Source organism: Clinocottus analis, unplaced genomic scaffold, assembly GCF_023055335.1.
Source record: "Clinocottus analis isolate CAN_PGR_092001 unplaced genomic scaffold, fCliAna1.0.p SCAF_1, whole genome shotgun sequence".
Taxonomy (NCBI): domain Eukaryota; kingdom Metazoa; phylum Chordata; class Actinopteri; order Perciformes; family Cottidae; genus Clinocottus; species Clinocottus analis.
This window is the reverse complement of record NW_027175820.1, coordinates 2344877-2410000: the sequence shown is the minus strand read 5'-3', so window position 1 is coordinate 2410000 and position 65124 is coordinate 2344877. Positions and strand designations below refer to the sequence as shown.

Sequence of the window (65124 nt, the reverse complement as noted above, 5' to 3'; positions counted from 1 at the left end):
ACTTTTCCTCCCTCTCCAATCTACAGTGTTAGTTTTGTAGGTCCGTGAACACTAATCAGCTCGGGGGTCTTTGCAAACCTTGCAAGCCACGGACGTGCAGAAAAATTGTCAATGGCAGCACTTTAAAGTCTCAGACTTCTTTTTCCCTCGCGGTCCCCGATGTTGCTGACCTGCAGGTCGGGGACCGCAGGGCCCGGCCAGCGTGTGGAGGAAGAAAAAAAAAAAAAAAAAACCCAAATAAAAGAAGGTCCGTCCTCTCTCCCACAGCTTGTAATCCCTCCCGTCCAAGGAGGTCACGGCCGCGTCGGGAGGCATTCCAGACACGGCCTCCCGCTTCTACCCCATTAAACCGACCACTGAACACACACAAAGCGCGAGCTCTCTCCGGCTGGCCGGGTCACGCCGCTACCGCGCCGGGACCCCCCCCCCTCCACCCTCCGGCCGGACTGATTAGGCTGTAGTTGAGGGTTGACCCACCTGAATCAGTTGACGCAGCTTTTCAGTTCTCAAAATACACCGTCCCCACTGAGCCGGGACAAACCCTCACACTTACAGTCAGTACCAGCGCCGTGACTGATGGAGGTCACGCATGGGGCAGGAGTTTTACAGATGAATTCCCTCCTCATTTTAAAAGGCGATGTAATTCCTTATGGACATCATAATGGAGGATTTGTACTGTTGAAAGTCGTATCTACAACTTGAAGTTCTGCGCCGCATCTTTTGTAGGACATTGTGACGTGATTTCCCTCAACTATTGTCTTTATATGGGTGGAATTTCTTTTTGTTAATGTTTTTCAGGCAAAGTAAATATTGTTATTGCTCACGCCTAAAGGATTAGTTTAACATTTTGTGAAAATCTGCCTCTTCACTTCCTTTGCGGTAATTAGACGAGACGTTTGCTACCTCTCCTGTTTATCGTACGCTAAAGCTAGCTACCGGCTCCAGGTAGTTAGCTTAGCTTTGCATGTAGAGTGAATAAAAGGGGAAACAGCTAACTTGTCTCTGTCTGAAGGGAACACAAATCCACCTCCCAGCACCTCTACATCTCGATATTAACACGTATCCTATAGCTGTAATCAAGTTTCTGTCTACGAAATAATAACCTGATGCACCCAACGTGTCAATGTTATAATTAGGTTTTTGTATAGATTCAATAAACTCGACAGAACTGATGTCCAAGTTTAATCATTGCAAGATTGTTGTGCACCATTACATCACAGCCCATTGTCTCACCTGTGATAACACAATGCTCCGGCTCTGAGATTGAGCTGTACCTTTTGTCCCCGGCAGAATCAAACTCTCCGTTGTTGCTCTTTCTCCCTCGGATGTCGGCTACTTCATCACGTCATCATCCGCCCGAGCAGGACCAGATCCATCCCAGATGACCCAGCTCCAGCACATGGCTGCAGGGCTGCAGTCACTGTGGTCCGAGTCACGACAAAGCCGGACTCGCGAGCGAGCGACTGTGTTTTCAGCTGCTGGCGGCTGGACACACCTGAGAGAGCAGAAGGAGCTCTCTCCCTCCCAAAGCCTCCCGCAAAGTATAAGTAGAAGCTTGTGCAGGTACAGTCGGGGTAAAGGGCAGAATGGTGAGAGCTGCGAAGAAAACGTTTAGTGATTACGGCAATTTATCTCCCCCATTACCTCATAAATGAGCAATTGTTTTCATTAGGATTGCATTTCACATTGAATACACAACTGAATCAGCGTGCTGATCAGCGTACCACCACTGCAGTATTACTTTTTAAAAGGTAAATATACTTCAAAAAAGTACACCGTGATGCATTTTCAATCCAAAGCCAAAAGTCTACCACCTCAGCTGTCACCGACACGCACACTGAAGCCACCAAAGCGTCGATCATGGAGCCTGACAAACAGTTTACCGGCTGTAAAGTGTGAGCTGTCTTTCTGTTAAACATTTCATCCTCATCTTTTATGTGCTAAAGCTAAACTATCTACCTCCTTCAATCCAGACCGGAGCTAACAGAGACATTGCCTTCTCTGGATATTGAGCATTTTCACACTCCTTTGTTCCTTTTCGTGCACTTTTTAATGCACAAAAAAAAATCAAGTTTCATGTCGATTTCCCCACACGCTCTCATCCTGACTTGTTTACTGTTCCTCGCATGCTCAGAAAGAAGCAGAGGAGACGGCATTTCATGATTCACAGCGATCGCTACGCTGCAGACGAATCATAGGAAACTGATTGATTGTCGTCTGACAGTTCCAGGAAATTTGTGTGAATGATTCACGTGTATTTCACCTTTATTCAACATGGCGAAACCTGCAGGAAGGAAGTATTAAAAACATTTTCCAAAAGAGACTCGCTTCTCAAACTGAAAATCAGATGTTGAACAGCAGTTGGAAGGCGGGAGAGGACAAGAAACTTTTGAAGAAAATCTAAAAAACCTTTTTCCCGCTGGCAGCGCCACATCTCGAGAGCTTTTTTTTACAAGCAGGGAAGAACTTCATGAAACAATAAGAGGTGATGCTGCCGTGTGTTTTAAGTTCATGCCATGTCCCTGTGGAGCGAAGGCCCCGGGTCCATGTTCGTGTGAGTACATGACACTACATGACACCTTGACCTCGCCTCCTGCTTAAGATGCAGCAATGAGACCCGGCGAAGCCGTGCACGCGCAGCGGTCCGTTGGCTGTTAAAGGAACAGATATTTCTAAATCCACGGCTGTCTGTTGTAATAAAAAAAACCATCAAATTGTCAGAAATGACGACGGAACGAAACTCACGCAGAAAAAACAACAAAAAACGCAAGCCAAGCATTTGTCCAAAGGTCAGCCAAATGTCAATTTATTAACTTTTTGTCTCTGCTAAACATAAACCAACACCGAATCCTTTGCGTTGCGCAACGTGCAAGTCGTATTCCAAAAGAGGTTGTGCCTCCGCGTGATGAGCGCTGACGCTGATGGATCGCTCCTGTGTCATTTGGCTCCAACAGTCAGGTGTTTAGTGTGATAAGAGAGGCATGCGGCGCTCATGTTTCCCAAAACCTCCCTCAGTTTCTGTGCAACAGAACGACAATGAAAGCAGAGTTGAAGACGTGGGCCAAGTCTTCCTCACACATTCATCTCCTTGTCAGCGTTGCATTGACAAGCAGCGCTGGATGGTTGTGTTGCTAATGGCAGCCATTAATTGTGAATAAATCACAAGGATGAAAAATAGCTTTCAGAGATCAGTTTTTCCTCTGAGTGTTCTTGTGAGAATAAGTTATCTCTTTGACGGAGATGTTGATATTGTTGCCAACAGCATGAACAGAGACTGGGAAACGTTACTTTGTCCAATGTGCGTATAGTGACAGACCGCAGGACAAAAAGCATTGTGAAGAAATATAATTAGTCACAGTTATTTTCTAACCCTGAGCCTTTGGTTTTTCTCAGTGTGTAAGATCACAAATATGTCTTTGATGTGCATGTGTTTCACTGGACAACATGTCAATAAATGCCAAGAATGATGAATGTGCGTGCGGTATCGTATCGCTGAACGTTGTGCAATGTCTGCTGCGTTTAAGCCTGTTTCTTACTTTGTGAAAGGGGACACCAGTTCTTAAAAGGACTGACGGTGCACAAGTGTAGGAAAGGATGGAGGTTTGAGAGTTTACTCAAAGTATAAAGAAATAATATAGGAGAAAGACGCAATACTTCAAGCTTTACAGAGTCAAGGTTTAAAGACTGCAGTGTGTGGAAAAGGACTGCTGGACATGCTGGAGGAGAGAGAGAGAGGGGGGGGGGATACTTGCTGAGTTTCGTACGAGTGAAGGTCACGCAGCGGGTGAGATGGATTCATCACGTCCTCGAGCTGAGGGATTGCAGCTCCGTTCCCGTGGGGGCGGCGCCATGTTTGATGATCTAAACTTGCACCAAAAACCAGCGTGAGGTCATCCGCTAGCATACTTGCGTGGGTCGCTACATTTAGCTGATAACCGAGCTTTGATGGCTCTCCTCCATGCGCCTTGTTTTCAAAAAGACAGAGCGGGAGCTGCTCCGCCCAGGTACCACAACAACAACAACAAACAACATGTTGTACATGCAAATCATATATAACTGCTGCACCTCCTCCTCCATGCCGCCCAGGTCTCATGCCAGTTCCAGGTTGTACAAATAATGAATTTCCACTTGCTTGGACTCGTCTGAAAGAAGATACTCAAGAGGTGAGGCTTCTAGAGAGTAAACATGCTCTGGTAGAAACCCAAAATACAAGTGTGAACCTGAAAATTGTCTTATTATGTGAACTTTAAAGTACTGAGACATGTAGTAGTTATAGCTGATTTGTAGTAATTAGCATGAAACCCTAATCATTCAGTATACAAAGCGGTAAATGCACCACAGCATGGTCACGGTGGTTGAAAGGGGGATGAGCAGCAAAGCGGCGCCCGTTTCATGCCAAAAAGTCTAAAATCCCTTCTCTTGATTGGGAAGTCAAAGGATAAACATCTTGGCTTTTTAATGTTTTCCAAAATGTCGCAGATTTTGACATGAATTTGGTTGCGATGCAGATTGCGGCCCCCGGCCCCGAATGAAAAACACATTTCTTCCAGCGTGATCATAAGCAGATAGACAAACACCAAATAAAAATCCACAACCAAGACAGGAGACTCTCCTTCGTGGGAACAAGAGAAACCCCCATGGCCTGTGTGGTCGTAATAATGAAGCAGAGACGGCCATTTCAACAGCTGCCTTTTGCTGCGGTTCTTTTATAATGCTGCTATATATGTTTTATGAATTCATTTGATTCTGGAGGGGGGAACGGAGCCAAAGGAGACCGAGCGGTTTAATTTGATGTGCTAGACCGAGTTACCGTGAGCATGCATGTACACAGCGTGTGTGTAAGTGAGTGCATGTGTATTCCTAACATGATTCATTTGTGGTGAATCAAACCAGCTGTTTCTATTGAACGGTGGCCAAGAACCCCATGCACCGGGGGAATGGACGGCGAGTACAGAGTTACCTAACATCGCCTTGACCATCCGCTGTGCTTTCCAGCTGAGGGGACTGTTGGTCAGATCTGATCTCACGACGACAGAAGAGACGTCTATTTCTTCTGAGGAATCATCCGAAAATCCAGTCGTGCAACCGGCAACCAAGACGCCCTGAAACAAATATCTAATGAGGAATGTTTTTATTCCAATAGGGACTTTTGTTATGTGTGATACACAGATACATGTTCCTCCTTTATGTGATAGAAAACTCATACACTTACAGTTCTGTAGGGATTTAAGTGTCATATGGCACTAACTTTTATTACAGGTTTTTTTTTTCTTAAGAAAGGCAAAAGGTTGACTCCCCAATTTGGCTCTGGTTTCATTCAATCACTCACGAGCTAATTTGTATTAATATTCGGTCAAGCCGAGGATTAACACGTGATAATAAAGCATCATGCAAGTGCGGACAGTTTCAGTCCCCAGTCATTCGAGAGACCTGTGAAAGAAAAGACAAATGTTCTTCTCAGCGCAAATACAAATAAACTAACACTCAACATGGCTCGCGTGATTATTAATGTCTTTCACGGCGAGATGCTAATGTGCGGATTGCAATTCATCATAATGTGAAAACACACATTCTGCACATGGTGTGCTGGGTTAATCAGACCGCAGTGTGTGTGTGTGTGTGTGTGTGTGTGTGTGTGTGTGTGTGTGTGTGTGGCTCAACTTTGAAAAGACGAATTTAGAGCTCAGTAATCAGGCTGCGGTTGCGAGTGTGATTAAAAAAAGGATGACTATTAGAGAAATGGTCTCTATTGGAGGTTTTAAATCACTTTTCTGCTTCTATTTTTAAGTCTTCCTCCCTTCCCCTTTGGCCTATTTTCCAAACCATACTTGGAAGATAAGTGAAGGTTCATCTTGTTTCTTTTAAAACCTTTATTGTTGAAGGCAGAAGATACACTCACACTGAATACACATCAGCAGTAACAGTGCAGTCCAATCATAGAGACTAAGGCCAATTATTTCTATGAACATTTCCTTTTTTTTTAAAGCTAAAGGCAAGGAAAAGCAGATCATGAACATCACACAGTAAATTATCTGCAAATTCATTGGGTGCGCCCGGGATTACCACATCGGTCCCTTCTTCCTGACGCTATCTCGGATGCCGCCGTTCCAAAAGTCTTCTGCGTGTGGACCCCCACTCCCAATGTTGTCTCATCTCACGTCACGCATTTGCTATTGCTATGACAACAGCCCGATGTTTTCTACATTTTGCAAAAAGATCTGGCCCCAAAATATGGGAAGCAGTTGGGTGTTAAGAAACAAATTGCAGTGTGAGTCTGTCGCTGGAAGAAATCATTTTCATATCATTATTTTGCCGATGACACTCACATTTACATGTTTGTATCCGTAGGAACCAGGGAATACAATAAAAAATGGATCAAAGAAAACATTAAAATAAGCTTCTCATCCTGTCTGTCTGTCTTGGGAAAAAAATGTATATCTGCCAAGAAATCACTTTTCAAAGATATTTTGATCATAACTATGAACATCCAGCATGATATAAGCCAGATTCCCCAAAAATGCCTCTTGGAGCGGTCAATAAGACATCTTTTTTAGAAACATTAGGACCTAAAGAATCAGAATCTGTAACAAAAATCACAATAAAACAAAGTCTTGGCCTGTTAGGAAGGAGTTTCAGTCAAAAAAAACTGTGTCGTTTGGTTCAAAAATGGAAAAAGTATTTATTTTATGTCAAAAGATTGTCTGAATAGGGCATGCTGAGACTTAAAACAGGCGCGGGAGGATTTTCCCACACGGTTCCTAAAAGGTTAACCGTCTGTCAGACGTCTTTATTTCTTGAATGATTGTAACAAGCTTTCCTTTTGGTCTTTCTAAAAGAAAAAAGGCTGTCAGTTAGAAGTCCTTACAAAGACGCGTCACACCAATTGTCCAATATAAGCATTGGATTGCAGTCTGTCGCCGACATCAACAAAGTCCTGCTCCTTTATGAAACACTTCATGGTTTGGTACCAACATGCATCTTGGATCATCTGCTGCTGCATGGACAGGAGCGGCCAATGGTCATTAAATCCAAAACGTGGTGAAACTGCTTTTAGCTGCTCTGCTGCACAACTTCAGGAAGACTTATCTCATCTGGAGGATTATCATTTTTTAAAATCAAGAGGTGAGGATGCATCTGTTTGTTTTTCACTCCATTCCGGGGCAATCCTATATGCTGCTATTTAATCATTATTGTGTTTTCTGGACATTTTCTTTGTTTATCATTTTCATTTGATTCTCCTTTAGCATTCAGTCTTTGTTTTGGTGTCAGTGTAAAACCTCCAGAAAAACCCTTTGTATCACATGAGGTGTGAGCTACTTTAAGCTAACATTATATTGTTATCTTTTTGCCAGACTTTGCATTTGTCATTAGTAAGTCCAGCTTATTACTTGAATTATTTATTTGTATTAGACTAATGTAAATCACACAGCATCCAATTGCGCCCCCTAATGCCCGATTCTCCTCCTCCAGCTCCTTGTGAAACTCAATTATAAAACGTGTTTCTTTAGTTACGGTGATAATCCTTATTATGACGCCTGCGTCATCACCACCAATGGGCTGTGCTGGTGTCTACTCGGTCTCTTCTTTAAAGGCAGGAATGTAAATCCAGAGGGATTAGTGAGAACACTCTGGGCTGTAAACCCTTCATTTGCTCTCTAAGGGGTCTCTGCCTCAGTGCGTAAAGCTGGGTCGGGGCTGCGGGACGCACTGCGCAGCACTTATTATCCCACTGGCTCCATGTGCGCGTCACCTCTGCGGGATACTCGACGAGGATTCCTGATATTTTAACACCACCGCCCGCGCGCGTCACTGACAGATGAAAAGGTTGTGCTTTTTGCTGATGTGAAAGGCGCGTTTTCCCTGGAAAACAGAGCATCTGTCCCGGAGCGCAGAGGGGACATGGGTCAACTTTACGGTGCGACTCTTTTACCATTTGGCGCAATCTGTGTGGTTTTCCTGTGGGAATCTGGGGCCAGCTCCATCAGGGCGACGCTGGCAGTCGACACCTCGAGGTAAGTCTCATGGACCTGATTAGAGGATCCTACAAATATCTTCATCTTCTGTGAATGGACGAGTGCTGATGAAGACATGTCAACCTCATCCAAGTTAAATCAGGCGTGTGCTGGTTTAATGTCGGTTTTGTATGACGTGTAAGAAAAAAGCATTCATTTGTAAGTTGTTTTCTTCCAACATGAACCAAAACATCTGAATAAAAGTTTACGGATGTGGTTGTAGAGGTTATTGGGAGATTGTGCGCCATAAATGTCTTGGGAACAACCGCTCTTCTCACGTTACTTGCTTGTTTGGACTCTTAATTTAAACTCACCCGTATACAAGTGGCTCCCTTGTCAGGTTAGCGCACAGTGCCAAAAGCCATAATAGAGTTTAGTCTGTGTTTTATTGGTTTCTGCTCTTTACGGCATACTGTGAGCAGTGCTGTCAAAGAGGAGACCCCTGGATGAACCGCTGCAGCGCGTCCCATCTAATGTGATTTTCTGGGAAATGCACACACACACACACACACACACACACACACACACACACACACACACACACACACACACACACACACACACACACACCCACACAAAATGGGCATAGGGAAACTCCAAATGGTTGTAATCGGTCGCGGTGCACGGAGCCAAATGTTACTTGTGCTAAGACAAAACATGACAGATGCTATTAAGGTGCCTGGACACACATGGGTCAGGAGGCGAGGAGAGGATGTGAGTGGAACACACGCACCCGAACTTAAGGAGAGGAAACCTCTGAGAAGAAAACTGCTGATAACAAGACCACAGCTTTATTGTGTTTTATGTTGGCCTATGCGCAATCTGTCCACTTTAACAGGAGGAAGGATAAAGAAAAGGTACAGTGTAACTCACACTTTAATACAGTGATTGATGGACCTCCAACTGGAGTAAATTGCTGCGTCGACGCTTCTTTAGCTGAGACTCTGTATGACGACACTGTTGTATTCACATTGACCTTGTGTCAAATATATTTTTGTTCTTTTAAATTCACAGTTTGTGTGTAATGTCACTTTCTTTAACTGTTTATAATTATAAATACGGGGGAACCGAGTGGAATTTAGGAGTTATGGAGCCGACCATTAATCACAGGACAACATATGTATTAGTGAACAATTAAAGAAATAAATGCATGGACAAATACAAAAATAGAAAGGAATAAAAGTTGTTTTGTATGTTATTGACTATGGAATGAGTGCTGACTGTGTAACAGCAGATGCACATAAAGTGGTTATGTGTGTATTTTTTGCAATCCGCATTGTTTTATTCATCATTTTTTCCCCAATCTATTCATCCATTCATTTATTCATACTGAAGCCACAAGTGTTCAACATGTTGAAGTCCGGCCCTGGACCTTTGTCACTCCCCTTGTTCCACGAGGAGGTAAAATTGTGGCGGTCCATCACATTCGTTCCCAATGTGTCGTTCTTTCCTCAGAACGGAGTGTCCAGATGACAAGGTCGTGACCGTGGAGTATCCCTGTGTCAGAGCTGGGGGGAAGAACAGCACGTGTTTCAGGTAAGACTCCCCGCTGATGCTTCTTCTGTTTAATAGGCCTGAGCCACGGAGGGAGTTACGACTCTATACACTTATATTTTGGTATTGCACCTTTTCCAGACCAGATTTTAACTCGAGGACTCTTTGACGAGTGGCTGCTGATGCCCGTAGGGAGGGTTGAACATGAAACTTTTTGGGGGGAACGAGCTTTGTAAACCACTAAACCGCCCGCTGTGTCATTTCCAGAAACCCTGCACAGTATATCCTTCTTTTGGAAACTGTATCACTTGGGAGAGAAAGAAAATAATGTCCTGAAGATCACCACTCAGAGACTGACTGATGATTTTAATTAGTTTAAACCAACAGCAGCGACCCTTCAACCCGTTGAAAACCAGACCTCCTTTTCCCTGTTTGAGTCGTCGTAGGAACCCCAAATTAATCCATATTAAAGTGTTGGGAAAAAAATGTATATCTGCAAAAAAAAACACTTTAAAAAGATATTTGGATCATAACTATGAACATACAGCATGATACACGCCAGATTCCCCAAAGATGCCTCCTGGAGCGGTTAATAAAACACCTTTTTGTAAAGATTAGGACCTAAAGAATCACAATTTGCAACACAAAACACAATACAACAAAACCTTGGTCTGTTACGAAGGAGTTTCAGTCAAAAAAAACTGTGTCATTTGGTTCAAAAATGGAAAAATTACGTATTTCATGCCAAAAGATAGTCTGAATGGGGCATGCCGGGACTTAAAATGGGCGCGGGAGGATTTCTGCAGTTTCCAAAAGGTTAAGAAGTCGAGATAATTTTTTTTTGGTTTGGTTTGTTAGAGTTCAACAGTCTCTGGAAAAGAGAAGTAAATCATGAGAACATTTGTTGCTTTGCTCTACGTGTAATGCAGCTTTCCTCTGCTCTCCACTGACCTCCACCAGCCCGGCTCTGTGACAGTGAAGCAGGATTTGAACTTCCTCCGATGGGTCCAGAGCTAAAACATTTCGGGAAGCCTCCCTCAGGGAGTTGGGTCGGCTTTATAATGTAAAAAGTAGAAGTAGTGGCAGAAAATGATGTCATAAGTTATGACAGAGACGCATTATAGTGATGACCAAACACCAAATTTCTTTCAGTAATTGAATCTTCAGTGTTTTTTTAATTTAAATGAGGGCAAAAACAATATGAGGGGTGGATACGGGTCACTTTTTATTTCTTGAACAAATTGGTTCCTTTCTTGGGCTTCTTTCTTCGTAAGAGGCTCCAGGGTTCCCATTTGTGAAAATATCCTTTGATAACATATCGTATGAGCGTCTCGAGACATATGTTCGAGGAAATAGATCAATTCAATGCCGGCACTGAGGCAGGTTGTAAGACCTTTAGCTCTCAATACATCACACACAACAGGAGAAAGTCAATGTAAATTGCTCATTCTGACGTGGAGATAACTTTCCTCCGAGGGCAAACATTGGCTGGATTTGGCTGTAAAAAGATCCTTTAATAAATGAGGCACTAGGCCTGGTGTGAGGCCAGAGCATCTGATCTGTTTATCGTCAAGGTTAGACCGCAGCAGGCTCCGCGTTCTTCTTTTATTCCTGAGATGGAACAGCGTGGATTAGACGAGGTTGCGTTTTTCATTGCCGTGTTTCTCAAGGCGCTCCAGCACATACCTGGACCAAAAAGGATTTAGCGAAGAACTTCGGGGTCCAGCAGATAGATCCATAGTGTCTGGACACAAATATCACTTTCAATTCCATTTCCACAAGAGTGCTGCGTGGCCGAGACACGGCAGATGAAGCAAACAACGTTTATTTCCATCTTTTTCAGACTGAACGTTGAGCATTAGGTCGTCTGGACGGATGTTGTATTTCTTACTGTCAGCGGGAACCGTTACGAAAGTAAAACAGCGATTTTCTCAGAGTTCCTAGTCGGAAATGCCCTTGTACTGCTTCAGCACATGTTTTAGCTGTTTTGGATCACGGAAAGTTAAAAAAAAAAACGTGCACAGAGTTCAGTTTAAATAATTTGGGTCTCTTTTCTCCTTCAGTGGCTCCTCTCTCCTCCCCTCCCAAATGACAGGCTGTATTTATCACTTCATGTGTCATATTCATAATCATTTGATGGATTATTCAGTATTAAACACATCTGGAAGTTCGCCATCGTCGAAGTATTTCAAAATTTCAGCAAGTCGGGCGTAACTGTCAGGAGTCGTGCGGTCGCACCGCAAATACTAAATCACCTCTATGTCAAATTTAACCAACAGAATAACAGAATAAGTCTGTACTGGTCCAAAGAGGCGTGTTAATAAAGGAATGAATGAACTGTGTAGACTTGAGTTTTTGGTCTCAATTTCTACTTCCAAGTCTCCTTCAATACAGCATGATGTTCGTTTAGTAAATCATAGTACATTTCACGAGGGAATATGCTTTTGGGTGTGGCTAACCCAGTTGCTACCACATCATCCTGTCAGTCAGGATCGAGGCGTAGCGATGCGTCTCCCTCCCAAGCTCCACCCACTCGTCCAAATATGGTCACTTTTGGCGAGAACAAAAATTGAAAACGGTAGTCGACGAATCAATGGGAGACGTCACGGTGGCTCTGTCCACTTCTTATATACAGTCTCTGCTGATAGAGAGTATGCTATGCTATGCTATGCTATGCTATGCTATGCTAAACACACCGTTTATTTAATTTCTTGCATTTTTGCGATCCAACACCGCAACACAAAGAAATCCCAGACTTGACAGCCCTGCCGTGCCCGTTACGGTCACTACGCTCTGAATGAACAATTGAGGTTAAACTGTATTCGACCCGGACCGGGTCAGTCCAACAGTGTAATGTCTTCCCACCGCTCCGCCGTGTTCAGACGGGCTGGACGCTTCCCAATCATTTCTCTTTTTCTTCTCTTATTTCTTCACCTGGCACCACTGTCTCATACTCAAATAATCTGGGAAAGAGAGCTATTTCTGCACTTTTAAATTGAAGATGGCATGTTAACCATTTGGAAAAAGTCACACCTTCCCAAAGAAAGCGGGCCGAGTTGCTACCAAAACAGTGAAGCAAATTATGGTACTTAAAAGCACTTAAATCATGTCACCACTTACCCTGAGGCGATGCAATTTAACGGAAAGGACAACAATGATATTTAAGAGGATTTATTTGTCTCCAAAGAAACTTTTTTCAAACCGTGTGTCAGTGTCTCTACTTTTGTGCAATGTCATGCCTCTGTCTCGGAGCGGTTTGCGGTGTTGTGCAGAATTAAATCGGCACTGCTCTCACCAGCTAAACAAAGTCCTTGCCGGCCGCAGGCCTCCTTCTCCTGCACCGCGGGTTTTGCTTTGTTTCTTTTTCAACCGCAAACCAGCTCGATCTCTCGCTCCGTGATGATTGTTCTGGAAGTTTTGTGTTCTCGTTCTGCCTTTCTTCCCCGGAGGTCGAATGTCAGCCGCGCCGAATCCAAACATGGTTCGTACCCAGATCCGGAGCGACGCGAGCGTTTATGAGTCTGTGTGAATTGCGTCTGTATTGTCTGCGCGGGCGGCTACAGCCGGTTTATGATGATGAGAGTTGATTTGCTGCTGCTTTCTGAGCCCTCTCCCTCTAAACACTCTCAGCTGTGGGGTCCAATCCGACAGGACCGATGGGCTCCACTAAACTGTAAACCGTCCTTTCAGTTGATTGGCACGTTGCTCTGGTTTACGTACCCTGCATGTCTCATTGCTGCAGAAGATAACACCCATGGTGTCACGCTGCCTGCTCAGATTAAGTAAGGGGACGATGGTAAAAGTCACGGTGACGTGATTGATTTTTTATTGCTTCCATACTTTAAGCTTCTTTCGTTGTTACAATGATGTATCTCCCCCACTGGGGTCATCTTAGTTTTGTATTCCCTAACACACCAGAAGTTCATCAGCACCAATAGGAGTAGTGGCTGGAGCTGAAAAGTATTACTTACATCAGAACAAACGCGCCGATTTCCAGCACCTGAACAAAACCCTGAACAGCAGCGCTCAGTGGGATTATCAGTATCTCAAGTGTTCATTGCTGCGTCCCGGCCAAGCTAAGGCAAGTTGGAAGCGTAGCGTCATACATGGAAATTCAAAGTGAAAGTTTTATGATGAAGGATCCTCCAAATGTACATGTTTCACCTGATGTATAGCCGGGTAACTGAAAGACGAGAGGATTTGCTGCTTTTCTTTGACTTATAGACGATAGTAAACTGAACATCTTGAAGGCTCTAGACTGATGTGAGACTCTTGTCTGGCTCATGTCACTAATCCTACAGTCCAGAGATTAATCAGTTATAAGATGATGAATTTTAAATTGATCAATCTAGGATGAAAATAACCACAAGTTGCAGCACTAAAATGATTCAAAGGTGTGATGACGCAGACTGTTCGGACATCTGCTCGACAATATGCGCAAATGCAAAAAGAAAAAGTGCCGGTCCAGAAGCTGTCATCGCTTCAGACGATGCTCGAGCGAGAAAGTGGTCTCCTAGCACATGTTGTAACACTGAATCCGTTTCCTGGCATTTCTCAAGTGCATCTCCTCTTTCTGGCGCCTTAAGTAAGCCAACCGAGTGAAGACAGTTAAGGGATTAGCACCGCGCCAGCACTCGTCTTCCCACTTGTCCTTTCATAGTTTACTTTCTTCCACAAACGCAAATCTACAGCACAGCAAAGTTCAGAGCATGATGCGGTCAGATGAAAACAGATTTCAAACTGGATTTGAGAGAGAGAGAGAGAGAGAGAGAGAGAGAGAGAGAGAGAGAGAGAGAGAGAGAGAGAGAGAGAGAGAGAGAGAGAGAGAGAGAGAGAGAGAGAGAGAGAGAGAGAGAAGGAATGCTTACAATCTGTGTTTCTTGACTTTGTTTACAGAAATATCTCAAGGCTGAGTCACACAGACTTTGGTCATTTCGGGAGAATTCTCCGTGAGGGTCTCTGATACCATCACACTGTTGGCCCCTTCCACACATTTTTGCTTTAAAATTCACCATTCATCTGTTGTAGATGAGGTGATTACTCACTCACTCACTCACTTCCTACGCGTGCAGATGACCTGACTAAATCTTCATCAGCGTCACTAAACATTAGCGCTGTTCATCGCTGAACGCTTCTGGTCTTTTGAGCCTGTTTGCGCTCGGTAGATCTCCACCGGTCCAACGCATGATGCTTTATTACCATTTTAACCACAACCACTTCCTGGCTCGACTCATTATACCATCCATGCAGGGTTTGCCTCTGTGAGCATGTGATTGAAGGCAGGAAGGCCTCTTTACAACTGGCATTCACATGCAACTCATATTAGATATACTGTAGCTGCATTTAAAACGTTACGTGAGCATCTTGAATCCACGTTATTAAAATATTGGTCCATCCTGTGTTTCCTGATTCAGTGTGGATGAACGTTTGTCAGGCTATGTGGTTAGAAATCTCTTTCAATCATTCCAGGAATTAACACAAAATTGACAAAATGTTGCTTTTACTTATTACATTTTTAGCCAATCCATTTATTGGTTATGCAACGATTGATCAAATTGGAATCATGTGTGCAATTCTTTCCACATAAAGCGATCCAGTACAGAACCATTGTTACAAGCCGAGGCAGAGCAAACCACAACTATACCAGAATAAGATGAAGTTAAACTTTCTCTGCAGCTGAAGCGGTCTTCTCAGCTCAACCTCCAGATCGCGTTTCACCTCGAATGACCTCCACTAAACAAAAAGTTCCTTTGGCGTTGCAAATTTCAAGTCGCAAACGGCGACTTATGGTTCTGAAAAGTAAAGCCAATGTGGAAGAGTAACTTGCATTACTTCTAATGGCCAGCAGGGGTTGACTCCTGTTGCTCCAAGTCTACGACAAAATGACCCTACTTCATGACTTTATGCCCTCAATCGCATCAAAACAAACAAACTAATGGTGCATTTTGTTTCTTTATTTAGATTAAACTTGTTCGACATGAGCCGGTCCTGTGCTTGTTCTGGACCTTTAGCCTCTGGCACCTGTCATCCACAGTAATATAATTTCTGTGTCAATGATATGTAATGAAGAGTCTGTCAGCCACCTATGAGACAATATTAACATCTGAAGAATGTGAAGTCCTACCAATGCAAACCCAGTAATTTGCAGCCATGACTTTGTAAAGACCACACAAGCTTCAAACTTGCACTCGGGTGTATTTTAGTCAGTGAGCATTGTTTGCTGGTTTTAGTTGTTGAACTGCACGGTTGGGGTTTGCGTGTGTCGCTAAGTGAACCGCAGTTTTTGTTGAGTTTTAGACGTTGCTTTGCGTTTTATGCAATCCGTAAAACTTCCTAAAAGGGTTTACTGAAGGTCAGTTATTTTGCTGACACATCAGTTATTCCCTCTCTTTTCCTGAAAGCCAAACGTCTCTGCTCATTAGACCGGCCACGCCAGCTTTTACTGTATTCCTCGTCGGACATGAAGGCCTGTCACGAGATGCCTGGAGAGTGGATACCGGTGGTTTTAAAAGGTCATGCCACAGTCTATGTTTATAGCACCATTTGGACATCCTGCCAAACAAAAATTCATGTTTGTTTTATTGTCTTTGTTTTCATGTTCAGAAAGAACACGGCGGAAATGTTCTAGACCTTGTCAACATGTTTGGAAACCCTGAAAGTGGTCTTCAAGAAGAGGTGTACATTCCCGACCAAAGACCAAACCCCGAACCCCGCCCCGTGCTTGTCATACTAGAAATGTTAAAATTGTCCTGTAATGAGACCCGACTGAGACCGACTCGGGTCCAGGTCTGGACTCCATCTGCACTCAACTCTACAGCTTCTTTCTTTCCTCGCTGGATTCAAATTCTCAGTTTTTGCTCCGCAGAGACAGAAGCCAGGCCTCCGTCTAGTAGCCTGAGTATTAACGCCGGGTTGAGGTCAGGTCAGATGAAATAAACAACACGTTTCGTACGTGCTAAGTGTTATTGGGCAGCGCGCGTAATCAAAGAGATTTGATGGATGTTTTGAGCTTTGTTCTAACCAGAGAAGGTCAGCGAGGTTAGCGTTGAGAAATCAACCCTGACCTTGTCCTTGTCAAAAATGATCACGTCTGGTCCTTTTAGGGTAAAAGGGAAAACATGAGGGGACACACTTAACCCGTCGAAAACTGTGGAACCGATTTTGTCTCTCGACCTCTTTCTCCCTGTGTTTGACTCGTCGTAGGAACCCCAAACTGTATGTATTTGTTCCGCAAAGTCATGGAAAAAATTGTATATCTGCAAAAAATCACTTAACATCCAGCATGATATGAACCAGATTCCCCAAAAATGCGTCCTAGAGCGTCAATAAGACACCTTTCTAAAAAAAATTAGGACCTAAAAAATCGGAATCTGAAACAAAAATCACTATAAAAACAAAACCTTGGCCTGTTAAAAAAGAGTTTCAGTCAAAAAACTGTGTCGCTCGGTTCAAAAATGAAAAAAAATTACGTATTTTATGCCAAAAGATTGTCTGAATGGGGCATGCTGGGACTTAAAATGGGCGCGGGAGGATTTTTGCGTACGGTTTCCAAAAGGTTGAGTGGCTGTGAGCACCAGCCTCCTCTACTGGTGTCCTGCAGACTCCGTTCCTCCTCTTTGGACAGTAGTGTGTGGTTGGGGGTGTAGGACGAGGCCACAGGGGAGCATCTCCGGTGTCACGGCCCCTCTGAGAGTTTCAAGCAGTTGAAATAACACAGATGGGGAGACAGAGTCCGCTCGCAGGGTGAACCATATCCTGACTTGATCCCGATTTAAACGTCTAACTGGCCAATTTGCTGACTGACTGATTGACTCGCTGGGATGATTGCTGCACATATTGACAGCTGATGGCTCGGAGATTCCAGCTCGTGTTGTGTGTATTTTGTATGTGATGCATGTACGGGGCTCCGTTTGTGTGAACCTTGCTCTTTGACACCTTCAATGCAGGGCTTAAGATAAAGTAGGGGTTATCGCGCGGGTCTTAAGCTTCCTCTCATCTCCTTTGTTTCCTCTTTGGATTTACGGCAGCAGACTTGGCTCTCACCTCAACTCTGGAGCCCACGTGGTCTCAGCACATACTTGCTACACTAACACACACAAAGGTGCTTGTGAAACCCCCGTGTTAGCAGTGGTGATGCTTTGCTAAGTTGTAAAAAAAAAAGGCCAAATGAACGCCGGACTCGTTCAGACAAAAGTGCACAAACTAAAGAGTGATCAGCAGTTTAGAAAAAGAGCAACAACCCAGCAGATTAGAGATAAAACAAAAGGAGCTATGCAGCTAAACAGACTGTCGTTGAGACTAACAAGACACACATACACAGAGTAAACTGCAGATAAAGACGTGGAAGACCCAGTTAATGAGGGAGAACAGATTGTAGTATGTTGTTGCGACGGCTTTCTTCACATCCTAACATCATGGAGACTCTCGCGCATTTATCAGTTTACTACATAACTCTGCAATTAACATTTATTCAAGATTTTAACAACAGTGATACGATGCATTTCTGTCACACACAAATGAAAATGCTGACGCATTTTTCTTTGGTAGTAATCTGACACTTGAAACACAGAAAATTCAGCAGAAACTGTTGGAACAGGAGCGGAGATGGATAAAAGAACAACTCTCTTAACACTGTCCAGATCCCCAGAACCGGTTTTAATGCCCAGTTTTGGCCAAACTAAATCCATCTACTCTAGTTTCTCAACCTCAGCAGTCTGACTGCACTGTTGAGCTCTTTGTAGCTATGTGAAATATAAAGATGGGCGTATTTATTTTGAGCACAAAGCACACTTAAATGTACACGACAACTTGAAATCTCTTTAATTGTCATGAACATTTTGGGATCCATGAGAAAAAGTTTGAGCGGCCTCGTATTGCGCAAACGTCCCACAGCAAACCTTTAGGAGTTTATCAACTTGAAAGCACAAAAAGGAAAGGCAGAATTAGGGAGACTAGTTTCTTTAAAGTGTGTTGCTGTGGAGAAGCGAATATTACTCCATCTGATGTACTTTTGTTTGTAACGACAACATCTTATTGGGCTGATCAGTGCTTACAAGGATCATTGAGCATATATCACATTATTTTGAAAAAAAGGGCCAATCAAGAAGGAAAGAGGCAATTTTAAAACGACAAATCTGCAAAATAAATAAGCAGGAAAGGAAGAACAGGACAGGAAGGTGGCAGATTTGGAAACAGGACTGAAAGTAAAGGAGGGCGGGCTTTGGAAAGCGAGGTACCTGTTTGATCCAAAATAAAGTTGCACCCTGGCAAGCCGAGTGCACTGCTCAGTGGGGGATATGGCTGGAAAACCACATAAAAGTTTTTTTGGGGGTTTCTAAAAAGAGCAAGATGGGGAAATCAGAGCAGGGAGTGTTTTTTCTCTCTCCTGCAAGTAGCTTCCCACTGTGATGTGCCATGTGGTGAGATGCTGACTGAGGCTTCTCCTGCCGAATGCTAACTGCTCAGTAGACACCGACATTAAATTCATGCCCCCCACTTTTTTCAGACTACATCTCGATCCATCCTGCTTGTATTCTACTTCTTGGTCAAACATCCATCCATTATCTGAACCGCTTATCCTCATTAGGGTCGCAGGGACTTCTTAGTCATATTCTCTTTCATTCAGCTTTTTCCAGTTCGTACTTCCTCTCGCTCACTGGCTCTGTGACTCACGCCAGAGCTGCCGTGGAGCCCACAATGTCACTAACAGCACCCCCTGAATACAAAATCTCTCATTTTTTGACAAAAAAATAAAATAAAAAGTGATTTCAGAGAGAATCTGGCCAAAGCTACTTCCATTGACCAGTCTGCGTTGGAGGGGGCGGGGCTAAGCGAAGGGTCAATTCAAGTCTTCAGTTCATGTTCCCCATCACGATCACTATCATGGTGTTGCAAACCGCCTCGGCTCCCATACGAGCGCTAACGCAGGAATTTTCAAGTAAGTAAGGACATCGTTGGACAACTTCGAGTACATAACGAGAAACACACACAGATAAACATGCACGAGGAGATGCACTTCACTCAAGCGCTCCTAAATCACGACGCACCAGATCAGTTGCACCTACGTTGCAAAAAGTTCAAACCCCAGGTGCTTTGTATCAGGGTTACAAAAGGGGCGTAGATGTAGAACATATGTTACAAACACATTAAAACCTCTAAAACAACAGCAGATAATTGCAATTACTCTTCAAGACATCCAGAATACTGATTACAAACTTTTTAAATAGAATACAAAAAGAGAAGAGATATAACGATGAAGTACATTAACAAAGCCGGGTTACGGGGGATGAATTCACCGGTGGGACTCTCGTCTCGTCTCGTCCAGATTTCCACTTGTTCACGGAGAACCAAAGGCCACAACTGCCGGCCTCGTCCGTGCAAAGTTGATTATGTAAGCGACAATGAAAGGCTGTAAATGCAATCTAAAAATATGACCTCTCTGCTTAAAGACTGCTCGTTTGAGTAGTTAAGTTTAAACATAACGGTAACATTTATGTGACTAAGAGCTGGCCATGACTATGCCTGTGTCCATATGTCCTGTTGTGTGGGTGGAGAGTCACATCAATCATCACACCTGCCCTACTCACCAGCCCATAGAGGCCTACCACGACACTCCAATGGAGTCAAGCTATTCACTATTATCATTTACACCCATGCTTTTTTCGACTGTAGGGTTATAGAAGCTCGGCCTTACTACTGAACGCAGCCTGTGCACGCTAACGTCGGCATGTAACGTAAGTCAAGATGAACGTTCCTCGGACTGTGACGTCAAACAAGCTCAATTCCATATTCCTGCTCACGTCTTGCCTCATTGTCAAAGACAAACAGCGTGGGTGTTAGTTTTGCCCGGTGAAGTGTTTTAACACACTTTCACACAAGCTAGTATTTGTGTCAATGAACCGGACCGGAAACTTGTGTCTCTTTTCGCCCACTGTGTCTGAGAGACAGACGCAGAGAGAAATGAAGCAGAGTGCATCACATCATTTAAGTGCTATTCATCTGTTTCTGGTTGTGGAGACAGAGGGCTGCTTTCTATAGTAGCAGGTGATGAGAAGCAGACGTGTGTGTGTGTGCGTGTGTGTGTGTGTGTGTGTGTGTGTGTGTCCACATGTTCTCTTCTCTGCATGCTGTATGTTGCCTATGTGTGTCTCGTACTGTAAAATGCGGACCTGGACGTTAAGGGCCTGCTGGGATCTGCAGTCAGAGGTCCATCTCTTACGAGCCATAAAAGCAGCTATTACATCGCTGCTGTTGCTGATAAAGTAACTCAAGTAAAAACATACTACTGCGTGTTCTAGTTCTTCTCATGTGGAAAAAAAGCGCATCTGTATCTCCCCTTCCTGTCTCAGAGACGAGCTGTTTGTACGTGCCATCACCGCTCAATAAAACCTGCACGCTCTTCATTTCACCAGGAGCCCCAGCGGCTCGTCCTCCACCGAACGGATCGACGCAAGAAAATGGACAAACATTAAACAATAAAATTAGGGGCTTAAGCCAGTTATGTCAAACGGCAGGAAACGTGTGACTGAAGAATGGACGGAGGTGATTTGATTTAGGTTTCAAACAGGCAACAAGGACCAGATGCCTCCACCGGTGTGTGTTTTTGTGCGTCTCTATCTACAAATATATGTCCATAAGGGAAGAGGGGGGGGGTGTTTTGCTCTGTGGATGTCTGGGTCGAATATCACGACATCGGAGACTTTTCGTGTCTGCCTGCGTGTGCGCGCTCACAGGTGCGCGTCAATATGAGATCATCCTTCAGGCTCGTAAACCTGCGCAGGAGGGCGGATGCCGTCTGACTTTGTGGAATTGAGTTGGACGTTTGGTAAACTGTAAACATGTGTGTGTGTGTCTGTGTGTTTGTGTGTGTGTGGCATCAACACATTGTGATTAAATCCCCTCTAACAGCAGTCTACGGTAGATCCAGAGCATATTAGTGAAGCACCGACAGCTCTGTCTTCAGCTCGGTCCTCATCGTTATAACTCAAGTCATTTTTTGGGGCCTTTAGCTTGGAGTTAAAAACGCTTGTTGAAATCTCTGCTCCCGACAAGTGGAAACAAATGTCCGACTCGAACATGAGGGCAACACATTCGATCCGCTCGCCGATTGTTTTTCGCTGCGTCCAGAGGTCCAGAGGTCCAGAGGGGCGGTGCGTTCAAAGCGTCGCTCTCTTTCCTCCCTCTGGGACTCTTTGTGTACCTCGGACGGCAATTAACAAAGGCCGAGCTCGCCCTTTCTCACACTTCGGAGTATAAAAAAAAGCGATGCCGCTCTGCGATTCGCTGTTTCATTACTCTGAGAAGCACTCAAACGCCGTCTTCGTTTTCTCAGAGAATTTTTTTTTTTTACGAGGCCTTTGAGTTACGCTTCCTGTGTTTAATGGCGGTACTGTCTTCCTACGGCTGCGGACCAGAGTCGGACCTCCCAAAAAACTCCAGTCATCGTCTTCCACCTTTTTCTGATTAGCGTGCACCTGAACGGCCCTCTGGACAAGCAGAGGCTGTGTTTTTTTCCCCCTGTATTTTTTTGTGTGTGCATACAATCTGCTGTCGATTAACTCCTTTCACTCCCTTTATGGCTGCGCTGTCACTCTCAATATCTTGGCAAAAACAAATCACTGGCCAATTGATTACAGGCTGGGACGGCATTGTTGTTGCACTATTGTTTGAAGCTGGCAAGCCCAGCGAGGAGCATGTTACTGCTCGCACGGAGCTTTGTGTCAAAATATAGTGTAACAGCTGGGGAGTTACAAGTGAAAACAGTTGCAACTTTCAACATTATAGCAGCCACAAGGCCATGCACAAGATCGAGAGGGCCCGCTTATCTTATCAGTCCATTACTTTGAGCCTCAGTTACAGTCTCCAGAGGGGATTTTTTCTTTTTTGTCTGGCATGAAAACTCCACCAGACACGTCATTATGAGCGATCTGTCGTTAGCGTGAGCTCACCGCTTAGCTGCTCTCAATTACCCTTATCTCGCACCGACCCATCCCACGTTGGCCACTGTTACTCTCATTCATGAATGTGTTTTATTGGCATTTGTACACGTATAAAACACATGATTCAAGCGTCCAATAAAACAAGTGTTACTTTTGACAGCTTCTCTTTTTCTGCCACACACACACACACACACACACACACACACACACACACACACACACACTGACTGGTGACTGTAGTGATATCATCCAATTATTTTTATGCTGATATCTCATGCCAAACATGACACGATGAAAAACGGTGGAAACTAGCATGGCCTGGAAACTAGCTTGGCCTCAAAACTAGCGTGGCCTGAAACTAGCGTGGCCTGAAACTAGCGTGGCCTGAAACTAGCATGGCCTGGAACTAGCGTGGCCTCAAAACCAGGGTGGCCTGAAACTAGCGTGGCCTCAAAACTACCGTGGCCTGAAACTAGCATGGCCTGGAAACTAGCGTGGCCTGGAAACTAGCGTGGCCTGAAACTAGCATGGCCTGGAAACTAGCTTGACCTGGAAACTAGCATGGCCTGAAACTAGTGTGGCCTGGAACTAGCATGGCCTGGAACTAGCGTGGCCTCAAAACTAGCGTGGCCTGAAACTAGCGTGGCCTGAAACTAGCATGGCCTGGAACTAGCGTGGCCTCAAAACTAGCGTGGCCTGAAACTAGCGTGGCCTGAAACTAGCATGGCCTGGAACTAGCGTGGCCTCAAAACTAGCGTGGCCTGGAACTACCATGGCCTGGAACTAGCATGGCCTGGAACTAGCGTGGCCTGGAAACTAGCGTGGCCTGAAACTAGCGTGGCCTGAAACTAGCGTGGCCTGAAAACTAGTGTGGCCTGAAACTAGCGTGGCCTGGTATATATAGCCATATTGCAATATTTCCCGCAGCTTCCCAGATACGGTCTCAATGCAGGCAGGAGGCACTAACATCTGGTGTCAGTGGGCCAGTGAGTAAATCAGAGTCTTTCTGGTCTAAATCATTACAGCTGTTACATACATTACAAATGCCATCTGGTAAATATTTGCCCATCAGACAGAAAGAAATGTGTTTAGCTGACATGTAAACTCAATATTGGTCAATGCAAGAACTTTATGATTCAGAAGGGCTTTGATTCACTTAAGTCATCATGGAAACCCACCTAATTTACATTTTCATAAGTGGCATCATTGTAAACACTCCCATTTGTCTGCTGATTGTCGGATCGTCAGTGATGCCGCATTCCTGCTGTGATACTGAGCTCGGACGAGGTCTCGGAGACCAGAGACGGCTGGAAGGGGCCCAGTACACGGTCATCACCGTCATGAAATCCTTCCTGTAAAAAATGTGAATGGAGCCGGCTCTCGATGGGCCAAAGCGCTTACAAACCCAAACCACAGCACTCATGAGCCAATTTGAAAATCTGGCATGCGAGTGTGAAAATGAGTCACTCTGAAATCTGGTCAGTGGTTTCAGGCATTGGTAATTTACTAAATGTCACAATGAGGTGGGGAGACTCTACATCATTTTTAGTTATCAAGAAACTCTGGTCTGTGGTATGTGAGGTTTTGTGTTTAATGGAACAAGAAGCAGACAGAGGGTGTGGTGTCAGACACTTTATCGGTGCAATATAAGGGATTAATGTAGCAGCAAACAACTATTTGCTAAGGATATAGTGTAGTACAATTTATAGTAGCACCATTTAGTGCTACAATTTCTACCTAAGCAGAGAATAAAGTCACTCTCCCGCTGTGTGTGTGTTGTAAACAAGCACAAGGAAGCTTGGATGAAGCCGTCCTGACCGATGGGATCCCTGGTTAATAATGTTAGCTATGCCGTAGTTCTTTTGCCATAGTTTGCACTGTTAGCACTAGTAGCAGTAGCGCCGTTAGCAGCTCAGCAGTCACCATGTATAAATCGTATTCAAAATGTGTTCAATGGTTGTGTCAAACTGTTACGCTGAACCTGCAATGGTAGCGGTTAGCCAAGTAAAGAAAGCAAAGAAAGGGGATTAGGATGGGAGAAGGGCAGGAGACATGCTGGAAAGATGAGAGTGGGGAGAGGTGAGGCATAACAGAGAGGAGGAGGAGGAGGAAGAGGAGGAGCGCAGGTCAGCTTGTGTTCTGGTGGAAGTGGTTCAGACCTCCTGTGCTCCCAGTCAAAGCTTCCTCTGTTAGACCAGAGCGCTGATGTTCCCCCTGAGGCCAGGGTCCTGGAAGTGGGCTGGCAGAGCAAATAAACACAGAGGAGGTGCTCACGCTCGCTACGCTAACACCTTCACATATGTATACTCACAAGAGTTTAAAATGAATACACACTCACACACACATTTATACGGAGCTCCGCATGCTAGTGGGCGCAACACCTTTCGGAGGAAGGCGATGTAGAGGCTGGTTGTGTTTTATTTGTGGAGATCAAACCTCCACAATCACGGGAGGATTGTTTTGAGTGTAAAGATTGGAGGCAAATGGGTGGAAAAGTACACATTAGCTCAGCTTTCTTATAAAGTAGTATACATTTGCTTTCACCTGGGATTTATAAAACACAAAAAGGGCTTGTAGAAGAAGAAAGAAAACTCTGGAAATTCCATCATTTTGAAAAGACAAAAACAAAAGAGAGCTTGACATCAGGAATGAGCGATGCTGACTCCCAAAAGAACATATAAGGAAAAGACGTGGCGGCCCTCCCAAAAAATGTGTTTTATTGTTGATCTCATGCTAATGTGTTTCTGCGCAATCCATCATCACACCATCACGCGCGACGCCACCGGCCAAGTTTTTGAACTGCGTGCGACTGTGTGTTGCTGGGCAAAATAAGTCAATTACAGCAGGGTTTGATGAATACAGCATGCTGTAATTATAACACGTACAAGCCACATCAGTAAGAGGCATCCATCAAACTGACAGGACACACACACACACACACACACACACACACATGGCCTGGTCTTCTGTCCTGGCGTGTCAAGAGGCCATTGACCTCCACTGAGCTCCACTTCCTGTGTTCTCACAAACGGAGTCCCACGAGGGAAACTCTGAGCTGACAGCAACCTTCATCCCTGTCTTTCAACCACCATCCTCCTCCTCCTCCCGTCGGGGTCCTCCTCCCTCACTTCTTATATCCCCATTGTCTTAACATGCCCCCGCAGATCTTTCCCAGATCCAGGCGACACACGGGAGATGGGATTCGTTTCGGCCTCTCATAATCTCCCTCACATGTAGAAACTCTACCTGCAAGCTATAAGAGAACGCCACCCTGAGACGTGAGCGGGACGCGTAACGCACAGTGACAGCATCGCCTATGGAAAGCATCATCCATCCTGAGCCTTTGCCCTCTGGACTCAGGACTCCTGTCTGGTTTGGGGACTCAGGGAGGCAGTGGGCTTTTCTTTCTTGGGGTGCTATAATAAATATCCTGTCTTTGTAGAGCATTCCTGCCTGCAAATGCGCAAATAAATCACAGTAAGGCTGGATGGGAAACCAAAACAGCGAGCACCACACACACACACACACCTACACACACACACACTGGAGACCCCCTCGCTAAAGTACATAATCTTCAGTGTAAAGTGATCCAGGCCCAGGGCTTGCCTCTGGGTCCTGTCTCGGTGTTTCGTCCAGTTTGTGCCGTGCTGATTTTGGCAGCGGCTGCCACGGCGGACTGGGAACCTGGCAGGTAGCTGCTGGGAAAAAAAAAAAAAGACACTTGATTTTTGCCAAACCTGAAAGAAATCTGTGAGCCACCACCAGCACAAGGGCCTAATGGGAGGAAGGTTGGTAGCCAAAGACTGGAGAGGAGGATGGAGGTTAGGATGCAGGTCAGTGTGGCACGCAGACTCAATGGATTTGTCTTCACCATTAGCATAGTTTCGCTGATTGTTACAGCTCCTTTCCCTCTGCAGGAGCTGCATCAAAGCCAATCAAGGTTTGTTTTTTTCTTTATGGATTTGGTCCATAATGTCCAGTCTGCTTCCAGTACTTTGTTTATTTTGTAAGTTATTGCGCTCTCGGTACACACAAGCTGTCAAAAACAGCAGCCAGCAGTCACAGTCAGCAATATCCACACTGACAGTGTGTCAGGGAAGCCAAGAGGCCGTCCAAATCCCCTGCAAACCAGTCTATCACCTTGTTTCTCCTCATTCAGCTAATCAGCTGTGCAACACGCACGTTACTACTAATTACAATACATCTGTATATGCAAACTTTTTTTTTTTTTGTTGGCCTTTTGGAGCTGCGTGCTGGTAAAGAAAACTGTGTGAAAAGATTTGAAACAACAAACAGAGAAATCTGTTTAACCCATTAAACCGAACAATCAGGCGGACGCCAGAAAAAGCAAATGTTGGCGTAGTGCGTTGATGCTTAGCACGGGATAGGTTTAATGTTTCTGCACCGTTTCATAAATGTGTTTCATGTCAGCCTCGTATCGCGCTCGCAGAAACGTACGACGCCGCTTAACGATGTGGCCGCTTAACGATGTGAAACGGTTGGCTGGGTTCAGGAAACACAACTGCGTGCTCATGGTGAGAACAAACATTGTGCTTTGTGTTAAAGTAATAACTCCCCAATTCCAAAGAAGCCTCACTGTTTGTCTCACGGTCTCCTGGATGAAAGTCCTCTGTCTGACCCGAGCACCGCCCTTTTTAACCAGCCCTTACTGTACTTTCACTATTTATGGACTCCGTCACTTCTCGCTGTGATTCGTTGCTCGCTCTGCGTCGAACGCCGATTCGCATTCGACGTGGTTTGCGGAAACAAACAATGACAGCGTGTTTTCCCTGGCGACATGACATGTTGGTGCTCTAGTTTAAAACTGGCTGTGAAAAGCTTTAAACAATCCTCCTGGCCGCCCGAAAAAAAATATCCCCCCTGAATGAAATAAAGATGGCGAAGGCCGACACCTCATCTGGTTTCATGGATGGAGGGCAACACGGCGGCCAACAACACGTCAGTCTGAGGAGAAGGGAGAGAGAGAGAGAGAGAGAGAGAGAGAGAGAGAGAGAGAGAGAGAGAGGCAGAGATTATGTCAACAACGACTGAACCGAAGGAGCGCGCTGTGAAACGAGAGGCCTAAAGAAAAGGCCTGGATGTAAATCGACATGTTTTAAATCACAGACTGTGTATAGCGCGGGTGAAGTAAAGTGCACAGAGAGGGCGGGAAAAAGGGAGGAAGAGGAGGAAGCTTGCTAGCATCATGGATCGCTCTCACTAACAAACTCTGACTGAAGTTAAAAGGCTGTACCCAATTACTGGATGGCATCCCAGCCCTCACACACACACACACACACACACACACACACACACATACACACATACACACGTGCAGATGTGGACACACACACGCACACGGTTAGATTGTTCTGGAAAGTATAGGTTACTTGTAGTTTTGAATCAAGGCTACTGATATTTTGCCAATATTCTGTGCCAATATTCAATTCAAAATACTACAATTTAACAGATACTGATACAAGACACACACACACACACACATAAGTCAGATCCCACCGAGTGTGAGGCTGTGTGTTTCCGAGGCCGTGTCATGTTGACCGGCATACTTTCACGTTCCAAAACAAAAACACACGGGTCACCTCTCCCTCCTCCCTCTTCTGCTTAGAGGCCCCACGACCTCCCTGTCCCGTCCATCACAATAACCCAGGGGGGGGGGGGCTGTCCATGAGGGCTGCTGCATTTCTGACTGACAGGCGGCCTGTCGATGTATGTGCACGTGCAGTGTGTTGTGTAGCGAGAGAGATCATTTGGCTTGGGGGCAGCTCTGTGGCTCTTTTGTTACGAGTAGTTTATTTCCCGCTGGATCTGTCACCGTCTTGGTTCTGGTCACTGGTCGGTTTCGCCGTGTTCCACGTGCAAGTTGTGATGCTTTTCCACTCGAGGTTTTCCGTATGTCAGGGTGTGCACGCGCGTGAGCGTGAAGGTTAGTGGCTTTGAAAGCACACGCAGAGGCCGTGTACGATCCAGAGTTGAGGTAAGAGTCAAGTCTAATGCTGTAAATCCAAAGGGAAACTAGAAAGGTGCACTCCAGGTGTCCTCTAGGTCTCCGCCAGGTGCGTCTGCACCGCCCCCTGCTGTAACGTGTGATTGAATAAACACAACCCACAGGTGGCTAACCCACAAGTCCAGACCGCAACTGTATCAGACGTGGGATTTTTTTTTTCGATTGCAGGTCTCACACATGCGGCGCTCATTTTAATCTATCGCTGTATTCAGGCTTCAAGTCTATTTGTCTGACACTATGCATGTAAACATGAGAGGTTTGATGCACTTTTTAAAAAAAAAGAAGCATAGAATAACTCTTTCATGGCACCAGAACAGCTTTGTGTGCAGTTTTGTTCGTTGGTTTGCCAAATACACTGTCCAAAACAATAAAAGTGGTCAAACAGGTCAGTCAGGAGCGACAAAATGATCGAAATACTGAAGATTCTTTGTGTTCTTAACTCACCTGCACAGATTATTGAATGCATCTCCTGTTTTCATCTTATCAGGAATACAAAGCAGTCTGCGTTCTTGGTAGTTGTTGGACTGGATACCAACACACAACCCGAGCCCTCTTCTGGGTTGAATGCAGTGTTTTCTCTTCTATCTGCACAAATAAAGAATTAAGATCTTGCAGGATTCATCTGCATCGATATCAATCCGGGGGTTTCCTGATCGGTGGATCCCAGTCTAGTTATCTGATGAGCCTTTTGGTCAAGAGTAAGAATTGTGTTTCAACAATATTAGCAATCTCAAAGTTTAGGATGGTCGGGATGAATTTACTTTTTGCGTTGAAATGCAAAGAGAGCTCGTCAACTTAAATGAATCTGATTTCACAGAAATTTGGACTTTTCCTGACCAGCAGTTGACTTGCATCTGCAGCGCATTATCCCTCCAGAGATGACCGACTGATGGATTTATTGACTGAACGAGTGGCATCTCAGCACACACTTTCCTGTCTCCTAAGCTCCTTGCCCGGCCGCATCCATCCCTCTCAACACTCCCGGCTACAGGCTGCAGATTGAAGCTCCTCTCATCTGGATCTCATCAGTTCAGGCCGGGCATCGCCACTTTATAATTTTTCATTCAGGAGAAGGAAGGAGGGGGGATCTCAGAGGGATTGAGGGTGACACTGCATAGAGGCTGGAGTAGAATAAAAGCAACTTGTTGTGTTGAAGGTCCGTGAATGAGGCAGCATGCTTAACTCCGCTTATGCAGTTTTTCCGGACAGGAGTCGTGCAATCTTCCTCTTTTTGTTGAGGTGTGTGTGATGTTTGTTGCGTTGCTCTGCTGCTCCAGTCTCCGAGCCAGAGTTCCTCTCCGTTTTTCCAACTGTAATGTCTGTAACATGTGGTGGATTGTTGCAGGACGGCTGGACGAGTGTCGTTGCCAAACGCTGAAAATCCATTTGGGGTAGAAATAGTTTTTTCTCTCAATATTCATTGCACAATGCTGCAGTTTATTAAAGAAAACTACTGCATCTACTGAACTGTTTCGAGCGCACGTCGAGGCTGTTTTTTACTTGAGCTTATTAGATCAGAGTTCAAGTTCTGGTCGGGTAACCAGAAGGGAAACGAGCCAAATCAGAAGAAAAACTATCGCCTGAACTGTTTCCACATATATTTACACGCGTCAGTGGACGAGGGAACAGACCAGCAGCCCTCAGGACACCTGGAGGGTCAATCTGTTAATACATGTTTGCAGTAGATAGTCTGGCTGCAGTTCCTTTATTATAAAGCCTCGGGCAACAAATGAAGAACCGACATATCATCAGGCTGGTTTCATCTGACCTAATTTAGCAACGTGTAGGACTACAAACAGTATTTTCTCTCTCTCTCGCTCTTGAATTTAATTTTCCGCATCTCTGCTGGCCGCCTCAGCAAATGGTTCTGACCAAGACTCCTCTGGTAAATCGCCCAAATTGTGTTTTTTACATTTTGGTTTTGCTACAGATCAAGCTAACACGTTGTAACACTCTAATGAACGGGTGCTGGTACAGGATGGGTTTTGTTACCTTTGGAAAGAGGCTTGCCAGATGCCCCCCTCTGTTTGCAGGCTTTATGCTAAGCTAAGCTAACCAAAAAAAAAACATGAGAGTGGCATTAATCCTCTCATCTGACTCTCGGCAAGACTGCAAATAAGCATTCATCAAAATGTCAAACTATGCCTTTAATAAGTGATAAGCCGATGGGCTCAAAATGGTGATAGAAATGCAAACGTCTGATTACTTTTTGTTTCGTTTTTTCAGGAGGAAATGCTGTGACGGATTCAGGTTTGTGATGGGCCAGTGCATACCTGAAAGTAGGTAAACCACACACTGTCCTCTAAGTCTGGCTCACAAACTCACATCTGATCGCACAATGTTTCAAATCTGATGTGATGTCTCTGACACAGCAGTTCCTATATTAAAACACAGCAGTTCCTATATTAAAACACAGCAGTTTCTATATTAAAACACAGCAGTTCCTATGTTAAAACAGCAGTTTCTATATTAAAGCACAGTGTTCCTATATTAAAGCACAGCAGTTTCTATGTTAAAACACAGCAGTTTCTATATTAAAAAAAGGCAAGACACAGCCTGGCCCCCACATTTGGCCTCCCAAGAAGAAGTCCACAAAATGTCAATACTGTGGTTGACTTTTATCCTTTTGTACTAATTGTGTTAAAGGAGTCGTGCCAAATAACTTGCATGTTGCAGCGCTCCAGAACAAACAAACATCCAACCAGTGAAGAAAACTTGTTGTAAAATGTCTAATTGTGAAATTTGGGGCTTACATAATCATGATCAGGGACGATGCAGCATCAATGCAGCCTGTGGGATACAGACAGTCGTGTGCCTCCTTTGAATAGCAGTGAGTCACATCGGCCACTAGAGGACACTGTTCCTCCATGAACACAACGGCCTTCATAAAGGATGGATTCAGTTGAAACCTGAGCCCTCACTCTAAGGCCATCAGAGAGGAAAGTCTTAAGTCTACTCTTAAATGAGGTGACTGTGTCTGCCCCCCGGACTAAAATGGGAAGCTGTTTCCACAGAAGAGGAGCTTGATAACTGAAAGCTCCCGTCCATCTTTTTCAAACTGTGGGAACCACAAGTAGCCCCGCATCCAGTGAGCACAGCTCTCTAGTGGGGTAATATGGTACTATGAGCTCTCTTGTGGGGTAATATGGTACTAAGAGCTCTCTAATGGGGTAATATGGTACTATGAGCTCTCTAGTGGGGTAATATGGTACTATGAGCTCTCTAGTGGGGTAATATGGTACTATGAGCTCTCTAGTGGGGTAATATGGTACTAAGAGCTCTCTAGTGGGGTAATATGGTACTAAGAGCTCTCTAGTGGGGTAATATGGTACTAAGAGCTCTCTTGTGGGGTAATATGGTACTATGAGCTCTCTAGTGGGGTAATATGGTACTAAGAGCTCTCTAGTGGGGTAATATGGTACTAAGAGCTCTCTTGTGGGGTAATATGGTACTATGAGCTCTCTTGTGGGGTAATATGGTACTATGAGCTCTCTAGTGGGGTAATATGGTACTAAGAGCTCTCTAGTGGGGTAATATGGTACTATGAGCTCTCTCATGGTGTAATATGGTACTATAAACTCTCTTGTGGGGTAATATGGTACTATGAGCTCTCTCATGGTGTAATATGGTACTATGAGCTCTCTTGTGGGGTAATATGGTACTACGACCTCTCTAGTGGGGTAATATGGTACTAAGAGCTCTCTAGTGGGGTAATATAGTACTATGAGCTCTTTAAGATATGATTGTGCACCATCTGCTCGCGGATGTAATCACTGTTTCATCTCAAACATTGAACACCCCACTTTATAGAGATGGATGGATTTCACTGACAGGAAGAGTAATCTGTTCCTGTGTAATCTGATAAGTAACTCATTTATGGGAGATAAGACACTATTCTCACTTTGAAAAATCACGTAATTAATCTTGTCGTCTTCAGCTTCTTCTCCCAAAAGCGTGAATGATGCTGCGATCCTGCCGCAGAGAAGTGCACGTGATGTGGTTTTCAAGTTGTTTCTAATCACTCTGACAAGCAGCACAGTAGATGTGCTGCTGCTCCACCACATCACCACTTCATCTACCTGGAACCATGTCTTGAGATGGATGTCCTTCTTGATGTATAGATTTACTTGATATGAACTGCAGTGCTGCCTGCTGGAGAACTGTGTCAGACGTATATCTAAACATGTTATGCAAAAAGGGGATATTACGACTATTATTACTGATTGCTGTGACGTTGCGTTCAGTGATCCTGTGTGACTTGCTCAGCTAACTCTCTCTCTCTCTCTCCCTCTCTCTCTCTCTCTCTCTCTCTCTAGGTGTGGATGTGTGTGCAGCGTCGCCCTGTGAGCAGCAGTGCACCGATAACTTTGGGCGCGTTGTCTGCACATGTTACCCCGGCTATCGCTTCGACCGAGATCGGCACCGCAACCACAAGTCTCCTTACTGCCTGGGTCAGTCCGCTCTCTTCCCATACATTACACATCACTCTCTCACTGGAAAAACAGTGCCCTCCTCCTGTTACTGTGACATTTGTTTGTTTAATATCAAATAAATCTCTCTCTGTCCCCCTCACACACACACAGACATAGATGAGTGCGAGCACCTCGGCGGCAGCAGGTGTGACCACGAGTGTGTGAACACGGCGGGCAGCTTCCTGTGTCGCTGTCACAGCGGCTACATCCTCGCACCGGACCAGCGCTCCTGCATCCCTGTGCACAACTGTGAGTTTGTCGTTTTTATTGATAGAGGTTTGGTTTCCCAGCGAGGCCACATGTTATTAACATGAATGTTTTGTGTTGCAGTGAGTTCATCGGGGAAGTCGGACACCCTGATGAGCGCCGGTACCTGCTCCTTCACCTGTGAGGATTTTGTGAACATGAAAAACAGTCTGCTGCAGCTCGAGCTGAGGCTGGGCTACACACCGTCACCCAACCAGGTAGCACGGCTACTTTAGACATGTGAACGGATTTGGACTGAGGTGTTAGAAATGGTTCATATGAAAGCTGAAACCCTCCCAAATTATGTTTAATATACTAAAATAAATTTGCTTCACTGAAGAAAGATTGATCGTTTAATGAAAACAGAAAGGTCAGATTTTGGCAAGACAAAAGTTGTGTCGCCTTCAGAGAGTAACGTGAAAATTGATCAAATAATTTACTTCAAATACAAAAATATGTTGCATAACATTAGTGAATTAAGTAGTGGTGGTGTGAGAGCCATATTTAATATCTTGTATGACTTCCATGAGCTCGAAGGACTGCATCCATGCGGTTCGACAATGATTCATACAATTTATTGATTTGACAAAGTCAAGTGACAAGACTTTTGTCGGGGACTGTATATTACATATTATATATATATATATATATATATATATATATATATATATATATATATATATATATATGGTCTTCCCTCTTTGTGTTTTTAGGTACCTGACCTGGACAACAGCAGTGATAAGCCGTCTCTGGGGAGGGCAGGAAAAGGTTTCGATAGCCCCCGTCTCCCTGGTCTACCTGGTCCTCCTGGAGCTCCTGGGGTCCCAGGTAATGTAAACTTCCAATAAGAAAAGAAACGCAAATGATCTACACAAACCCCTCTACACCTGATTAAAGCAGTAAAGCATTAAAAAAAAGGAAAAAGCAAGTTGACGATCAGCGTTTTCAAAGGAGCCGCCTGAGGAGCTCATAGCGTCGCAGTTTGTCTCCTTCACGCCGATGACGACGCCATTTTGAAATCGCTCTCTTTGTCTCTGTATCCATCCGTCCTCACCAGGACACCCAGGGGAACCAGGGAAGAGAGGGGACCCAGGGGACAGCGGCCCGCCTGGTCCACGAGGGGACATGGGCCCGATGGGTCCAGAGCCCGACCTGAAGCATTTGAAAAGAGGCCGCAGGGGGCCGGTGGTAAGAAAAGACCCAGAAACCCCGTCATGAAGGGATTTTAACATCATTTAGTTTCCCACTAAAGCTTCTACTTCAGAGCATCAGCGGTCACGTCCTCAGTGTATCAGCGGTTATAGGAACACGGGGTGTGAACACACACACGAGGCGGCGCAGTCGGCCGTTGTCCTTCACCTTTTCAGTTGCTATTCGTTTAAAACCGTATTTTTCTAATGTCTGAAAAAACTGTTGATCAAGATGTATCTTTAGAGCTGCGACAACCTCGTCATCTCTGGTTTTAAACACACTCACATTGACAAACCTTCCCATGTGTGTGTCTTGTCATTCATGCAGGGACCCACCGGGGCCACAGGAAGAGATGGACTCAAGGTCATTATTACATATAATCGATTTTTCTTGGATGTACTTTCATTTATTCCCCTCTTCTCACTTCTCTGCGTCGAGCTCGGTCGAGCTTCTGGTTTCTTTCTCTCTTGCTTATGGATATACTCTGACAATGATTACATTATATATACATATAATAGTTTTTTTTACATCAGCGAGTTGTTATCTGGGTTGATTTGTGCTCTTTCTCATCTGCAGGGTGACAGAGGAGCTCCGGGTCCAATAGGTCTACCTGTAAGTCAATAAAGTCAATTTATACACCTCGTAAAGTCTCACTTGTTAAAGCTCCTGTATACGTGTAGTCGTTAACATAATCTAGTCTTACACCTGCCTCCTTCTCCTACATGTCACCCTCATGCTGTCATGTCGATGAGGAACGTACACCTGCAGGTTCACTGTATTTACACATTTTTAAATCTACATTTTGCATTTGTGAACCTACTAATAGTCGCCGTAATTTGTCGAAAATGGAATTTAACGATGCTTGGTTAATGCATTTTAATGTAACCTTGAATTTTTTGCTGCAGTAGTGGCCAGGTTTTCTGTTTTTCTGGATCGAGAGCTTACGTCTCTTGTCATAATCCGGTTTGAGGTGGAACGATCGGTGTAATCAGTCAGGGAGCTGGTTTTGACTTGTCGCAGCAGGGACAGTGCAGGTGAAACAGATTTCGATAATGAGGGTTCAAGTGTCCCGGTACTAAATCACCAGATAAAGGAAAAAACTGAAAACTTGGCCACTCCGGCAGCAAATAATTCAAAGTTGCATTAAAATGCAGCAACCAAAGCATCGTTAAATTCATTTTCAACGAATCACGACGACTATTAATAGTTTCACAATTACAAAATGTATATTTAACAATGTATAAACACATTGAACCTGCAGGTGTACGTTCCTAAATGCATCAGTTTTCCGTCTCCCTGCTCCGACATGCCAAAACGCCACGCTGTCACGCCTCAAACCCAGTGACAGATGACGAGTAATCATTTCCCTCCCTTGCTCCCCGTCGTCTCCAGGGATCGCCCGGCTCCTTCGACTTCCTCCTGCTGATGATGGCCGACATCCGCAATGACATCATTGAGCTGCAGGAGAAGGTGTTCGGGGAGCGGCGGGGCCTCTCCCTGGACGGCCCTCCCCACTCCAGCGGGGAAATGGATTTTGTGGAGTGGGGCTCTGGACAAGGAGACCTCCTGCTCAGCACCTGACCCCCGTTCCCCTCCGCCACTCCCCGTCCCGCCCCCTCCCGCTCTTTTGTTTCCTCATCGCTAAAGGACGGTGGCGTTCGAAGGGGCCGACATGTGGCCTCAGCCACGCGCCGCCGGGATGAACTGGGGTCGAGGAGCCGTCGATTGCATTCTCCAAACTGCCACGGACAGTGAAAACGGGGAGATGCAAGGATTATTAAAAAAAGGAAAACAGAAATTGGACGCTCTCAGCCACTGCCAGCGCCGTCTGGCTGCCTTTCCTCTTGTGTGTGCAGGACATATAGAGCGAGAGAGACGCGGTGTCTGCCTTCATGTCTGAGTCCCTGAGCTCGAACCGCTTCAAACGATGAACTTTATCGTCGACATCTCTTCCTGTTCCCGAGTCCGACCGATTTGGAAAAGCTCCGCTGCCTCCGACGGTTTGCCTGCAGGGCGTCGGTACAAAGACAGAGGCCCGGCGCTGCTGCCTCCTCCAGCGTCTCTACCCGCAGCATCGAGCCCTCGGGCCTGAGCTCCTGCAGCTCTCCTCTGCACTCTGAGGCGTCTTCAGGCGTCAGAGTATTACAATCCCAATTCTGCACCGTTGGGCCAAAGCAGCAATGTCTGATGTATTTTTTCTTCTTCATTTTTTTATTGTACAATTAAACGACTCAAGTTTAAATATGCAAATGTTCATCTGTTGTGTAATCAGAGAGCGAGATGTTAAAAGGGTGAGACATCCACCCTTGTGTATTTAAAACAATGTGCTGGGATCTGTGGCTGAGAAATAACATGCAGTATTAAATATTGCACAAAAAGGTTGTCAAAGAAGATTCCTGTGGTTGCAAAAAGAAGTCTGGTTGTATAGAAGTCCATGATAAAATGACTTGATGTCTTCCCTCAGTAAAGATTGTAAACATGAGTTTATAATCTCATCTCATATCTCTGTGTCTGGGAGTTGTCCTGGAACAAATCAGGGAGTAAAAATATGTAATAAATGCCCACAATTCTACATAATATTTTTTGGTGTGCAAAAAACAAAATGGCGACCGCCAAAATGCCAAATTCAAGGTTTCAACAAACCAATGGGGCCATACAGGGCCATACAGTCGATGGGCCAGAGGGTGAAAGCTACGAATTAACACAAAGAATCTTGTTGTTTTGTTACAAAAAACCTCCAGAGGAGCTTTAGCTCCGCCTCATTCAACAGACATACTTCAGAGAGCGCTGTCAATCTAACTCCATGCAAAATGTCGCACTATGCGTCCATGCACTGCACATATTTATAGATTTTACAATGTGATGTGAACGCTGCCTCAGCACTACGCGATCTGTTGGAAAAGCAGCGCAGTTCACCAGCGATTAGCATCGATTAAAGAGCCGAGCATGTACTGTTTCTTGAACCTTCGTCTCCACCAGCAGAGGGTGCTAAGTGACAGACCCCCCCCCCCCCCCCCCCCTTTGGAAGTTATACCTTCACCACTGCACTGAATACCCACCAGGTGAGACAACCTAAGCATTACATCACACACACGTTTACCCTCCAAAAATAGTCATAGTTTCCCAAACACGCATGTTTTTGTGAAATCTGTAACTCACCCTCGAGTTTTACGTGCGAGGCACATGACCCCCCACCCCACCCCACACACACACACACACACACACTTCTGCTCATTACCCTCAGCACTGTTGAACTGTAGCGTGGCTGAGTGTCATTATGGAGAGGTGTAAGTATCAGAGGTGAGAGGTCAGATCCTGAGGTATAAACAGCTGGAAGGATGATTATAGACCACAGGCTGTCAGAGAGAGGGGGCCTGTCTGGACTCGTACCCTCCACCAGCGAGAGGGCTGAAAAATAACACGCTGAGCGATTGATCTGCCGCGTGAGAGTTCACCCCGTCTGGCCTTTTCTTTTTCTTTTTTTGTATTGTTTGAGGCTTTGATCCTGAGGACCAGATCCCCGTGAATTCTGCTGAGGAAGAGAAAGAGAGAGTGTGTGTGTGTGTGTGTGTGTGTGTGTGTGTGTGTGTGTGTGTGTGTGTGTGTGTGTGTGTCTTTGCACCATTACATTCATGCATATGAATATCCACTGTTTGTGTATTTTTATGTGTGTCTATCTACTTCTATTGCTCTGTTTGTGTGAGTGTGTGTGAGTGTGTGTGTGTGTGTGTGTGTGTGTGTGTGTGTGTGTGTGTGTGTGTGTGTGTGTGCGCGTCTGTGTGTGTATGTGTGTGTGTGTGTGTGTGTGTGTGTGTGTGTATGAAGGCTGTGTGTCTTTGCATCGATACATTCATGCGTATAAATATCCACTGTATGTGTATTTTTATGTGTGTCTATATACTTAAATTACTCTGTGTGTGTGTGTGTGTGTGTGTGTGTGTGTGTGTGTGTGTCTGTGTGTATGTGTGTGTGTCTGTGTGTGTGTGTGTGTATCAAGGCTGTGTGTCTTTGCATCGATACATTCATGCATGTAAATATCCACTGTATGTGTATTTTTATGAGTGTCTATATACTTATATTACTCTGTGTGTGTGTGTGTGTGTGTGTGTGTGTGTGTGTGTGTGTGTGTGTGTGTGTGTGTGTGAGTGTGTGTATCAAGGCCGTGTGTCTTTGCATCGATACATTCATACATATAAATGTCCACTGTGTGTGTATTTTAATGTGTATCCATATACTTATATTACTGTGTGTTTGTGTGTCTGTGTGTGTGTGTGTGTGTGTGTGTGTGTGTGTGTGTGTGTGTGTGTGTGTGTGTGTGTGTGTATCAAGGCTGTGTGTCTTTGCACCAATACATTCGTGCATATAGATATCCATTGTAAGTGTATTTTAATGTCTATTCACATACTTATATTACTGTGTGTGTGTGTGTGTGTGTGTGTGTGTGTGTGTGTGTGTGTGTGTGTAGGTGTGTGTGTATCAAAGCTGTGTGTCTGAATGTCACCAATACATTCATGCATATAGACATCCACTGTATGTATATCCATATACTTATAGTATTGTGTGTGTGTGTGTGTGTGTGCGTGCGTGTGTGTGTGTCTGTGTGTGTCAACGGGCCTCTCACCTAACGGCTCCGCCCCCTGCCGTGCGGTCACCGCTGAGAAGCGGAGTCGTAGCTGGGGTAACTGGGATCAGGAAAAACAACATGAAACAATTTCAGAACCGTGTCAGCGAGAGAGCGAAAGAGATTATCTCATTTCCTTCACCGCTTGTCATGCAACGGGAGGCGCTCCCCTCGGCCACAGGGGGCAGCACAGGCGAGGTCATCGGAGTGCACGTCAAAGCAAAAACAATTCTCACACTTGTCCCACCTGCGACAATACATCCGTCCCCAGCCACCATGACTAGATCAGCAATAGGAGAAAGAAAACGTGAGCATGTCACTATTTTACAACGACATAACTCACAGGTGTCAGCGTATTAAATGGAGTGACATGTTTTTTTAACACTGTTTTTATTTGCTTACATCTGTGACAGCAGATTTGTCAAGGGTTTTCATCCGAGCTCAAGCATTTATGTCGCCACTGTGAGGAGAGTCGTGTTATTTTTCATTTTCTGATGAGAATAAAGATGCAACCAATATCATTTGGACAGATGTTCCCAAGTATGAGAGGAATTTTCTCCCTGGCACAATATGGCCATTCATAAATACACCTGATGCACGACAGGGCTGTCTTGTTTATGGGCCTCTGTGTATTCAGAGACCTGTGCTGTAATAAGGGATGCAAACTTTAAATGTGCATCAGAAATGTTTTGGCCCACTGTTTTGATGAGCCGGCCCACAACTTTGACAAAAAAAAAACTTTGGATTTACTTCCATCAACCTCGTTTTTAGCGCTTGAGCCAGCAAAAAGCTAGCATCAAGCTAGCAACTTGCCAGCAACCAGCTACTGGCGCATTTAGCAGCTCAAGTCTGCAGGATGTGTAAATAAGAGATTGTTTGCATGCTAACATGTAATCTATAACGGTTTATGCTGCCTTACTCCTGCATTTTAACTACTACTTTCAATACTGTTGTCGTTTGAGTTTCAGCTTGATATGAAGAGGATATTTTTTTTGCAGGAGGAATGTGAAGAGAATTCATTACATGCATGTCTGTTGTCACTTACACGACTGCTACATGTGGATTGTGTGGTGTGAAAATGTAGACGGACAAAAATGCAACATCTCCCAGTCGCAGCACGGCTTTGGAACAGCTTCAGTCGGAGTCTGTGAACGAAACCCACAGGCACAGGTAATTTGGAGAGTCAGAGGCCGACAGAGAAATCCTACAGTTTATATAACCGGATTGAACGTGTCAGCGAAAGGGGCGAGGACCTGAACCGCTGACATTCCTGATTACTATTTAGATGTTTGCAGAGACCTCCAGAGATCGGCAGCCATTGCAGCGGTGAGGCGGAGCCCAGGTGTCCATCATCGCTGGGGTATGCAGCTGCGTGCATCAAGGAAAGGGCGCACTCACACACATGCACGTAGCCAGTCTTACTATCTATCGTGCAGCCACACACGCACACACACGACTCCCTGCACGAAAAACGCAGACAAGCCACGGAACACCTGACAGGTGCAGGCGTGGTCTGCTGCGAGACACGCTATCTTGACACGCTAACTCATTCTTAAATCTGAGCTATGTGCCTAAGGCTCTAAGTGCTAAGCACCCTAGTTTATTCTCTGAAGCCTGTTCCTCTTTCAGTCCTTGTCTCTGGGCACACCCTCTTCCGATTGTAGGCCGACTTTTGTCACTCTGGTCATAATGGAGCTGCTAAGAGGCCTGAGAATTGCAGCTTGTCTGATAATTAATGGACTTATTAGCTGTGTTAAAAAGCATGCCACCGATCCCATGACCACCGATCCCATGTCCTGCAGGTGTCGTGATTTAGGAGATCACTGCATGAGTCTCAGTCAGGGACACTGATTCCCCCGGCGTTACATCTGTGGTTAATCTGACATTTTATTTTCCAGAGGAAGCTGTTTACACACTGTAATCGCTTGTATTGTGTTTGAGAATTTGTTTCTGTATAGGTCCCTCTGGGCTGCACATGCAAGCTCGGTGGAGCTCAGTTTAGGCAACAAATCAATGGATAAAACCCGAAATCGTTATAGGTTGAAATGCATATCGCCATGTCTGCAAGAGTGCATATCCACATATTCCCACAGTTAGCAAAAGCCTGATTTATTTACCATGTACACAACACAAGCATGATCCGATTGTCCACAGCAGTGTGTCTTGGCAGACGTTATGCGGATACAATATCCCATCTGTCAAGAATGCATATCAAAGAGTTGCCAAATGCTTTTTTTGCCTAGCTTCACAGGAGAGCTGCACATGATTGGCATTGTTATGGCGGACATGAATAGAAAAATCTGAGAGGGCGGATTAATGGCAACACTTTGTGTAAACTCCCCTGGCCCGAGGCTCTTGGTCTCTATACACCTTGGCTTCCTCTGTCATTTACAAGTTGTTCGCATGCACGCAGCGGAGCCAAGAGTGTGAAAAACCGGATGAGCAAGTTCACAGCTCTCCTGTCTTTTAGGGAGAAGAAGAGAAAAAAAAAGCGTTGCCTCTGGTTGCAGAGTTGCCTCGCGTGAGGACAACAGCTTCATCTTTTTAGTCCTGCCGACCTCCTGACCTGGCCTGTGGCAGCGGCAATTTTACGACTTGCTTTTCTTTCTTACAAGCCGCGTAAACATTTATGTACCGCGCATGCATCTGACTGACTATTTGGAGCATTGCACCATAAGAGACGCATCTTATTGCAATGCAGAAATGCAGATATCAGCTACATCCAAAAAGTAGAAAAGGTTGTAAAGGTACAAATTATCTACCAGAAAAATGCATGAACGCTTGTCAGTGACATTAAAGCTGCACTTTTCTAAACGTGCAGGTTAAATAAATAATTTATCCTGTAACACCTCGTTTCTTTCTTTTACAGCCCAATACTATTTTACTGTTTGGTTCCTGCTGCACCGTTGCTTCCAGACATAGCGGACAGTTGTTATGAGGTAAAAAAGCTCTGAGGAATCCGCTCGACGTGAAGCTACCTGCTCTGCAGACAAACACAGCAATTAGCAGCCAGACAGCCAGATATTTCCTTCAGGAGTCGGTGGAGACCAAAACAGAGCAATGAGTGGAAATTGCTCTTTTATTCATCAGTTGGTCAACAACATTAATGCTAATGCTTCTCTGTATCTGCTGGATGTGTAAATAGGCAGCTGTTAGCATGCTCTGCCAGCATGTTTTCTTCATCAACCGTGAGGTGATCAATGTTGCGTAAACAGCTTACTGAGTTTAAGTCCCGACCTCACAGACTGACCAATCATAGCGTAGCGTTGTAGTAAGTGTTAGCACGTCTATGCTACGCTAGTGACTGGATGTATACTGCTTTTGCTTTTCAGTGATAAGAACAGTGAATACAGCTGAATTTGAATCACACTGGATATAATTGCAATGCATATTGTAGACGCTTCTGTCTGCTTCTCTCTGAAGTCGTTTTTTCATCTTTCATTCCTCCAAAAGTAGTAGTTAGTGAAAGTGTGGGCTTAATAGAAGAGTTGACAGCTTGACAAAGTATAGCAGTTTAGCAAAGGGTCAATTGTCCAATAAGTCAATAATACAGGGTTTTGGAAACTTACAGCAACGATGTGTTGTGTTAGTTCACTTATTTCACCTTTAGCATTAGCTTTATAAACTAGTCTAGTTTGTTACCCGAACAAAGAAAGAGTAAGTAAGACACTGGTACATAATCATAATGTCACTTAGCTTTTCCACACCTAGCACAAAGTACTTTCCCCTATTTGCTCTGCGTACTTCTCAAGTAACTAATAATTTTAAATACACAAGCACCTCCGCTGCTTCTACTTCAACTCATCATAACATCTGTTAGTTCAATTTCACAACGTGTCGATGAGGACATGATTAACATTGATTGTTTCGAAATGTACCTTGTTCTCACAACTCTTTGCACAACGGCTCCCCGTCAATCATCTCTCCCTGTCAGCAGCATAATGGCGGCATTCTACACATGCTACTTTTATGATTAGAGAAAATAATAATATTGCTGCAATGACGTGTGTTCCTCGAGTCCTCACATTCTTCAAAACAAATGCATGTTGTAACATATCCTGTCAGCGGTGTTTGGTTTTGCAATGGCAGTTAATCTGCTGTGTTTGCTCCCCACTTAGACCTGTTGTGTAAAACTGGAGACTTGTTGACTCTCTGGGGCTCAACCACAGCTGGATAACTGTGACGGCATGCCGACCCAACCCCTAAATTTAACCAATGGCACTCGTGTGGGCAAAGGATCTGTTCAAGACACCTAGAACCTTCAGGTTTAACCCCTGTTGCACGAACGGCCTCTTGTCCTGCCGACGCCGGCGCAGAGAAACCGACGCGCACACAGACGCACAAGGCACACGCGCAGCGCCACAAACTGTTGTTTTAGGCGCCGGCAGACTTGTCTTTTCTGGCATCAATGGGGTTTCTACGATAGTGGAATTTCCAAGAGGCCTGCTTTGGAAAACAGACTGGTGATTAAATGAGAGCTTGGCAAACCACATGCTACTGACACCAGTGGCATTACGAAATGACTCCCACCATAACAAAGGTCTCGCTTAGACAGCAGCTGCCTGGAACCGGCTAAAGTGGCACGGAGACTGGAATCTTAGTGCCCTTTTTTATTTTTATTTAATTTATCCAGCAGCAGGAGCGCACAGATTTACACTGCAGAGTGTACCTTTTTTTACTTTTGGTCATTTTCTCTTATTATGATCGTATTTCGCCCTTTTGCATGCACTGAATACTGCTCATTGAATATGGCCAGAGCCAATTTATGTTTCCAAAGGTTCAACTTCTGGCTTAATTGCATGTGATATTTGGCTATTTGTCCCGGAAACAACAGTGATGATGATGAATGAAGTGCATTTTGCTGTTGGAGTGAGGGTTAAGGTTTCCACAGCATTATTCTGAAAACGGATTTTTAAATCCTGTATTGATGGAAGCAGTTTTTTGTGGTGTTTTCATATCCTTTCAGAGCATTCAGGTTCATTATTTATATTTGCACATATTTGCCCTCGTGAGGTACAAACTGCAGGCGTACTTATATGCACCACTTGTTAAGCGGTACTTCCCCAGTAACAAGCTGTTGGACCTCTAAAGGTTCAGATCGAGCACATTATTTCTGACAGTGTAATATTATATCTGATTACTGAATGTGTGTGTTGTTTTTTTTACCTTGCAGGCGATGATTATTGAGTGAAAACCGACTTGCAGAGACTTGACAGCAGCTTGATCAAGGCGATGCTTTTGTGAATTCATTTTCATCGAACCTGCGTCACTGACACAATAATTAACTGAGTAGAAGAAACATATAAAACAGAGAGAATGTGAATTTGACAGCTCCTTGAAGTAAAATAATGGTAACAGTGTGATGTAGTTAATGCCAAAAATCATAAATGCCGACAGTAGTGGAGTCAAAAGAGAACAGCCTCATAAAACTGGAGATGTGTATCTGTTATACACATCTCCAGTTTTATCTAGCTGCGTCTTTTTTTATGTCTCAACAAATCAAGACAGAACGTTACTCGCGCTTCGATCTAAAAGCAACCAAGATCTCGATCTGCATCCAGCAACGTGTCGCTCTTGAATTGTGTTTAACACTTAAACCTTCTCTCCACATATGAAAGCATTGGAGACTTCTGTATTTTGATTACTTTACAATCCGCGGACTGGGAAGAAAACCAAATATGTCAGCGTCAACGCCGCTTCCCTCATGAGCGGGGAATAAAAATAGAGAACGGATTTGTGAATTTCCATGAAATGGATGTTTGGATTTGGTTCAGCAGCAGTCTAAACACACCAGGCTTTGAAAGGAATCTAAAAAGGTGCAGGTTGAGCGTCTGCACCTGATTTATTTTTATGTAAAGCAAAGACAAAAATGAATGTGAATGCGCGACGTGCACGCGCCGGTGCATGTGCACGGGTGCTACTGTGCATCACCAGGTGTACGGACGGGAGTATACAAGGCAGGAAACATTCCACTTATAAACATGTTTGACAGGCAGTTAAAAAGTTGTTTTGATCTCCAGTCCATCAGAGAAATCGGGGACCATCAACAGGCCGTGGTGGTGTTTCATCGTGTCTCTTTGATGGATTCGCCCCGAGGCCACGGTGGCATTTCCACAGCGCTTAGATGTCGAAAACTCTCGAATGAAAGGAAATCCGTGCTGCCGGTCTATTAGAGGTTAATGGTTTGTGCTGCAGCCACACCAAAAAGGTTGTTTCAAGGCTGACGTTTTTACTGGGGACTTTTCTTTCTTTCTTCTCACACAGCGAGCGAGAGAGCGTGCCCATCCAGTTGATAATAGTTAAGGTAACTACAGAGCAGTGCCTGCTGGGTCATGAACGTTGGTTAATAAAACAAGAGCATGTTATTAAACCTGGCACTGCTCTCAGTGGTATTTATGTTTTGTACTCAGCCCTCGGTTACTGTAATTTAGATTACACTCGCCATTGCGGGCATATTTATCTGTGAATCATACACACTCGTACCTGCGCTGGTGACTCACGCAGCTTAATGAAGGGTAATAGTCATCATACGGATGTTGTTTTGGATGGAAGCAGACAATTGCTGATATCCTGTACCGTGATGTGTAGAATTTCAATTTCCATTTGTTTTCGCCTTTTCACTAGACGATGGTTTATTATAGTCTGGACCAACGCGATGGGCCGACAGACGGACATTTCCATCCCTGAAGCCACACCGTCCTCAGCTTCTGGACAGACTGTCACGGTCCTGAGAAAGAGACTTTCTGGAGGGACGATCATCACCTGATGATCCCCAGCACAATGCACTAGCTTTTGCCTTCTACCAGATCCGGTGTGCATATTTGATAAACATGGAAAACACCTGCGTTCCCCCTGTGGTGTGGACTGCGTTATGCAGAGTAAGACATGTTTTCCCTGTATGCTGCTGGAAGTTAGAGCTATGCTTACATTCTTGGCGGGAATTCGGGCATGTTGACAAGGGTGTTGAGATATTCATGGAGGGTATCAAGGTGCGACAGTTTCCTGTTTGTAGACATCACAGTGCACACTGGAGCAGTGTGATGTGGTTGGCATGGCAATCACTGCCCTCAAATCTGAGACCACGGCGTCCTCTTTTCATTAAAAGCAGCTCATTGGAGTTCCTCTTGAGCTACACAGTCTACAATTTTGGCTCGGCTCGCTGAGATCTGTCGAGGCTTAGCGGTCGTTTGCTAAGGAATGCCAACGCTTCAAAAACGGCCTGTCCATAATATTCACTTCTCTCCGTCACACCAGTCTTCAGGCTGCCAGGACTCTTCGCCTCTGATTTTCAAACTCGCACTTTGTGAGTTTTGAGACGCTAAATTGTCTCAAGTCAATAAGTGTTTTCCAGGTTTGAATCTTGCAGTAAAAACTGATTTGGCGAGAAACGGGCTTTGCAGGTGACAATTTTACCTTCTGATGATCGAAAAATAACAAACATGCATCAACCAAGTGCGTCATGGGTACTTGCTTTATTATACTTGATATTTTATTTAGTTATTTCAACGGTTCAACCAAAAATACGACACTCAAAAGTAAGAAGAAATACAAGAAACGAACCATGCGCCTGGCCAAGAAAGGCCACAAGGAAAGAAAACACATGAAAACAAGTACAAGCAGATGAATAAGTCAAAATAATAAATGCATAATAAACCAAAACAACCATGCAGCACTTCATCAGCTTTGTCAGTCAATCATGTTAACCTTAAATTCATGCGTCATGGGTACCAATGAGAGCAGGCTCTGGGTTCAGTCCCGTTCTCGGCCTTTGCTCCACTGGACACAACTGGTGGTGTTTATTGGGTGGTAAGCCCGAGGGATTGTGTTGCTGTTGCCACGGCCATTCCCCGCTGACACGCATGCAAATGTTCAGCGACCGCCAAGTGAGTTCACCAACTAACATTTTAAAAAGCAAGGAAACGCTGATATAATAGCATACACTGTTCAAACTTTCCACGTCTGAAGAGAGGAAAAGCAAAAGGTCACTCCAGTGCAGCAAGAATTCTGCTGCTGGAAACTTGAATATACATAAGAGTTGTTGTGGGCTTCTTATCCGTGTTTCCCAAGCCCAAAGTGGATCTTCTGGGGTTTTTTCTCCTGCATTTCCGATTCAACAACGTCCGGACGTCGATGAGGACAGAATCTCAACACCGATGGCTTTTCCAAACGCAGCACACTGCGGGTTTTATGTATTTTCCTCATGCGGCTTGCTGTCCGCCATTTGGTGGTAACGTAAACTACCGTTCCAATGTTTCAGGTCACTTAGGAATGTCCTCATTTTTCAAAGAAAAACACTGTTTTTTTTCAATGAAGATAACGTTAAATGAATCAGAAATACACTCTATACATAGTTAATGTGGTAGAAGACTCTTCTAAGTGGAAACGTCTGGTTTTAAATAAAATATCTACAGAGGTGTATAGAGGCCCATTTCCAGCAGCATCACTCCAGTGTTCTGATGGTACATTGTGTTTAGAAGACTAATGAATGAGTAGAAAACCCTTGTTCAGTGATGTCACAGCTGAAAACAGTCCTGCTGGTGAGAGAAGCTATAAAACTGGTCTTCCTTTGAGCTAGTTGAGTATCTAGAGCATCACATTGTGGGTTCATTAAACTCTCAAAATGGCCAGAAAAAGAGAACTTTCATGTGAAACTCTCCAGTCTGTTCTTGTTCTTAGAAGTGAAGGCTCGTCCATGACAGAACTTGAGAAGAAACTGGTAATGTGTCTTGGTGACCCCAAACTTTTAAACGGTAGTGGAGATACACAAAATATGTCTCAACTACTGGTCGCGCTTCAGCATCTGTTTCACTGCAACATTGTCTTTTTTGATATGACTTTGTGCCATGGCATGGTGTGATGAGGGCCGTACCACATGAACTAGTAGTGCTGCATAAACATTGAATATATCGCTTCCTGAGGGCCAGAGGACTTTCTTTGGAAGACGCAGCATGATTGCAGATATAAACTCCTCTTAGGCATCGTTGTACTTGAGCAAAGGACTCAATCAAACCGAGCCATGACGGTAAACAACTCCCATGCAAAGAGCTTCAAGAGCTTCTCCTCTTGCCCTACAACTTGCAGGTCTGCCACTGCCAAAGAACACAGCCTGTCCTCAATAGGAAAAGACAATGAGAGAACTATTTGTCAAGCAGCCGCTGTCATTGAGAAAAAGTTTTTTTTTTTTTCATTCATCTGTTGCATGGGAGTGTCTCCAAGATTGTGCACAGTGTGCAGCCAGGAGCTTTAATGACTCTTAATCTGGAGAAAAAACAAACATCTGCGAAGCATTAACATGCAGATCCTTCTGTTGAGAGCGCACTTTAGTATAGTGTCCTTTACTTAACGGAGACACCTATAAGACGACGTGCAGGGATGACATGCAGCATTGCGCACGTGTACGCGTGAGCCAAATCTTTTTGTATTGTTACAGTTTTCTTCCACCTCTCTTCTCAAAAGAAATATCTACCCCAACATGAAATGTGCAAGGCAGGGGCTTTTGTGCTAATTGCTCGAAAGCATACACATGAGTCACTCTGTGGGAACTGGAATGCAGTGTGGCATACCTGCACATTAACCGACCTGCCTTTGTGCACGTACAAGAAATTGAGGCGTGAACTTGGCAAGGACATTGTTGGTGCCACACCCGTGGATTAACATCTTAATTCACTTCCTTTACTGCCCTCTTTATGCACCCTGCATGTAAATTGTATGTGAAATGTAAACGTTTTTTGTTAGATTACCGGGTGTTGCGATCACAAATCGCAACACCCGGTATCGACAGATGTCCAAGCCTGGTTTAAATACCTCCCAGGCTTCTTGTGCATTCTTTATGTTATTGTAGGGTGTAACCCAGATACAAACTTAATGGGATAATTCAAGTTTATTAGAACTTGGGTCTTATTTTTCTAGCTTTGGCCTGTCTTTTGACAATGTGCTCACCAAAGTAATTGCTATTGGCCGGCAACACGGCAGAACCACACATATCTTTTCAAGGAATAGCTCGACATTTTAGGGAAATACACTTGTTTGCTTTCTTTGGGATGGATCAAAAGAACGAGACCACTTCATGTTAAACATGAAGTTTACACCAGCAGCTGCTTAGCGTAGCTTGACATTAGCATGAAGGCTGGAAACAGTTAGCCTGGCGGCTTAAAGTGTGACCATGTGGCCATGTTGGGTCAGAAAGGTGAAGCTAATGTGCACAAAAAACCTGCAATTTATTTTCTTGGCCATCATGGGGCGACTCTTCCGGTTGCAAAAAGAAGTCTGATCGTATAGAAGTCGAGAAAAAGACTAAATTAATCTTACAATTTATGGCGGCGCTACTGTAACTCACACATTGTTGTACCTGCAGAAAGCAGGATGTGGCTTCTCATGAACTGACTTCTGACACGAGTGTTACAACCGGCTCTACTGCATGCTATTACGACGAGTAATTAGTCGTTATTTTAGCAACGCGTTAGATTTCACGATTCAAATGAGTTACTTAAGCTATTGTAGTGGGAAAGTAAAGAGGTCAAAGAGAAAGTTATCATGACAAAGTAATGTATACAATATGTAGGGATGTATGTACGGTGAGAGCTTCGTGAAACTGGATTGAAATTCCATGTATGTGGAAAACACACATGGCCAATAAACCTGATTCTAATTATGAGATTTTAACGTTTCGTCATATGACCTAATAGAGAAAATACATTGAACAACATCAACAAACATAATACATACCTGCGAGGTATGACAACATAACAAAGAAAACAAATTTATTTATTTGAATCAGATTTTTTTAATATTTTATGTCGAATGTGCACATAATTGTGTCATATAATGATACTGACTTTAGCCAAAAAACAGTGGAAGTAGATGGTTTGGCCATCCAGGGACTATATGCTATATTACACCATATTTAACTGAATTCCTCTTTGAACTGAAGCATGCGTTTAATCACAGATCACGCCGTAATATTTTGAGAAAAACGTCATAGCTGCGACAGAGTGATGAGTAAAAAGCATGTAACAGTGGGTGATGGATTGCCCTGAGAAGACTTCTGCATGGACGCAACGCGACGTCCAATCGGCTGACTGAGCAACTTCAGCACGCCATACGAGAACAAAGGTGACCTTTGACCTTAAAGTCTGCCATATCGCGGCGGGGACAGGAAGTGCAGTCTTGACTTCAACCGGAGACGACGTGGACATTCACAGGGATTGGTGCGGGCGTCTTATCTGCCGCTACTATCTGCAGCAGCTGGAGTATCCACCTTTCCTGCTGCCGCTGTCCGCCGCTGACTGATTTGACACATGAAAGGATACACAGCAGCTGATACTAATATCTCTTTGCGAACAAAATGATTGATATCATTGGAGGGCTCGTCGAACTGACTGCTATTGATCTTTGACCAAACCTAGAGATTAGATAACACCCAGTGCAATTCCCGGGCCGCTTGTAACATACCAGTAGTAACCAGAATGTGCTTAATATCACCGCGCAGAACGTATAAAAACATCAAAGACAAGCAGTCCGGCAATAAAAAAAGCTACGGTACTATCACCCGAGGCCAAGCAGTAACGTATGAGGTAGGTGTTTGTTTTATGAATCTGCTCCAGTTCTGATATATTACATTTGGGAGCTGCGAACTGGCTCGTGATCAAAACAGAAAAAGGTCTCACCTGAAAGGCAAGGTAAGAGGGCGGGAGGACACCATGTCCTGTCTGCCCGCCGCACGTCACATGACTTCAGCAGCGTTCCCTCGTGAGACCTTATTCTCACATTGCGAACTGCCGCGACCAAATGCCAACTCTCTGCTTTTTCTTATTGTTTTTCTTCATTATGCATCAAGCAGAGCATTCATTATTTTGTTGTGCTGTTTGTTTACAAGATGCTCCCACATCCCAGAAATGGGTGGATGTCGAGCAAGCGCTGCCCTGTGGGGATCCAAATGTATTGAAGCCAGGTTACACCCAATGGCAACAAACTGCTAGACTCCTCTCTCCTTTCGTTCTCTCTCTCACACACACACACACAGGCGTGCACGTCTGGTGCTTCGACGCATACCTACAGCAGTGTTGCGACATTAGTGTGCGTGCGCCAGGTGTGGCGAGTCCTTCAACGGTCGATGTCGTGTCTCTTTAACGTTCCCGTATCATGATCACCATCGTTAATCTCCTGCTGTGTGAGGGCCTCGCGCGCCAACACGCTGTTGGATGACTACCTTCACTTATCACACATGCTAGCACGGCACACAGCAAGCCAGCCCCTTTTTCACGTCGTCTGCCTGGATCGCATTGCAAGTATACATACAGCACATGTTACATGTGTGTGCGTGTATGGAGTACATAGAAGTGTGTCCTTCATGTCACTGCAACCAACCTGGACATAACGTCGTGAAACTGCAGAAATACACTGTGTTCACATGCATGCACGCAAACACATACAAGCCTATAGCGGGCTGCCCGTTTCAGCCGGCGTACGTTTCTTTTCATTGCCTCCTTGTCGCTCGCTGCGTTGCATTAAAGATGTCGAGACACAGAGGGATCAGACGCCGGAGTGCTTCACAATGCGCCCGATTAAATCTCTTCCCGCTGGTCCAACAGGAGGGCCGGTGGCTGTGTAATTCACACTGCCGTCCAGCGGCTGAGCACTAAGCAGCTAAGCGCTATCCGCCAGGGTGTCGTCATCCTGCCCCTGTTCTCCCACTGCGTGTAATGAATCCAGTGTGTCTGAGCCCTGGCATGCACAAATGATTAACTAGTGGCAAAGAGAACTGATTAAGGAGATAAAGCTTGGCACACAATGGCCTTGGTGCTACACGTGTACCTGCACAACCAGAGCTTCCTCACGCGAGGGAAGTATTCATGTCTGCTGATCATTCGGTTCATTCTGACACCCGCTGTGCCCGAGTTTCTCGGACGCACGAGACGGGGAAGGTGTATCAATCCGTTATGGATTGCGTGTGGAGTACTGCCGCGTGGTTGTTTATCCCAAAATCCCGATGACAGTGTGTGAAACAGCGGGACCGCTGTCTGTTGCAATTTAGGGGAAGCGTTTTGGGTCATGTTGATGGAAAACAAAACCATTACAAGAGACTGAAGGGTGCAGGAAGCGATGTGAAATTCAGCAAAAAGCAAAGGGTTATCCTGCGCTGATGCACAACACACAACACGGAAATGTATTTTGTGGAATCAATGTGCAGACGGAGGATGTGGCAGCGCACTTTTAGGAGGTTTGCGGATGGACGGGACACCCGCTGGCCAAATGGAGGCAAAATGGGCTGAGAAAGAATCCATTATCATATATTACCAGTGGCTGGTAATAATCACTCACATTCCCATGGTGTCCTTCAACAGCACTGGTGGAGAGAGCGCGGTGGCTTTTTTTGGGGTTACAGAGGAGGCGGCACTCCTTCGGAGGAAATCTTTTTCTTTCGTTATCATCACGAGGAGTCCCGAGCGTGTCGATACGCGGCAGCACAAACACAACGATGGTTATTACAGCTCGCTGCTGGCGGAGCAAAATTTAATGAATATAACCACAGTGAGATCTCGCATGCATGATTGCACTTTGCACATGATCAAGTAAACTGAAACGGGAAGCTGTTATACATGCAAACAGGCGGGTACTGCCACTGGTGTCATTGCCACAAACGGAATACAACTATTCTCTTGCTGTGCATTAACAAAGATGTCACCTGTCACCGTCTCCCATTTAGGAAAACAGACAAATACAATATAGCTGAAGAAGGTTCATTGGATTTCGGATGACAAAATAGAGCAAAAACGAAAAACAGCAGACAAAAGTGCAGATATTTCATATAAAATCTATTCATACCCACAGAGATGCGAATAGTTGCAACACTTTTTGAATTAAAAGGCTGGAATAGATCCTATTGACCCAGACCAGCATATGAGGTCAAACTGTTGTGTAGCCTAAGATACAGTCAGCGTTTTATTGAGCTTCCTTTTAGCGAGATGCTCTGACTAAATTTGGTGTTCCCTCTGGTAAACGGTTGTGTACGTCTTGGGCTTTTATTGTGAAAGGTAAGACAGAAGAGCGTCTGTCAAGGTTGCAGGAACCAATGAAGTTCATAAATCCTGGGAGAGCTAAAGCCTTCAGAAAGTTCTGAACATGTCCGTTGGCACAATGTGAGAGGTTGATGAGTTCATTCGCACCTAAAAAAATAAAGTATGACTGTACACTTTTTTTTACCACATTCTGTGTGAACGTACTCATGACAAATACGTGTCTTGTGAGGCCACAGTGACCTTTGACGACCTCGAGTCGAGGTGTACCCGTCCAAACGTACAGACGAACGGACAACCCAAAAACACCGTGCCTCTGGCCACGAATGTCCGGATGGATAAATATATATATATATATGGGCCTCTTCTTCCATTTCGACACCTAACACCTAAAAAGCATTTACTGGAACAACCTTTTTGGGGTTTTCTCCCCGTGGATCCCAGCTGGTCTCCAATGGAGAGAGTGGAGCGTTGCAACATCTCGGTCCAAACAAAAACTTGAGGCGTCATCATCTTCTTGTTCCACACGAAGAGGAGCACGCAAGAGGGAACAGCTTTGCCTCCACGATGGACTCTTCAGCTGCATTCTCATCCCGCAGAGCGACAGGAGTCGGTTATGACTTCTTCAACACGAGCGGACGTCCTCTCCTGTGAGAGATTCAGGAGCCCGGGAGGAAGTTATTCAATAACTTCCTGAAATTATTCCTGAAAGTTTTCATTCCAGCCAGCGTCTGCTCTTCCTTTTTAAAGAACATTTTGGCACCAGTTTTGTTGCGTCTTGGCCCAATATCAACAGGCGTTACATCAGCAGTTTGCTCATATGTTCAGCATTCTGTACACTGAACATGCTTTGAACCCCATCCAGGTTTTTTCGATCATCTGCATCAGCGCACGCGGCTTTTATTTCGACGGTTTCGCGTGCAGCCGGCCCGTCGTTTCTGTTCCCACGGCACGGTTGAGGATTGAGGAAAAAAAGTGTGTTTTTCTGGCCTCCTGAATACTTTGTTCGCCACAACCGCTACATTTGGCTTCACCTGATTACATGTTTTGTTTTTTCCCGTCCTAACTGCTGCTGCAGTAATTAGGCCGGAGGACACGTAGATGGCAGACAGTGATCGCAAACCTGGATAAGCACGCTTCTTGATTGCTCCACGGGCAAACCCCTTCTGGGGGTTTTGTGTAAAAGTCAGCGCGGTCTTGCACAACAAAAATAATTAACCTGTGTCAGTGGGTAACAAAAGCTAGAAAATTCCTGTTTAAAAAAAAAATAAAACAGCATCAGCACTTCAAACACTTAACATATATATTTTAAACCTGCAGATGGATAAACTCTGTGTTTGACTTTGACAAGGGACACTGGGGGTTTGTCACTATTAGTTTGCTTACCTGTGTCCACACTGTTTGCACCACAGGAGATCAGATCAGAGCAATGATAAACGTATTTCTTCATTTTCCTGTGAGGAGCTAAAGCGCATAGAGAGGCTTCAACTCAATGATTTCAAGCTAATCGTGTTTTCTGATGGTGCCCAGGAAAAGTACATGCATTACGTGTCCCAACCTTTTTTTTCCCTCGCAGATATAGCAGACTGCAAATGCGCAGTTGGCCCGCGCATGCATAACTGCACACTTTTTTTTTTTTTTTTTTTTTACACAACTTAGCGTGCTGTCTAAAAAAACGGCCGATGATTGTTTTGATAGAAAAGGGTGACCGATACCTCCCTCAGCTCTTTCTGTACACAACCTCCCGACCCTTGGCTCTGTCCGAGCAAACACAGTCTGCACGCAATGCACAATGATTAACCCGCAGATCGTCTATTCGGGGAGGACTCACTCTGTAAGCGCATGATAAAAAAAAAAGAAAGAAAACGGCAGCATATTTCCGTTTATAACTCTTGTTTTTTTCCTTTTTTTCTTCTTTGGTTCTTGTTATAGTCTCTACTAAAGGAAAATACTTTCCAACCAGGAAAATACCCTTTTAATGTTCTCAGTACAAATTTGGACATGGATGTTTCTGGGAAAATCTAAAATGCCAAAAGAAATACAGTTAAATGTGACATTAACACAAGTCAGTGCAGCCAACGTTCAATGCATTAGCTTAGTGTAACACCAAGCTGACAAAACAGCCTAATAATGATGAATAAAACATGTTGATTAAACGTTTACATTTCGAGTCCTTAATGTAAAGGGCATTATCTACAATAAATGGTTATGCTAAATAAATCCCCCGTTTGACGTCAACTTACTGCGAGCTGCATACTTGGGCGCATTCCTTGTGGTCCCCAGAAAAAGGATCCGAGTGAGACCTCTTTGCTGGCATCGTTCTGGGTGGATTACCCCTCAGATGACAGGCTGGTTGACGGCCCCGTTGGTTTGCAGAGAGGAGGTCTAAGTGCGCGTATGCGTGTGTGTGGGCGTGCACGTGTATCTGCGTGTGTGCGTGTGTGTGCGTGTGCGGGTCAGAAGAGGTTAATTTGTATCATGCATGACTTGTTTTGCGTGACAAGCTTATCCATATCTTATTTCCCTATAGAAAAAAAAGGATTGGCTTCCAGAACAAATGCCACAGAGAAACTCGACTCAGTCGTCATGTAGTCAGAGGCTAAGTGGGCAAGTAATGACCAGTAGATTGACCATATGATGAGATCAGGAGTGATTTGCATACGATGGTATACTCACCATTCACCAAGGTAAAATCACGAGGTTGTATTTCAGATGTAAATGCAAGGAGCCTGTTGTCAGCAGAAAGGATTCTGACATTATTGCCAATTTCTAAGTTTTTGTTTTGATTGTATTCTCTTTTGTTTCACTTCTGCAATAAATATTGGCCCACAGCTGAAAGAGTCTGATAAATTATAGCTTCTTGTGACTTTTATTACCATCTAACTTAAGTTGTCAGCGTTTTGTTTTCTTTGAAAACAGCTGCCTTCTGGAAGAGAATCAAGACGGTAAGCCAAAAAAAAAAGATCAGCTTAAAAATGTGTATTTCTTTCTCAGAGCGACACCCTGCGAAACACACACCGCCGTCTTTCATTGTTAAAACATATTGATTAACAGAGATTTAAATACTTTTCTGGGACAAATTGTCTTTGGCTTTTTTCTTTTTTTTTACTACCATGGCGCCAGCATGATGCCGTCATGGCCAGACAGTTAATTAGGATCATGACCTCGATTCACTCATTTACTCTCTTTCAGCGGGAGGTGGATGGTGTGTGATGCTGCCGGCAGTCAGGACACACACACCAGAGGCCATGTTTTTTATATTGGATAAGGAGCTATTGTTCTCCTTTTGCAAAAAAAAAGAAAAAATAAGAATATATATCTTAAATATGTATACCCTAAATCCAAAATTCGAGTTTTAAGAAGACTTGTAACTTCAAATGTGGTTTTGTGGTTCTCTAAACATCGCATACATGCCTTATCATGGGCTTTTAAATATACTTTCAACATAATAAATGTCAAACTCAAAACAAAAACTTCAAAATAATCTTTCTCTATTCTGTATGTGACCAGCCAGTGATGGTAATCTACTATTTTTGATCATTTTATTGGATTATGCAGATGAAATGAACACTATTTGGGAATAAAAGAATGTTGTGGAAACCACAACAAACATGTTGTTTAACATACTTTAAGTTATTCCAACGGTCTCCATATTCTGGTTATTATAAGAAATAACTTTTTTTTTTTTTTTTAATATTCTTACAAAAAAAAAAATCTCTTCGTAATGTATCACTTCCGAACAGGAAACACAAACTTCATTGTAAAACCAAGCGGTGATGCTCGACCTACAGTAGAAACTGTGATCCATTCTGCTGCGTTCCTCTGGAGAAGAAGCCAAATATGCTCTCACGCACAGTTCGCTGCTTTTCTTGCTGCGCGGGTCATGACTCTCCTCAGACACGCAACTTAATGGGGCTTCCCATTATGGCCTCGCCTTCCCTTTGCCGTGCCTATCACGCTCGGTTATGACACCTTCGTGCTGCGCGTGAGAGGGAGAGGTGACAGAAAGATGGATGACCGAGATATTTCCGCACGCAACTATTGTTATTGCCGCGGAGCGCAAATACCGGCTTGCAGGAGGACGGAGGGCTGTGAGGAGGAGGAGAGGAGGAGGAGAGGGGGGGGGGGGCATTTAGCTCAGTTACTAATCTGGTATTCACGCTTGGCCAGGAAGGGAAGGTGATCCGGTGTGTGTCCCCCTCACATACACACACACAATAAGTGGAAAAGTATTTCCCTCTCAGGGACGCTGTTGGTGCTGAGTTCAGAGTTGCCCGTGAAAAGGCACATCAGCAGCAGGCTGCACAGTGGATTTCTTGGTGTGTTGCATACCCGACCCTCGTTATCGATTGCCTCTGTTTTGAACCTGAGCCATCTGCCTCGGTCCTCTAAACCAGCAGCCATTGGCCTTTTTTTAGTTGTTGTAGTTGATAAACCACTTTCTTATCGTGTCTCGTTAATCCTGAGATAAATCAGGACGTGAACATCATGGGGCGGACTGTGGGCTTAAAGGTCACGTACGTGCTCATTTCAGGTCCTTGTGTTTGGGGTTTTCTACTAGAACATGTTAACTTGCTTTTTCGTTATGAATTAAGTGCGATATGAGCGCTGGGGCAGCATCAAGACCCTCGATCCACGGACAAATCCACACAGACAATATTTAGAAGTGATGCCTTTGAAGAAGCCAACTCATTATAATTCATAATGCAACTATACAACATTTAGACCATGTCACAGTTTTGAATATAGACATCCTAAATGTGCCCAGGTTTATTTCCGTGTGTGTGGATGACCTCAGCTGACAGGAAGTAAAAAACGGAGAATGATGTACCAGACATTCCACCAAACAATATCACGTTACTTTTTTTTTTTTTACCTGGAAATAAGCACAACTTCTACATTAGCTTGATACTGATCCTACATCTTTACATCTACAGCCCCGTGTTGGGTTCCCTTTGTTGGCACATCGACTTGAAAAGCTGCACGACGAGAGAATAAAGGACAAATTCACAACATCAACTTCTTCAAGCATCAGCGGATAAACATCTTGATACCGAGGCCGCACGAAGTGTCGCGTGTCACGCTCAGTTGAAATAAAACAATATAAGTGTATTGTGTGTGTGTGTGTAATTTATGGTGTTATTATTTAATATACTCTGCAGTGACTCGAAACTGGAAGGTGGTTTCCTTTTTCCTCCAGTGATAAAAGTAACACTGTCGTTTCGTGCCTTATCACAGGAAAAGTATTTCCCAGATCGTGAGTGTGAGCGTCCCCAGTTCCACGCTGAGCGCTGGAAATGAGCTGCCTTGTCTGTGACGGCCCGCTGACTGAACTTGACAACAGTCCATTCCAAAGGTGGACAGCATAACTATCACTCTTGTACTTTATTTACCTATAACATTTACCTGTGATAGCTAGTTTGGACTACATTTTGTTGAACAGCTACAGTGACGTTCAGATTAATATGCAATACACACCTATGTCTTTTATATTAAAGTACACAGTGATATAAGAGGTAGTAGCACTTACAACGTGGACGTTTTGAGTCAATATTATGACATGACACTGTTAGGAACCATTCTTACAGGAATAGCACGATAAAACTAAAAAGGGACCTATTTTGAGAAAAGAGACCGTATCAATACTGCGAATAGACCGTGTACAATCAGTAGTACTGTACTGTAAATGTGTGTATCGTATGTGTGATGCACCTTGACCCCAAAGCGTGTACTGGAAAACCTTGAACGCACTTTTGTGAAACTCGAGGTAGATGTGCAAAGAAGGTTTTGAGCGTCAGATGTGATCGCGCCCAGTATTTCATTTTTAGCTCTCGCTATTAATTTCTTGTCCGCACTGCAGTGAACGGGATCCGCTGTAAAGCGTGCATTAGGTCATGGGCGACATTCATGTGGGGGCGTCATGACCTGCAGTCCAAAATAATCCTATTACGGTTCGCCCGACCGGGCACACGCACACACGCAAGGAGCCCGTTGGCCGACGTCCTCTTGGTCAACCGTTGTTCTCTTTGCTAGCAGAGCAGCGGTAACGGTTTAGCATTTAAGTACTATGTTTTCAAGAGCTGCTGCACCAACTTTACACATGAAGTTCAGTTTCCTCATGCTCATAGCGTCCTCTGTGGTTTTGGCGGGAGCTTCGCAAAGTTTTTAGGGAAGTAGCCCCGACAGGGAGGGCCTCGTGAGAGACACTACTGAGAGGAATTATGGGAAATGTTAGCCCTCAAAAGCTCGACCCGTAGTCGGGAAGTTATCGCAGCCTCTGCTTTTTTTTGTCAATTCAGACAATTCTTTTTGATTTGTCCTCTCGAAAGCAACGCCGGGCGATAATGGGATTACGAATTAAAAAGGGCTGATATCAGTTTGTTAGCTCTGCGTTGAAGGGGAGGTTGTGTGTCCTTGGCTGGTTTGCTAAAGTTAGCCATGAATGGCGCCTATTCGTGCAAGAGCCAACTCGTTCTGTTCACAGTTTAAGAGTGCACGAGTTTGTCGGTTTCTGTCTCGAAATGCGTTAAACATAAAAGATTCCCTGCAAATTTTATGGAAATATGATACTGATTTGTGGAGCACCCCTTTTTAATGACATCATTCAATGTGCAGGTTAAGAACAGTAATGACTGATTAAGCCTCAGTGTTGTGCTCACACTTATTACTATATTTGGTCTAATAAAAATAATTAAAAAAGTAAAATATGAAAGATTACTGTTGTTGTTAGTCTTATTTAAGAACCCCTCCACCTCCATTGATTTTAAAGAAGGGCTGTTCCATTTTGAGACGCAGGTTTTAAGAGTACAGTACCTGCTGTCTCATTTCCTACCTTATAAAAAACAGGCGTAAAAATGATCATTACTTGTATTTTTAAGTGTCTTGAAGGGGTCCCGTGGCTTCGTGATAGAGAGCGCAACACAAGGAAAGGAAAAAAACAACAAAAAAAACAGCGACGGAATGCAAAGACACTCACACGATGAAACGGAGGCACACACCTGCTCTGGAGGTGTGTGCGTGACAGCCTCTGCGTGAGTAGAAACTAACAACCTTCACATGTCATTACACCTGCTTTTATGTCCAAGAATTTAGGAGATATGGCTGAGGGCAAAACCTTTTTTTGTTTTTTTTTCCGCCCCTCCCCCTCCTCCCTCACGGACAGAGAGGAAACTAACACCGCACACCTCCAGCTCTGCATTCCAGCTCGTCCCGTGCATCCTGACATGACCCGCCGCTGCTCTGGCATGTGGTCAACTCGGCACACAGTAGTGCGCAGCTCCTCATAAGAAGCCTGTAATCTCTTTAATCTCTTTAACAAGTGAGGAGATAACCTCACAGCAGTCTCCCCACTGACTCACCCCCTCCCACCTCTGCTCCCCTTTATTACCCCCCTCCCCACCCTCTTCCTCACTTCGGCTGCAGAAATCGAAAGCCAGGATGTGATTTCGAACAGGGGGGAAAAGTGTAAGTGTTTTGTTGTTTTAGCACCGTTGTGTGACATTTACAGTCCCCAGCTATGGATGCTGCTCACCTGCTGGGATCCGACACACGCTCCTGCAGCCCGAGTGCCCGCTGAGGATGCGGCCGGCCCTCACATTGCAGGAGGTCCACCGTGGAGGAAAAAGTTCATCTATAATTATAGGTTCACTTTTCATTGAGGTTCCATCGCACATGTGCTGAGATGATCTTGTAGTTCTGCCCCTGTTCTTATCAAAGTGTAGCACATATACGGAACACTCCGTTAGAGACACCCAGACAGCACTGCTGTGTGGCATATTGCTGCAGCTAAGCGTAAAGAGAGCAATAGTGTGTATTGTAAAGGCCAATAGCTGTGTGGTTTATTAGGATACAATGCTGGGGGTTCTCTCTAATTGCATTGTCCTTAAAATGTTCTCATAAAGTTCCCTTATGTATTCCTTTTTTTCCTGTATATACTGTTTTTTTTTATGTATTATTCCTAAATGTTGTTCTTTTTTTTTTTTTTTTTTTACAATGGCTGCCTCTGTAAAATCTGGGAGAATTAAATCACTGCTCAAAATAAACTCCATAACTCTATAATAAACGTTCTCATGCGCCCTGACTTACACGTTAAACAGTCTCTGGGACACGCTGCGTGTGACAAAGGGTGACTAATAAATCGTTCACTTTGTTTTATAAGTATTCCATGTCTTCCTAACTTGTTTTTTGCCGGCCTGGTCCTCGCCATGTGCGGCTGCTCAGCTCGGCCCCACGCACCGCGTTGCATGACCGCAGCCAATGAAGCCTGAGTGGCAGATTGCATGACTCCAAAGCCCCAAGATCCTCGCATTTACAGAAGCTATAGCGCGCAAATATGTGCACCTTCGTGCCCAAGCAGAAACAGAGAGAGAGAGAGAGAGAGAGAGAGAGAGAGAGAGAGAGAGAGAGAGAGAGAGAGAGAGAGAGAGAGAGAGAGAGAGAGAGAGAGAGAGTCTCGCGTCCTGCGCTCTTTGTTCTGTGAGTTTAAGACCCTTGTGTCTTTTCCAGAGGCTGCCGCCTTCGCGTGACTTGACCAAGCAGATTTAGGATTGTCCAGAAGACCGGGACCCTCCCCTCTGGACGGCAGCTCCGCTTCTCACGCAACCTGCACAGCACCAGAGGCGCAGTCCCGCGGCGCACGGCGGAGAGTCCCTGGAGATTTAACACACACACACACACGCGCGCGCGCGCGCGCGTACGCACACACACGCGGGAGGATCAGGACAGTGCTGAGCCGCGCAGTTTACACATGATGGATACGCAAACTAAACTTTTACCTGCCGTATAGCTCTACTTTCTTTAGGGAGGTTGCAGTGTTTTGCGTGGTAAACGTTTTTTTTATTTATTTATTTTTTACATGAAATGTGTGTGTGCACTGTGCAGAGCTATTTCTAAACACAAACAAGTCACTATGAGTTCAAATGCACGGCGGTCCTGTCTGCGTCTCAATGACCCATAATGTGCACAATAGAGTGGTATCGTTTTTAATAATAATTTAATTAGGTTTTAAATAATAAATTAGGAAATGATTAAAATAAAAAAACATGTGGACACGCTAACTGGATGCACACAGACACTTTCATGGATAAACCCAGGCTGTGAAGCAGCTTTTTCTTTTCTTTTTGTCTGATTTCAGGGGATAACAGGATGTTTATTCTAATGCCATTTGGAATAATTAGAACATAATTTAGGACGTGCAAACAATACTTAACTTACCCCAATATTTATATATACTGTAAATATATTTTTGTTTTATATCATAAGGTATCAAATAAAATGTTTGGGGAGTTTTGCTCCAAAGAATTCGACTTCTCATCGGGAAAAAAACACAAATATTTGAATCGTTGTGTTGTACTCACAGCTAAAGGTCTCGATTGTGAGTGTGTGAGTGGTTTAGTCCTTCATCCATCCATTGATTCCTCCATACAATGTGTTATTGGTGATAAAGGAGATTTGAAAATCCTGTAAATGAATGTATCCGATACTAAACTGTGAGCACGGAGACAAAGCAGATCAATACACCTCATACTGTTGAGGCTGAAAAAACTTTAAAAGCTTTAAATCTGTCCTTTCTCCATTGCCGACTGGCACAGGTCACAGGTCACAGGTGTTCCTTTCACACCCTGTTGCGCAATGAGGCGATCAGAGTGACCACGTGACAGCGGCGGGGACCGCTGCAGACCCCCATGCAAGAACATATTGAACGTTGAGGCAAATTAGCAAGGATTATAAATCTCCTTTCTCGGCTCATCTGATATTATTTTTTTCTTCTATTTTTTATACACCCAAAAGGACCAGAGCTTCTTGGAAAATGCTCTCTGCGTGTATATAACTCATCTACCCTTGCACTCCAGCTGCCTCCCCCACCCCCACCCCACCCCCTCCCATCCTCCTCCTCCTCCTCCTCCTCCTCCTCAAAGGGGAGGTGAGGGTTTGATCACTGCGCTCTCACGCAACTGGTCAATCTTTAACTCCAGCGGAGAACTAACAGGTACAAGCACGACATGGCATTTGGCTGTTGTATCAGGACTTAGAGCCGCCTGGGTGGTAAAGCTGCGTGTGTACAAGTTGTCGCAAAATTGCTATTTCTCACGCACCGAAACCTTGGTTGTGTCACTGCGGGCAGGACTGACTTTATAGGAGTCACAAAAGATAACTCACTGAAACATTATTTTTAGAGTGGGGGGGGGGGGGGGGGGGGAGATCCTAATTGCATCTAAAGTATCTGTAATATATATGTTTTTTTTTCTAGCATAAGACAAATTATTCGTCTCTATCTCCGCAATTGCAATTTTATCACAACGTTGACAACAAACACCCCTGATTCAAGTCAAGTTTGACAATAAATGTATGCATCGACCCGCCATCAAGACTCATTTGTGTGAGATATTGATAGCCGAGTGTATTCAGTTTTTTTTCAATTTTTTTATTTTTTGGCAAAGATGAGATCAAAGCGCAGGTATTTTATATGCATTCAAATTATTACTTATATTATAGTCCATATCTTGAAAACAAGTATTATAATAATTGATTGAATCATAAAAAGCAACCTAAAATCTTTCTTTCAACAACTGTGAAATATGCAATTTCTTCATTGTCATAAAGTCTTGCACGCACGCACGCTCTCTCTCACACACACACACACCCACACACCCCTCCCCCCCCCCACACACACACACCCACACACACACACACACACACACACACACACACACACACACACACACACACACACCTTTTCTCCGTACTAAACTTCATTCATGACAAACAGAGAGAGCGACGGAGGGGGGTGGGGGGGGATTACGTCATGAAGAGCAGCCAATGAAGCTCTGGAGCGCACTATAAGAGCAAGAGCCCATTCTCTGTTTTGGAGACATTAAGAGAGTAAACTCGGGCATTACTTCTACCAAACGATATATACCTATACATATATACATATATCCATTTTTTCCCTCACTATCTCTCACAGCATTGCTGCTCCGTTGCCGCTCCGCCAAGGTAAGACTTTTACGCACAAGAGGACACATTGGTTCAACTGAGCAGATAGTGTCAGAGTGATTGATAAGAGCAGAGTGTTGAGTGTATATATTTTTTTTGCCAGTATGCTAAAGTCTGCGTAAAGTGTGCGTGTGTCTTTGCAGTTGCACTTTTTTTTTTAAAAGTGTACTTTCTTTTCAATTACTGTTTTATTATTGGGCTCACTGCTGCGAGTCATAATATGGCGCTAGTAAACTTGCGCACTATGTTGCATATTAAAACATGTTGCTTTTCTGCAGAAAGCAAACTTATAGACTCTAATTAATAACAAACACATGCAACTTCAATGACTGCAGTTACTCCACACTTTATGGCGCATGCAGTCAACATGTTGCACAACACTTCTCCTCCTCCCTGCCCTCACTACTCTAATGCTCCTCCTATTTAATTCCCAGGTTGTGCAGAAGCCAGTTTAAAAAAAGAAGAAAAAAAAAGTCGTCATCATGGTGCTCATGATACTCCCGTTCATCGGCTCGGTCTCAGTCTCTGAGAGTCTGGTTGCCATGACAACGTTGTGTGTGGTCTACCTGATCTTCAAGTTTTTCCACACCGAGATCCCCCAGGGGCTCCGCCGGCTGCCGGGGCCGAAGCCCCTGCCCATCATCGGTAACGTGCTGGAGGTGGGCAGCAGGCCCTACCTGAGCCTCACCGCCATGAGCGAGCGCTACGGAGACGTCTTCCAGATCCAGATCGGCATGCGCCCCGTGGTCGTGCTGAGCGGCAGCGAGACGCTGCGCCAGGCCCTCGTCAAGCAAGGGGACGACTTCGCCGGACGCCCCGACCTGTACAGCTTCCGGCTCATCAACGACGGCAAGAGCCTGGCCTTCAGCACGGACAAGGCCGGCGTGTGGCGCGCCCGCAGGAAGCTGGCCTACAGCGCGCTGCGCTCCTTCTCCACCCTGGAGGGCACCACCCCGGAGTACTCGTGCATGCTGGAGGAGCACGTCTGCAAGGAGGGCGACTACCTCATCAAGCAGCTCGAGGCCGTCATGGCGGCCGACGGCAGCTTCGACCCCTTCCGCCACATCGTGGTCTCCGTCGCCAACGTGATCTGCGGCATGTGCTTCGGCCGCCGC

General features: G+C 44.7%; 2 protein-coding genes across 2 annotated transcripts in view; both read left to right on the top strand.

The window, feature by feature from the left end:
* The first annotated feature begins 7648 nt into the window (after nucleotides 1-7648).
* LOC137784153 (collagen and calcium-binding EGF domain-containing protein 1-like) lies at nucleotides 7649-36734 on the top strand. Its single transcript, XM_068574622.1, has 11 exons — nucleotides 7649-8012; nucleotides 9468-9548; nucleotides 30696-30748; nucleotides 32786-32920; nucleotides 33053-33190; nucleotides 33272-33405; nucleotides 33901-34015; nucleotides 34245-34375; nucleotides 34706-34741; nucleotides 34955-34990; nucleotides 35771-36734. The coding sequence occupies exons 1-11, from the start codon at nucleotides 7900-7902 to the stop codon at nucleotides 35957-35959; spliced, it is 1161 nt and encodes a 386-aa protein (XP_068430723.1). The 5' UTR covers nucleotides 7649-7899; the 3' UTR covers nucleotides 35960-36734.
* A 27172-nt stretch (nucleotides 36735-63906) lies between these two features.
* The window catches only part of cyp1a (cytochrome P450, family 1, subfamily A), a 3541-nt gene continuing 2323 nt past the window's right edge, over nucleotides 63907-65124 (top strand). The window contains exons 1-2 of the mRNA XM_068576557.1: nucleotides 63907-64009; nucleotides 64444-65124. The exon at nucleotides 64444-65124 is cut by the window's right edge and continues 207 nt beyond it. Of these exons, the coding sequence (XP_068432658.1) occupies nucleotides 64492-65124 (633 nt within the window). The 5' untranslated portion in view covers nucleotides 63907-64009; nucleotides 64444-64491. The remainder of the gene's footprint in view (nucleotides 64010-64443) is intronic.

Coding starts and splice junctions, on each gene's coding strand:
- LOC137784153 (XM_068574622.1), top strand. CDS start 7,900: ATGGGTCAACTTTACGGTGCGACTCTTTTACCATTTGGCGCAATCTGT. Junction 9,549..30,695: donor AAGAACAGCACGTGTTTCAG/GTAAGACTCCCC, acceptor TCGTTTTTTCAG/GAGGAAATGCTGTGACGGAT. Junction 33,191..33,271: donor CTGCATCCCTGTGCACAACT/GTGAGTTTGTCG, acceptor TTTGTGTTGCAG/TGAGTTCATCGGGGAAGTCG.